Here is a 72,089-nt window from a genome sequence, read left to right as displayed (position 1 = left end):
CTTAGAGAGTCCCCCCTAAAAAAAAAATGTCTGGTATTCTACCATTTCCCTCCAGACATAGGATGTGGCCCTGGAAGAGGACAGTGGGAGGCACTTCTCATTAATCTCCAATCTCATTTTTTTTCTTTACCAAGCCCCATTCCCATCCCCCACATTATAAAAATGACCTTTTCTGTTAATGTAGTGAAAATAAAAATATCTTACTTTACCCTATGTTCTTTTCCACCATGTAGTTTACTAGTTAAAATCTACCCTCTGAATCCTTCAGACTTTGCTCTTGCTAATTTATGCTAAGATTTCAAGTTCAAAGTTGAACATCAACCTTTTGTTGTTGTTGTTCTTTATTCATGAACTAACAGACCTACACTGAAGGCAGTACACATAAAAAGTGATTAATGAGGCTTGAATGATAGGGGAAGGAGTAGATGTAAAAGGCATTGAAAACCATATGATTTAAAATCAAAATTTTATCCCATTAGTATGTCTTTTTTTTTACTAATGAAATATAACTTTTCAGAAGCACTGATTTATATGTCTAGCCTATTCCCAGAGCTAGACATTTAGTAGTGTTCTTGACTTGTTAAGTGAATAAAGAAAGCCAAGTCAAGAAAAACAGATATCTAGGTGTATATAATAATGCCTTACGTGTATTGGAAAAAAGAAAGATTAATGACAATAATTGTAATAATATCAACTGCTTGGACTATGAACCAGATGTGGTTCTAGAGTTTTGTATATATTTTCTCAATTAATCCTCAAAACCCCATGTGAGTTAGGTATGATGCTGAAGCACTCAAAGGTAAAGCAATTTGCCCAGGGTTAAATACCTAAAATCTGGGAAGTTGAATTCCAATCCAAGCAATCTGGCTCCATTGTCTGAACTCTTACCAATGCTGCCAATGCAACCTCTCAGTAAAATCCCTTTTATAGATATGCCAATGGAAACATGTAAATTTATGCCAAACCATTCAATGCGCATTACACAATCTCATCTCTGCCTTCAATCACTTTGAACTTGAAACTATTTTCTGATGTTTTCCATGAAAAACTTCCTCTAAAAATATTAGATGTGGAGATACAGCTTCTTTCTATTTTTGTATATGGTTTCCTCTTTCTTTCTCTAATTACAGTGGACTTTCAGTGTGTGTGCGTGTGTGCGTGTGTGTGTGTGTGTCTGTGTTTCATGAATGTGTCTTTTATTCTCATTTTTTAGATGCTAGCTAAGGGAATTCATCTCTCTAACTCATACTTCCATGCCAATTATTCTTATCTGTGCTTTTCCATTCTGTTTTATTTCCTTCTCTCAGGGCATTTTGTAGGTTAATTTTCCAGGCTGTCTTATCAACCATGGCAAAACCTCCTTTTACTTTACTGATGATCTGTAAACATGTGTCATTTGAACCAAGTTAATGTTTCTGCTGCATAGATTATTCTCTTTTGTGGCTCCAAAATTTCCTTCAAACTATCCTTCCCACATCTGAAATGACTTTAAAAATTTCTTCTAGTCCTAACTTCCCATGTGTTAAAACAGTGTACGAACATTTCTGTAATAGGCAAGAGTATGGTAAAAGCCTAACAAACAAATTCAGCAAACCTATCCACCACCAAATGCTGTGTATTTATTCTGATCCTATGTAGTACATTTTCTTAATGTAGATCGAAAGCTCTCCAGTGACAGAAACCAGGACTAATCAAATTTAAGCCAATGTTACCTATTAGAAAGATGCTCAGTAAACAATAATCGAAGACAATGATGATGGTGGAATATTGGTTCCAAGTGACCTTAAGTTAACATTATAAATGGGAGAGTATTATTTCTGCCTATGATTAGACTAATTCAAGGAGATCATGGTTAAAAACAAACACAGGAATATATATTATGTTTTTCATAATGCAAAATTTTGAACAGAACCTAACTAACTAATTTTCTCCTTTTTAATTGTTTACACTTTTGTGATTATTTAGGAAAAAACTCTCAATTTGATATTTATAGTCATAAACACCACTCAATAACTTCTTTGATTTATCAAACAAAACATCCTTGTTAGTTTTAATACTAACCTCTTGACAAGTGTCCATGTGTGAGAAATGGAATTTTATCACCATACAATTTTGAGATAAAATTCTTTAACAGAAACACTGAGAAAATAATCTCACCTTGTTTTGTCCCTTCCACCTCAAAAATAAGAAAGCAATGAATCAAATTTGTTTAAGATAACTGCAAATTAAAAATTCAACAAATCTAATTTTTTAGTACTTTTAAATGAAATTTAATTGCAAAAAGTATATTAATTATCTTTCCTATGAAAATAATTAATAATCAATCGCATTAATTGAAATAAATACATAAATGAGCATTAAAAAGTGGTAGACCTTTGCTGGTATTTTAAATGTCTCCATGATTAATACTTACTACATGTGCGCACACACACACACACACTACATACACATACACAAACGTGTGTATGCACACATACACAAACACATTAATATGATTAGCAACTATCCTCTCAAGTAGATGATTGGAGCATTTTATTGTCAGTTGTGGGTTTCCCAAATTAAATTGCTGACAAACTGTCTAAAACACCACAGATAAACTCTGCCCTTCAGCCAACGCTGCCTATGCCCGAAGAGCTTTCAATGAATTTTGTAGCGCTTCACTTCTGAACGAAGCAGATCACTAATTCTAAACATACGAAGAATCTTCATATCTAAAAATAATACCAAAAAATTTAAAAAACAGCAATAGATCTAGGAATAGGTTTTTAAAAAGGAAGAGTTTAAGAAGTACAAATTGATATTTACAAAATGGTCACGGGGATATAAAGTATAGCATAGAGAACATAGTCAACAAAATCGTAATGACTATGTATGGTATCAGATGGGTACTCAGTTTATTGGAATGATCCCTTCGTTAGTTATATAAACATCCAAACACTATATTGTACACCTAAAACTAATATATTGTGTGTCAACTGTAATCGAAAAATAAAAAGTTATTTAAAAAAGAAACACATCAAATGTTAATTAGTGATTTCACAAAGAACGAAGAAATGAAACAATATATCAGTTCAAAAACATGGATAGTGAAAGTAAGCAGAAATAAACAAAGTTTAGCTAGCAGAGAAAGAGCTTTTAGAAAATCTTTTAAAACTAAAACAGAAAAGCAAATAACAGGAAAGTATTAGCATATGGAGAGGGGAGTTTAAAAATCTGAAACATCAATCTATGATCTCCAATTTCTAAATAAGAAAGATTCTAGAAAGAAAAAATAAAAGACGAAAGGGAGAAATTATCAAAAGCATAATTAAAGATAGTTTCCAAAACTGTAGGACATGAATCTTGATTAAAAGCAGACCAAATTTCAAGACAAAAATGAAATTATGCACACTCCAATGCATATCATTATAAATTACAGAATATCAGGAATAAAACCATCATTCTTAAAATCTTTCAGGAGAAAGTTATATTTTTCAGTAGCAAAATCAGATAACAGAAGACATAAGTACAATTCCTTCAAATACATAAATGTTTTTTATTTAAAAAGTATAATGTAGACTTATTTTATTGAATATTGAGACTTTTTTTACATACAACGACTAATAATATTTACACCACACACCTTCTTTTAAGAAACTCTTGGAAATAACAAGATAGCAGACTAGAAGTCCTGTACCATTCTTCCTCGCATGGACATACCGATTCAACAGCAATACACAAATCAATTCCTTTTGTGATAAACCCAGAAACTAATTGAGAGGCTCTTGCACCACAGGCAGGTGTAAAACCAGCCACATCAAATTTGGTAGGAAAATTAGAAACATCTCTAATTGTAGTCCTCATCTCTGGCACAGCTCTACATGATCAGGAGGAAACCTCCGGCTCTTAGCTTCTTCCTGAAGAAGGATCCAGTAGATCACAAATACAACTTCTGCAGGTGCTGCCTGAGGGACGGGCTCTGTCTTGCCTGTCTAGGAGCACTGACAGAGTCTGGCATACACCAGACCCCTGGGGACTGCAAGAAAGAAAGGCTGCAGTTTGAACTAGTACATAAACTATAATTTGCCCTCATGGCTCAAAGCAGGGTGAGTAGGCATTCAAAAAAAAATCTCCAGCTTCTTTCTGGGGATAGAAAGAATTGACCCACATGTCAAGTGTTCTAACTTTTCCAGGAGTTGCCCAAGGTAACTCCTCTCACCTGTCTTGGAGCATTGATAGGACCTGGCATCCTCTAGACACCTGCGGGCCACAAAGAACAAAAACAGCAGTTTAAACTACTAGGAAGTTTTGAGAAGCTCACAGACCTCTGGCAAAGTTTATTGGAGAAGGTCTTATACTGTACGAGGCAAATACATGGATGTTTATAACAGTTTTATTCATAACTGCCAAAACTTGTAAGCAACTGAGATATCCTTCAGTGAGTGAATGGATAAACTGTGGCACATACAGACAGTGGAATATTATTTAGTGCTGAAAACAAATGAACTATTATGCACTGAGAAGAAATAAAGGAGCTTTACATACATATTATTAACTGAAATAAACCAATCTAAAAAGGCTGCATACTGTATTATTCCAACTATATGACATTCTGTAAAAGGCTATGGAACAAATAAACTTAAAAGACATAGGCAAAACATTCTACAAAATAAAAGCAGAATATACTTTCATCTAAAGAGCACATGGAATATTCTCCAGGGAAGATTACATGTTAAGTCAAAAACAAATCTTAACAAATTTAAGAAGTTTGAAATCACACCAAGTGTCTTTTCCAAACACTATATAAAGAAACTAGACATCAGTAATAGAAGGAAAACTGGATAACAACTCAGTCCCAGCAGAAGTCTCTTGGAGCAGAGAGAGACAAGCTTTCTCCTCTGGGTACTGTCCAAATTTCTGACTGAGAATCCATGAGCATAATCAACTGTTGCTTTCCATCACTAAGTGTTGGAATGGTTAAGTTCCCAACAATAGTAACTAGAACAGATAAATAACATAATCTCTCCGTGTTTTGATGCCTCATCTGTAAAATGGGCATAAGAACACTTACCTCGTAGGCATGTGGTAAGGATTTAAAGGTACCTAAAAGGAATTTAGAAAATGCCTCACACTTACTAAACACTGTTTATTGTAATAGTACCTGTTATTGTTCCTGTTATTATTAATTGTATTCATCTTCCTCAGAAATAAAGATAGAAAGTAAAACATAAATATCTGGAGTGTTGCCTATAACAATATGCTGCTAAGGGTTACAATATTATAAATCTTAGCAGGAATGACCTAAATTTTACTGGTGACCTTACTGTCATTCTTGGGTAAACAAGCTAATTTTATATCTTCTCTTTTGGCTTTAGGTAATGTGTAACATGTGTGTTTCTACAAAAAGAAAGAGTGGAAAACAGAGATGGAGAGAGTGAGTGAAATGTCAATTCAGTTTGTTGTTGTTGTTGTTGTTTGTTTTTTAGGTTTGTTTGTTGTTGTTTGTTTGTTTTTTAGGAAAGAAACCAGTTGAAGGATCCAAAAGTGATACAACTATATATTGGTGGCAGGGCGTGATTGAGCTAAATTGTGTCTGTTATACCTTAAAAGAGATAGAAAATGTTTTAAAATTATAAATCAAAGTGCACAGTCTGAATTATATTTTAGAGATATTTTTATGGGGAATTATTGCAAATAAACCCTCAATTAAACATCATTGACTTTAGAAGGACTGAGAGCGAGGAGTGGTAATTTGGGAGAATGAAGGATCCAGCTTATTTTATTGGAAACTCTTCAGTACTATTTGACTTTTTTATTAAAAAGTTAAAGTGTTTTTAAATAAAAATTCTTTAAACAGCAGAAATCTTGTTGTTTCAGGCTAAAAATTACCAGAACTTTTATCAAGAAGAGTAAATGTCTAAGCAACTATTAAATAAAATAAAATGGCTTTCTTGACAGTATGAAGGGCTGCCTACAGAAGTACGTGAAGAGCTATCCAGGAATCATACCAATGTCCAAATAAAAAGACAAAAATATAAAAATCTCTTAAAAGTACCTCCAATATCCATACTAAAGATCTGAGTATAATCTTAAAAGTAGTAGGCGCTGTAATAGTTGCTCTTATAAGCATGCAACTTCAGAATAGATGCAGAATCCTTAGAGATGTTCGCATCTTTAGACTCTCATCATCTTTCCAGAAGAAAAAAATAATGGGTTTAAAATAAAAAACAAAATCTGAATTAGTCAAATTTTCTGGGAAATACAGCTAGGAAACATCCCAAAATTTGTATGTCACTCTTAATCTTTTGAAGGGAGCCAGAGAACGCAAGGGAAAGAAAATTAAATTGAATGTGTGGGATTCAAATTATGGGAATGCAAATTGGACATACTTGAATGACTCTAAGTATAACAAGCTAATTTGATGTTCCTTATATAAATAAGTTCAAACTAATTGCAGAACTTGCGAAGAAATCAAGCTTCATAGCTGCAAAATCTCACATCAAAAACACAAATGTTTTAAGTATATTTGTCTAACAGCATGCAAGTAGATAAACTCTTTAATTCTTATGTATGCATAAGCCATACACTACAAAGAACTGCTTGCCTAAACTGAAGTTCCAAAATATGCATTAAATGAATGGAATGTTGTTATTAGAAACATTGGCTACTTCTAATTTCTTCTTATTATATATTCTCTTATAGAATAATAAGAAAAGTTTTCTCAAAACTTTTATCTTATGCCAGAACTCTTGCCTTACCTTTTAGCTTAAATCTACTATGATTACTTTCATATAAAAATTTCCTATTGGGTAACACTTTATCAGACACCTTAATTCGTAACAAATTTAACATTTAATACAATAATAATAAAGATTAGTTTTTATTTTTGTTGTTTTGTTTTCTTTTCAGTAGAAGCTATTTTATGACAAAGAAAGAGCTTCTGCTATACATGGTACAAATCTTTTGGTATCCAAATTCTTCCCAGAGTGATCATGCTGACTAACTGGATCGATCAGGTCATAGTCATCACCACAGAAGTGAAAAATTGAGATACATGCCATTAATAGCAAGAAAAGGAGCCAAAAGATCAATGAAAACTAGCTAAGTCATACTAACATAGGGCATTACAGTATGGATTGACCAGCTCCAGTTAAGACAGTGTCTTAGCTCAGTTTCCCCAGAGGCAGACTCTAAGACAACTTTGTGAGCAAGATATTTATCTCTGAGTGTTGTGGCTTTGTTTCCAGACCACCACAATGAAGCAAATGTCACAATAAAGCAGGTTACACAAGTTCTTTGCTGTTCCAGTAAACGTAGAAGTTATGTTTACCCTATTCTGTAGTCTATTAAGGGTGCAATAGCATTACATTAAAAAAAAGAACATACTTTAATTTTAAAATATTTTATTGCTAAAAACTGTCAATTACCAACTGAGCATTCAGTGAGTCATAATCTTTTTGCAGTGGAGGATTCTGCCTCGATGTGGGTGGCTGCTCACTGTTCAAGGTGACACTTGCTGAGGTTGGGGCAGCTGAGGCAGTTTCTTAAAATAAGACAGCAATGAAGTTTGCTGCATCAAATGACTCTTCCTTTCACAAATAATTTCTCGATAATCTGTAAGACTATCTTTCGAAGTCGAAGGTAATTCTCTCAAATTCTGCTACTGCTTTATCAAGAATAAGTTTATATGATATTCTAAATCTTTTGTTTTCATTTCAACAATTTTTACAGCACCCTCACCAGGAGTAGATTCTGTCTCAACAAATTACTTTCTTTGCTCATCCGTACAAAGCAACTTCTATTCCATTAAAGCATCATCATAGAATTGGAGCAATTCAGTCACACCTTTAGGCTTCACCTCTAATTCTAGTTCTCTTGCTTTTTCTACCACATCTGCAGTTAGTTTCTTCATTGAAGTCTTGAACCCCTCAGAGTCATCCTTGGGGGTTGGAATCAGCTTCTTCCAAACTGCTGTTAATGTTGATATTTTGGCCTCTGCTCATGAATCACAGAAGGTGTTAATGACATCGAGAACGGTGAATCTTATCCGAAAAGATCTTAACTTATTTTGCCCAGATCCATTGGAGGAATAGCTATCAGTGGCAACTATCGCCTTACAGAATGTGTTTCTTAAATAATAAGACTTGAAAGTTGACATTACGCCTTAACTCATGGGCTACAGCACGGATGTCGTGTTAGCAGGCATGAAAATAACATGAATCTCCATCTCCCTCAGAGCTCTTGGGTGACCAGGCACATTGTCCATGAGCAGTAACATTTTGAAAGAAATATTTTTTCTGAGCAGTTGTTCTCAACAGTGGGCTTAAAACAGTCAGTAAACCATGTTGTAAACAGATGTGCTGTCGCCAAGCTTTGTGGTTCCATTTATAAAGCACAGGCAGAGTAGATTTAGCCTAATTCTTAAGGGCCCCAGGATTTCCAGAATGGTAAACGAGCACTGGCCTCGAGTAACCAGCTGCAACAAGAGTATCGGTCTTAGAGCTTGGAAACCAGGCATTGACTTCTCTCTAGCTATGAAAGTCCTAGACAGCATCTTCTTCCAATAAAAGCTATTTTTTATACTTTGAAAATCTGGTTTGGTATAGCACCTTCATTAATTATCTTGCTAGACCTTCTGGATACCTTGCTAAAGTTTCCACATCAGCATTTGCTGCTTAAGCTTTGCACTTTTATGTTATGGAGATGATTTCTTTCCTTAAACCTCATAAACCAACCTCTGCTAGCTCCAAGCTTTTCTTCAGCAGTTTCCTCACCTCTCTCAGCCTTCACTGAATTGAAGAGAATTAGGCCCTTGCTCTGGGTTAGGCTTTGGCTTAATGGAATATTATGGTTAGTTTGATCTTCTATCTAGACCACGAAAACTTTCTTTGCATCAGCAATAAGTCTATTTCTCTTTTTTATCATTCATGTGCTCACTGAGGTAGCACTTTTAATTTCCTTTAAAAATTTTTCATTTACATTCATATTTTGGCTAACTTGCCAAAAGCCTAGCTTTCAGCCTATCTCGGCATTTGACATGCCTTCCTCACTAAGCTTAATTATTTCTAGCTATTGATTTAAAGTGAGAGACATTAAAGTGATTCTTCCTTTCACCTGAACATTGTAAGATTGGCCTAATTTCAACATTGTTGTGTTTTAGGAACTAGAGAGACCTGAAGACAAGGAGACAGATGAGGGAACAGCCACTCAGTAGAGCAGACAGAACACACACAATATTTATTAAGTTCACTAGCTTATATGGGTGCAGTCTGTGGCACCCCAAAACAATTACAAAAGTGATATTAAAGATCACTCATTATAGATCACCATAACCAGTATAATAATAATGAAAAATTACACATTGTATTTAGTTAATTAAGGAAGGTTTTGTAGAGAATGTAATTATATGAAAGGGTTTTGAATGATGGTAAGATTGGAAGAAGTGACATTTCTGTTTAAAAGATGTTTCCAAAATAATGTGTGTATAAAACATAAGTTTGTCTGAATAGAGTGTGAAGGCAGTCTCAGAAGCAGTTGTGCAGTCATGGAGTTCTGTATTTCTTTAACTTTTATTCACATCATATTACTATTAATTATATCGACACCTGCAAGAATAGTAACTTAGAGTGTTTAGTCAATTCCCATTATAAAGCTGTCACACAGAGTAGAGTTGTTGTTCAGTAATGATGAACATATTAAGTTTTAGAAAAATCAGTTTTTAGGATTCCTAAGACCTAGGAGATTCTTATCTTTCTTCTTCTGGTTCTCTATCCTAAAAGAGTTGTCTACACTCACCACTTCAGGGAAATAGCAAAACTTTGCATGGACCCTGGTTAGAAAGGAATTTATGATATGCATTAATTAAATATCCTAATGATACTTTTTAGTAGTGACTACTACGAACACGTGCCACACACCTACACTTGTTAAATTAAAGAATAACACAAAAGTGAGAAATAGTAGAGTGAATGACAAAATAGAACTCAAAAAGTTTCCTATAGATTAAAAGATTGGGGAAAAAAATGCTCCAAACCAGATGATGATATGTAACACATTAAGATATCAAGTTCTACATTTAGTTTCAAAGACTTACAAATTATATGGTGCCTAGAAAATCACATTTGTTTAATTACAAGTCTATTACATGAACTAAGAGTGGAACCCATCTCCTGGAGAAATGTTAACAGTCTCAGACTGTGTTAACAGTGCTCAGACCTTAAAAAGGGATTATCCCTTTGCACAAGCCAAACCATATCTGGGTTACTCTGTTCACCTTCAGACAACACATTTGAAAGACAAAATCAAATTATATTGTCCAGAAAAGAACAAACAGGATGGTGATAGGCTTTGGAAACAGTAAAGGAAAATGATCAATTGTGGAGAGTGTGCAAAATCTTTCTAAAATAGATGTTTTGTCCTGTGAAAGGAAGATTAGATTTATTCTCTGAAATTCTGCAGAATAGAACTAGGTCAATGTATAGAAAACGGGGGAGCATATTTTGATTAAGTATGAAAAATAAAATTGTGATAATTAAAGCTGTCCCGCAATGAAACACATGTTTCATGTGCTGATGTATTCATCTACGTATATTGGAAGTATTCAAATAGGTGTTTTCCTATAATATCATCAAAGGGATCCATGAAAAAGAGTTATGTGATTACCTCGATGGCATTCCAGGATTATAACTGCATTTTGACAAGGGTAGCACAATTTCAACTAGATAGTAGAACTCTTAAGTGAGACATAATGTTTTTGAATTGTTGTGTCTAAAAGAAAATTGTCTAAAACAAATTTGAATATAAATTCTAAAAGTGATGTTCACAAGCCAGATGCAAAATCAGGTCTCATCACTTCATTCTCTATCTAAAAAAGTGAAATTTCATTTTTAAAAATGTTAGTCCAAACTTTCAAAGGATTTAGATTTTACAATATATGCCCTCTCAAAAAAAATTACCAAGTTCGTACTATCTGTAACTTTACATACATCACTAATATTTTACCCAGCACCTACTGACCCCAGACACACATCACTCCAAAATTTAAAACAAAATGAACGTAATGAAGACAGAAAAAAATTAGATTCACTACAGTCAATAGTGAAAACATGTCTTATCTAACAGATATAATATTGGCTTTTTAAATGGAAAATTTTGTGTGCTTTAATTGTAGAAGGAAAAGAGACATTGTGATATATAATACAGGGGGGAAAGTCCGCATCAGATTTTTACAGAGTACATTCTTTATTCTTTCTCCATAATAGAAGAAAATCAGTTGGTTACGGGTTGCATAAACATGCTGTTAGAAAATGAAAAGTCAACATTTGAATTTAGGCCAGGAAATTAAAGAATCACCTTATATATTTACTTAGGAATTACAAAAGTTCAGTTTAAGGTTAAGAAATTTGCATAACAGAAAGTTTTTATCACGGTTTATTCTAAGTTGGCTATAGTGCATGTATTTAAAATGCCTCAAGTCGAATCCATGATTGGGCAAATGTAGTGCCTTTGGAGTTACATAAAATATTTAGTAATACCTTGACACTCATCACTGCCTGTTTTAAATATGAAGAGCTTTAATTTATGTTATTTTCAGTTCCTGTGACCTGATGGATTTCCTTAAGAGGACTATGTTAAATATCATCTTCCCAATGCTAGGAATAATATTTATATAATTAAGGAAATTTGAAAAGTTTATTTTTACCCACAGAAGAATATTTTTCCCATTATATTTAAATAATTTCTCCTTACTTTAACCCTTAAGGTTTCCTTTTAAAAACTATAGAAAATATTTTATATTTATGTTTTTATTTGACATTTAATTTTTTACTTTGTACAATTATATGAAATTATATTTAAAGAAGACAATAAATAGAGTTGCACAGAATAAAATAAGCAATATTTATCAAACAAAATTGCATCTTATAAGAGTACAACAACAAAAGTGAATAACTAATGAGTAAATTTAGGTGAAAACTATTCTTATGATGTACATTAGAGTGAATGTCATAAAAACTTTTCTGGAAGGCATTTGACAATACGTTTAAAGACAGTTAGTGTACATGTACTTTGGCTCACTGATTCCATCCCTAGCATTTTATCCAAAATAAATAATTATGCCATAACACTTATTCAAGGCTGCTCATAAAAGTTAGAAACAAGTAAAAGGACATCAATAATGGTTTTAAAATATACATAATTGTGTAATCATAGAGTGATGCACAATTCAGCTATTGATTAATGTAAAAAGATATTCAAGTGATAAGACCAAGTTATAGAAGGATATATGTAATGTGAACATTTTTATGCGCATAGAAAAAATAGTATGGAAAAGAATCTTAACAATTAACAAACGCGGCTGAGTTTAAGAGAGTAGGGACTGGATTGGCTGGTGAGCAGCTTATATGAAGTCTTTTAAAATATTTATATAAAAAAAATTTCTTGTCACATTAAACTACTAAGTTTCTAACTTTCTGATGTAAAAAAACCTGATTATTAAATTTTTATGAAATTGTTTAAAAATTAATTTATTTTAATATATCTTTTAATCACTCTAAGAAAAATAAAATATCTCAAAAAATATTGATTCCATTCTTGCTATATTCTAGAAAGTTAAATCCTTTGCTGCCATCTGCTGGGACTTGGTTACTAATATATATCCCATGGGATTTCTTTCCCTCCTAGAAAAGACTTCCCAAGGGAGGAAAAAAAAGAAGAATCATATTCTTACATGAGTGCAACGTTAAAATCAAAATTGGCTTTTGTACATAGTGTTGAAAATTTTGTTTTATTCTAATCAACTATCATTGGACCCTGGCCTTTCCTGGAAAATCCTGAAATGAATGATTTTTTCCAAGGAAACTTCCCACTAAGTGACATCTGGGCTTTCTTCAATGCTCGATCTTAATTCCATAAAAACTCATAAAGTTTTCACGTAAAAACATATAAATAGGCGATTTTTCTTTTCTATCCTGAAACAAGATTTGTCTTAAAAGAAGGTGCTTAAAGCAGGAAGACATGGAGCAATTCAAAACAGGTAAATGAAAGGGGGAGCTCACATGGAAATGACACATGAAAGTACTTTATGTAGTATGCGCTAGATCGGGAAAGAAAGAAAACATTCGATCAACTTCTTAAATAAGAACAATGTGGTTTTGCATATATGAAACATTATTAAAAGTGAAGATTTCTTAAAACTACAATAACATAATAAAGTTTACATGACAAAATTGTCTAGCCTGGGATATTTCACAGGAGAAAATAATATTTTTTTCAAACTTAACTGTGTCTCAAGATATTACCAAACCTCCTTTTTTTACCTGTGAAATATAGATATAAAAAGCACCAATTTCACAGAGTTTTGGAAAGACTGAATTAAGTGATATGAGAAAAGCGCCCAGAATTATACTAGGCACAGGTCATTTAGCAAGATGCAGGTAGTAGAGGTACTGTCTGCCCGGGTCATGTTTCTTTGTCTAGAACAATATCTGTAGGAGACATTTAACCAAGGACATTACTTTGATAACAAAAATAATTTGTTCCGAATGACAAGTTCTGAGTAGGAATGAGGAATTATATTTCTCTAGCTGTATAATAATTCATGTATCTCTACATAACAATCAAAAAGACAACATACTGGTGTATTTGACAAACGTGACCAGCTTTCCCTCACTCATAACATGTTGATAAACACTTTTAACCAGTATAGTTGGTCATGGTTGTGTTTCCTGAGGATTTTGCTATTTCCCTTCTATAAGGTTCCTGCTGTCCTCATCCTCAAGTTGACTCTAGTATTGGTACCTGCTCTCTCGTGCTCCTCTGACACGTTTAATAAAAGTACAATCTTTATCAATGGATCTGCTCTGAGGAGTACACTTCTCAAAATGCTAGGCAGGTGCTTTGTTGTTTCAACCAGGATTGGCCGTAAGTATGAGATCCTTTGTCTCTAACTTGTGTTGCCAATCTCAGGACATAAACAATTTGCCTGCTGAGATGAGGGCAGGGAATTTTCAAAGAAGAGTCACGTCTCAGTTGCTTCTTTGCCAGGAAATGGATCTTCTCACTCCCCTCCTTGCCTGATAGGTAGTACAGTTTGAACACTAACATTGTCTCTGTGCTCAACCACTTCAACCCACAGTGGAGTGAGTTCCACGTTCATACACCATTTCCTCTGCTTCGAATGTACTTTGGATCCTTCCTTACATCCTCAATTCATTAATCAACTCAAATTCACTTTCTCTGTAAAAATTTTCTAGAGCCTCCAGGAAGAATTGTTAGCTCTCTCTTGAGAGCTGCTCATTTTGTATTCCTATGGAGAAATTATAACAAGGTATAATCATTATGTGTTTACCCAGCCTCCCAGGTAGTTCTAGTCTATAAGATCCCTAGGCAAGAGACCTAGGCTGGTTTACCTTTGAATTCTCAAAATCTGACCCAGAAAATTATTGATATGGGTGTACTTACTGACTGACGAATGAATAAGGGAAGGCAAGGTTCAGAAATGAAAAAAAAATGTGTTAAACTCTAAAACTGTCTGCTAGGCAAATCCTTCTGAGATCTAATATATATTAGAGAAATGAAAATAAAATACAGAGAAAATATTAGATAAGAAATTTTATGTGCTGTAGTCTTTTCATTTTTTAAAAATGTATGTCTGTGACCTTTTGGTACATTTCAAAAAAAAAATTATTTTTCAGTTTAAAATGTTATTTGTTTATTCATGAGTTCATTCAACAATTATGTATTTATTGTGAATTATGCATTAGATAAAATCATACTATTCAGGTATTATATGTTATCATTAACATATACTGTAACAAACTGAAAATATTAATAAAACATTAATTTTCTGCTGCTTAAGATAAGAGAATAGTGGGAAGACATTGTGCTTTAGGTATTGTGAAGAAATTAACCATTTTAGGTTAACTGTCTGTTTACTATGGCTTTGTACGGCATAGGTTGATATTTAATATTTTGATTGAAGTTGGAAATAAAAGTTTGATAAGTTCTGTAGAAAAGAAAAATTTTTAAAGGCTCTTTTCATTAATTTTAATTTTATTTATTTTCTTAAATTCTATCTAAATGAAAATTATATTAGCCAAATGGATTAAAAAATAAACAGCAGAAGTTTCTGAAATACTTCAACATAAGCAAATTAGTACTTCACATATAAAGACAATGCAGAGGCTGTTTCTTGCTGTAAGCTCAGGTACTATGATGGAATCATTTACTGATCAGTAATTTATATGGATCAGAAAGTTAACAGTAATTGGTGAATGGAAAATCTTTCTCTTATGCAGATGCTCGAAAATGTTTAAAAACATCAAAAGTAAGCAAATATTGATCAAACAGGTTTTCAAACAAGTAGCATAAACTGAACATGATCTTTAAAAAGCTGCATTGCAATCAGAGGGTAGAGAGGAAGTGTACAGCTGAAACTTATTGAATATCGTTAATCAATGTCGCCATAAAATGATTAATTTTCAAAAAATTGCATTGCACATATTTGTTAAAAGTGTAGGTTTTTTACTAAATTTCATATTTCTTGTTATGTACATTTAGTTTTTCAATACATCGATTTATTAAATATTTAACTCAATTTTATTCATTTATAAATAATTCCCAAATAAGTGAAAATTAATAAATTTTAGAGATAAGGGGAAAAATACCTGGAGTGATTTAATTACTAGGCAGTAAATTGATTCAATTTACCTAGGATTAAGTTTCTTTTAAATTATAATAGTAGAAATCCATGTTATTTTAAAGTATTATTTAAAGAAGTGTTTTTATCCTTCGTTGAAAGATTATCTATGCTAATTAAGTGATGATGATTTTGGTTAACTTAGCAGCACACAGTCCTCTGTCTTATTAGATCATTTTGTTGACTGATTTGATTTTAACCAGATTATCCACCGAGTATACAAAGGGGAAAATTTTACATTCAAGTAACACTTGGAAAGGGTTTTCGGCTGTGTCGACAGGGATGACTCCTGTGTCGACAGGTTTTTTGTGGCTCAGTTGCTTAAAAAGCATATTTGATATTGCCTGAACACAATCCCATACACTCTTGCAAGTATTCCACCTGCATTATTTCATTTCATATGCACAGCACCGTGTTAAGTTGCCTATTATTTCCTCTTTTTTTCAGAAGAGGAAACTGAGGCATCAAGATATTAACTTGCAGGGCATCAAACATGAAGGGGCGTCAGAATTCAAACGTGCAGTTTGACCCCTGAGTCTGCAAGCGTCACTATCATGCTATTCTGTCCCATTTGTCTGCACACCATTGTCATTTCACTACTTCGATTCACGTACTTCATGTCCTATCCGTGGAAAAATGATGAATGTGCTTTGGTTCATCAGCAGCTATGGATGCAGGCTCTCACTCCCCGCGCAAGCGCAAGGCTTTCGGTGCCGGAGAGTGGGAGCTGGACCAGTCTTGTCTCCTGGGCAACAAATGAAGAACAGGCGAGAGATTGCACCCCTCTCCCATGACCCAGAGGGCTGATGTCATTTCCTTCGTCGCCGTGGTTGCCCCAGTGACGCGTCGGGCCATTGGGTGGTGTTGGGTACCGGAGAGACTTGACTGTATGGAAGTCACTTCCTCTCAGAGACGCTGTTTCCTAGCAACTGCCTCCCACCTCCGTTTTTAGTCCCGCCCATTTGCTCTGTCTGGTGCCTTTTCTCCGAGAGTCACCGGGCCTAATCCCAGGAGAGAGACTCCCTCCCGAGGCCAGCCGCTCCGTCTTGGGGTCGTGTTTACCCGTCCGGAAAAGTGACAGGGGTGGGTACAGAACTCGGGATTTGAGGGGTCGCAGAAAAACCGGGTGGAGACAGCACCCTAGTGTGCACGGGCCTGGCGAGTGCAGGGTGCTCGCCTGGCGTTGCGGAGCGGGCGGGGACGCGGGCGCCACCTGGCCGCGCCCGGAGCGGTCACCGGCGCGCGCTGCGGCGAGCGGCCGGGCTTCCGAGGCCCGGGCCTTCGCTCCGAGCACGAGAAACCATTTATACGGCGACTTTAACGCGGCGCATTGTGGAAGCTTCGTTTTGTTTTATCTAAGCCTATTAACACTTTTGTAAGAGGGAAAAATGGCTTGAAAAAAATCGCTATTTGCAGTTTTATCATCATGACCTTTTTCTTTCCCTAGGGCTGCGGCAAGCATTTTCTTTCTTTTTGCTTTTATTTATTTTTTTTTTTTTTTTTTTTTTTTTTTTTTTTTTTTTTTTTTTTTTTTTTTTTGGTGCTCATAGTTAATATCTTTTATGGTATTATATCTCTTGGTAGACTTTTAAATAAGCATCTGTTTTGTAGGCAATGTTATAATTTTTGAATGGAAGAGAAGGGAGAAAATAAAGTTTCTATTTTAATTGGAGACATTTTATCATATTAATCTATCGCAGTTATTCAGTTGCTCATCCTTCATGTCATTCCAAAACTATTGTAAGATAATTTAATTTTGAATTTCATTGAAAACAACCTTGTTATGAGAATTTGGTATTTCTTTACCAAAACTCCGTTTACATTTTTAAGTGATGATGTTGCTCAGTGTTCACATGACGCTTTTCTTGTTTCTGTTTGACTTTGGGGCGGGGACACTAAGTGTAGTAATAGAAATTCTTAAATATGCAAAAAAGTCTGATTTGTTTTTTGTATATTTCAGCCACCATCAGATGTTGAATTATTCCTATCATTTATTAGCCCTTTTAGAAAGGTAAAGAGTAAAAAAAAAGCCCCAAATATTATGTCTGATGAAGTTTTTAGCACAACTTTGGCATATACAAAAAGTCCAAAAGTCACCAAAAGAACTACTTTCCAGGTAAAGTATTTTAAAGCATTTTTATTTTGAATGATTTTACAAGTAAACACCATCTTAGGAACATTGGATTTGAACTGATTTTAGCAGAGTCCTATGTAAAGCTAAAATAAGTCTTATATTCCTTTTGAAATTTTGCAGATGGTCATGTTTTGGCTATAGTTTTCCAAACTCTTCTGTGTGTCTTTAAAACTATCAAACTAGCCTCAAAGCTAAGTTCTTACTAACTTAAAAGTAAATCAACTTTTAAAAGTTGAACTGCAACTTTGAATTGGTATTTTCATATACATGCTTTATGGGTTTTTTCCTATTATAATATAACAACCTTTAAGTTTTTTCTGTCTAGTCACTACTATTTTGAACTCTAAATTTGTAGTATTGATTATATTCATTACTGTAATCTGCTGAAACAAAAAATCTTTTAAAGTACCAGTTTCTTCTGAAATGCCAGTTTATAATGAATCCTGTCTAATTTCAATCTCTCCAATTATGTTATTTGATATGGTCCGTCTCCTCCCATTTAACTGGAAGCTCCATAAGAAGAATCTTTGCTGTGATGTGCTGCATGGAGTCTGAGAGCTTGGTTGCCTCAGGAAACTGAGGCATCAGTTGGCTTTCAGTGATTATTGTAGGTGAATGAAACCTAAGTTTGAGAGCAGTTATTAACTCAGAATTATTTGTTTAAAGAATTAATTTTAAATATGAGACCTCCATTCTTTGGGTGGAAATTGATTTTAATTATTTTATTACAGGATGAGCTAATAAAAGCAATCACAGCTCGCTCAGCCAGACAAAGGAGTTCTGAATACTCTGATGACTTTGACAGTGATGAGATTGGTATGTGAGAAAAGTAAACCATTTTTCTTCTTTTTGCTTCCTTACTTTTATTTAATCCATTCCTTTAAAAAAAAAATCCCTTATGTTAAAATAATGTCTATGAATTCACTGGTTTTAGATAAGTAAAAAGCCACTTTCAATTTTCAAGAAGTTATATGATTGCCCTTGGTTGTTACTGAAGGTGTGTAAGAAAATATTAATTAACTGACAGATTTGCAATAAAGGGATGCCTTTCAGTAGTAAATGACATTGGAGATGACAAGTTCTCTTTAAAGTCAACCCTATGAGACCCTGCAGTGAGTTAATAACTAGGGTCCATAGAACTTAACTTTGGTGCACATCAGAACCACTTTTATAATGCTTTTTATAAATCAGATTTTTTTTTTTGTATGTAATAGGGACTCAGTTTAAAAAACCCAATATATCATTACTAGTATGATTTAATTTGGTTTCTTTTGGTTCTGTAAAAATAATTTAGATATAAACATACAGAATTCTAAACTTGAAATTCAGTGTTTTATACTTCAATATCTAGTGTTTTATACTTCAGTATCCAGTGAATGACTCTTAATGTTTTCTGTAAAAATAATCAGAGCAGTAGTTTAATCATTGCTATCTAGTTAAGTTAGCATTCTTTACTATTCTTCTCATAGTAAAATCTAACGAAATTATTTGCAAATAAAGTTTTACAGTCTAAAATCTAAGTGTCCCATGATTGATTGTTAGTTTGAGGACTCTTTGGTTAACTTTTCTCAGAGCAAGCATAGTGCTTGACACACTAGTCACACTTGATAAGTGTGTTTTAAATAAATTAATAAAATTGAAATTTCTACTTCATAAATGTCAATAAAAACTCTAAGTTGTCATGGTTGTAAATTTATTTTTAATCTCTAAGATAATCTTTTGGTTAATGTAACCTTCAATACTTTAAAATATACTATTGAAGACATTTTCTTTCATTTTTCAGTTTCCTTAGGTGATTTTTCTGACACCTCAGTGGATGAAAATTCAGTTAAGAAAACAATTAATGATTTTCATATATCAGATGATGAAGAAAAGGATTCTCCAAAACTGTCTTTTTTGAAAACCAAGAAATCAAATAGTGGTGTGATGAAAGATGAGCCAGTATCCTCCATCAAAAACGACAAAGAAATGGCACCTGATGGTTGTGAAGACATGATTGTAAATCCTTTATCCGAATCTCAGAATGAAGACCAGGAAATTGAAAAAGGAAAAATTAAAATGAAACCTAAACCCAGAAGTCTTCCAATCAAAAGCACATCTTCAGGTAATTTGTCAAATCACTCTAACTGCATTTCTTGAAAATTTATTTTAAGGTAACCAGTCACAAAATACTTTAATATGATAGCTAGTAAATATTTAAGAAAACAGTCAGACTTAACTTTTTGGTTTTACAGGAATAAATCAAAAGAATAGAACCATAGGAAAAAAACCATAATTCTGAGCTCCAGCGGTTATGTCCAGTCTTGCATCGACGCCGGTGCCTGATAGAAGGCCGAAGTATCTTCAGTCTTCAACAGCTGTGATTCCCAAAGCTCCCAGGTCAAGCCTCTTTGGCCTCTTAGCTTCCATTTTGTTTTTAGGGATGAAACCGCAATGGAATCTTTTCTAATTCATGTCTCACTCCAGAGATTAGCAGCATTGGGACTGGTCTTTAAAACAGCCATTTCCATGCCACCATTCGCCAGAATATTTTTTTGACATTTGTATACTTGAAGGGAGAGAGTTTTGTTGCTGTTTAAGCCTGCAGACTTTCCTTAAGAAAGAAGGATCTCCGTTCAGTTCTCTATTCTTTCGGAAAATCCGCTAAAACTCAGTTTCCCGAGGGTAAATCCCTGGTGTGATCTGGGATTACAGTAGTTTCTCCACACTGCAACTGAGCTAGGCAGAGTGAAGCAAAGATGTTGTGACGCAGAAACCAACCCCTCTGAGGTCCCCTGGACCACCACACAGAAACGTAGGGCATGGAAGGTCAAGGGTTCGGTTCTTCCAGTTTTCTTTCTTATTGGTTCTATAGAAAAAAATAGTTGATGCTGACCTTCGTAAAAATCTTTTTCCTTTATATGATCATTAAATGCTGTACAGGTAAATATTACATACTTTTCATATTAGATATCGCAGAACTTTATTTAGGACATGTCTTAGGGAGCCACTACTTATTTTCTCTCATTAACTTTCCAAAGAGGAGAGGATATGAGCAGAGCAAGGAATACTAGAATAGTGTCCAGGAAACTGAAAAAAAGCCACTGTATATTAGGTATATGGGGCCTCAGCAAATAGGGTAAGCCTCACTGTTCTCATGAGGAGGCAGTGAAAACGAGCCTCTTCCTGTCTGTCCCACAAAATTGTTTTGAGACTAAATCGAAGTATGCATCGTAAACTTTAAAATGCTACAAAATATAAGCACAAGGCATAATGAAGCAATTAACTTGCTAAAATGTGCCTTACCCGGTATACTGAGTAGAATAAAAAGTGTAGTGAAAGGGAACATAATTGAACTTGATGAACCTTCTAATAGTTTCTCGAAGTCTATTCCACAAGTTGCTCATTGGTATTATAGGGAAAACATAAAATTATAAAAAATTTCAAATTTCTTTATGAGAGAACTTCTTGGAGCTGTTAATAAAGAAATGTGCATAGTTATTTGTCTTGATTCTTAAAAGCTTTTCATTAGGCTAGTAAGAAAATGTGAGCATATAGAAGTTAAAAATTGGTTTAAAACAGGTGGAATATGTAATTATAACTTTATGATAAATAATCAGCAATCCATCTATTTAATAACTTTTTTTAACCTGTGATGAGTTAAAATAGAGAAATATCATATTTTAACCACAAGATGGCACTCGAACTCTAAATGCTACGCACAAATGTACAGTACTGTATTTTTAAACAATCATTAGCCATTTGCTGTTCAGGATGTGTAATATAAAAATAATCACTAAAACAGGTAATCTTTTACATTTGTAAAACATTGCATTTTGAAAATGTATAAATGTTTTTTTTTTCCTTTCTAAAAACTTGGCAATACATCTGGAAGTGGAGTTTTGGTATAAAATATATTAAAATCATTATTTCTAGGTTCTTTAGAGTAAAGAAAAAAATTGAGGCTAGTGGTCCTGAAATAGTGCCTGCCATATAGAGTTCATTAAGTATTTGAATATATAACTGAATAACTGAATGATTCATTCGTGAAAAGAATGTGGTTCTTGAGCTTAGCTTTCCCCTTCTCTAAATTTTTAGACCTTTTTTTTCCTTACACGGTTTGGAACTTAATGTTTTTAATGTGGTGAGTTATTGCTGAGTAACAATGAATGTTTTATAAAAATATTAGGAACTGAAAATTTCCTTTGTTCTTGCTTGTCTTTTGTAAAAAGAACAATAACCAGACTCACTTTATCAAATAACTGTCACATGGGTAGTAATTGTAGAAAGTAATTTTTACAGAATATGTTGTTTTTATTCTAATATTAAAATAACTAAAGTCATAAACTTGGAAATCAGTCCTTCTGCTTAATGACACAAATTAGAGCTTGTGACCATGGGCACAGGATCTTTCTTTTACTCATTTTATTTATCTATAAAATGGGTGTAATAGTTGAACCAACATTAGGTGTTTGAGGCAATTAAATGAGTTCATATATTTGATAGCTTAGAACTATCTTGGTATAAATTAAACACTCTACAAACGTTTTTATTATTCATTCAGTTATTTAATATTTGTTCATAAACACATCATTTTATTTACGCATACATATTTATTACAAATACAATATGTTTAATTATGTTATAAGCACTGTGATGGTAACTATGAATACAACATGTAAAAAGGATAGGACCAAGCCTCCAAGACTGTTTTAGTCCATTTGGGCAGCCGTAACAAAATACCACACACTGGGTGGCTTATAAACAACAGAAACCTGTATCTCACAGTCCTGAAGGCTGGAAGTCTGAGTTCACAGTGCCGGCATGGTCAGGTTAGGGACCTTCTTCTGAGTCACAGACTTCTGTTTGTACTGTTCCATGGCGGAAGGAGCAGGGGAGTTCTATGAAGCCTCTTTTAAAAAAGGGCGTGAATCCTATTCCTGAAGGTTTTGCTCTCATGACCTCATCACCTCCCAGAGGCCCCGCCTCCTAATGCCCATCACCTTTGGGGTTAGGATTCCAACATAAGAATTTGGAGGGTGAAGGGGACACAGACATTCAGACCACAGCAAAGACTTTACAATTTAGGGGGGCAGTGTACAAATGTACAGTAAAAACACAGGAGAGGGAGTACCTGAGAGTATCAGGGAAGGCTTTCTGGAGGAGATGGCGACAATAGCAATAACCGGGAGAAATAATAGCACCTGAAGTCAGGAGTCTTGGTTGCCAATGACCCAACTCAAGCACACTGCAGTGGAGAGAGGGATTTATCACTTTATTGTGAGCATGGATGTTAGAGGCCTAGCTTTGTGTGTGTTTAAGTTTAGAGACTCAGGACTTTTGCGTCACTTGGATTCTTTCTCTTTACTTTTGCCCTCCCTCCCTGATTGCCTGTGCCTCTCATTCTCTCCTCTCCTCCTGTCCTGCCACAGCCCCAGTTACTCCAACCCTTAGTCCAGTTTTTCTGTCATTTGGTCTCTGTGTCTCAGGTAGCACTTCACTTGCAGGGCCCGAGGAGAGAATGAAATGGGGAGCTGCTGTTCACCAGGGACAGAGTTTCAGTTACATAAGATGAGTAAGTTCTAGAGATCTGATGTGTAACGTTGTCCCTTTAGTTAACAAAACTGTACACTTAAAAATTTATTAAGAGTATCATTTTAAGTGTTCTTACCACGATACAAAAAATAATTGACTTAACACCTTCTTTCAGGCATTGTATAATATTCTGCTTAAATTGAAGAGGAGTGATGAGGTCTGATTTTTATTTTATGCATATCACATCCAAATGTGATGAGGTCTGATTTCTATTTTATGCATATCACTGAGGCAGTAATCTAGGAAAGAGTGGGTGAGGAGCTGACAGCAAGGATGTAGAAAGTGAGAAAAATGAGAGAGAGATTTAGGAATCAATAGGGTATAGTGGATATGGGAAAACAGAGGGAGGAATCTGGGGTGACTCTTAGATTTTGGAATTTGGCCAGAGTTTAGGACATAGCTAAAATTGGCAATGAAACATTTACATACTTATTGGTATGGCTGTGGAATCTTATAAATGGACAGCATTCGTAAGTCCATTTATAGGTAAAAAGAAGGAAGATGTTAATTAATCCAGTTTTTAAATTTTGTCAGAAGAATGCATTGGTAGAACAATGGAGAGATGAATATAACAGGTAAAATTTAGGCAAAAAGTTTTTATAAAAACTTTTTTATATGTTTTCAGGGCAGCATTAGATTGTTGTTTTAAACTTAGAAGAAATGGACATATTAACTGAGAAATTTTAATAACTGTTAGAGAAGTTTCATGAACTTGAAGAACAACAGTTCACAAATCATATATTTCATTTTTCCTCCAGTGAGAGTCAGCACTTCTATCCCTGTACCAAAACCATCTCTATACTTGTAACACTTATTTTTGTCTTGTAATTTATTTCTTTAGGGTCGTCTTCTCGATTATGAAGTCTAGGAGACTCAGTAAAGGTTTAATGGGTGAACTCCCTTATTTCATAGAGGCAGTAACTGGGGCATGGTTTTCTTTCATTTTTTTAACTTTTTAATGTTATGAGAATTCATAAACTAGAAGAGTTAACTTCTCACAAAACTAAACATACTAGTTACTTCCAGGATGGCAGCTATTTTTTTAAATTTTGGTTATGAACCGTCACTTATTTTTGTACTTACTGGAGTTCTGTGTAGAGAAGGGTGGTGGGCTTCCTCTGGATTCTGTTAGACCAACAGCCAAGATGCATGGTCACAGGAGGGAAGGATGGTGGCAGTTGCGGTGTAGTTGAAGCCATGGTCATTTTCTTTGTACGCCCTCCTTAAAACATTTCATTTTTCAGCAGAAAACAGCAGCAGCCTTGAAGCAGACAACTCCTTTATACCTTCACCTAAGCCAAGGACCATATTGAAAAAGCAGAGCCACAGGGAGGAGAAAGATGGACTAGAAGAAGAGAAAGAAGCTGCCCTCCATGAAGAATTAGAGGCACATTGTATACCGTCGTCCCTCCCAAAGCTGAATGGCAGACCACTGGAAGCTGAGGAAAAAGCATTCTCTGAAAACCTTGATCCTGAGGTTAGCACTACTGCTGAGCTGCTAAACCGTGTTCTTGAATTCAGACCTTTGCATCTGATTAAGAGAGAGAGAGAGAAAATATTTGTGTACATGCACGTGTGTGTATGTTACATGTTTTTTTCAGCAGTTGATAAGAAAGTAATTTTAAATTCTTTTAATATACTATATTCCATTGAGTCTAAAACTCTATCCATTATAAGAGAGCATCATTTTGTGTACTGCCAAGAGAGAAGAAAACTCTACAAATTAAGCTATAACACATCAGTAATAATAATACGCATCTAATATGAGAAAGTAAAATGTGGGGGAAAGTGTTGCCCTTTTGAATCTATGCAGTATTGTATATCTTTAATCGTAAGAATTTATATTTTTATGTACACATCTTTGAATTATGTAATTTATGGCTAGAGACATTATAGCTCGTGTCCTTTCATTCATTTGGTTTTACTTACTGAATGTTCATGGCACTATGTGACGTGCCAAAATGGAAGTAAATGTGATCTTTCACGATTTCGCCGGGGGTTTACTCTGTATCGTCGTTAGAGAGAAACATGTGGTGCCCTCTCTTTTCACTTCACTGTCATTAGCAAACTTCCACCTCACATTTCAGAGGGAATAAGCGTGAGAATAATGTTCCTCCTCCACAGTGCGCTTCAGCGGATCAGGGGAAAAAAGCTAAATGGTACCTGGCTATCATGACATTCCATCTTTTATTTCTAACATATAATTTGTGTTTTCCGTCTTTCTTGTTAAATTTTAATAGGCATTGCTCAGTTTTATTCAACTTTTCAAAGAATCAATTTGGCTTTGCTAAATTCCTCTATTGTTTGTTTCCAATTTCACTGATTTTCACTCTTTATTATTTCTTTTCTTTGGGTTTAATTTGCTTCCCTTTAAGTTGAAAAATGTGTCCATCGATTTTAAGCTTTTCATCTTTTCTAAGAAAAGTATTGAAAGCTATAAATTTCCTTCCATGTACTGCTTTAGCAACACCCAATTTTTTGATGCCTTTTCTTTCATTGTCATTTTTTAAAATATATTTTCTAATTTCCCTTGTGATCTCTTTTCTGATCAATTGGTTATTTTGTGGTGAATAACTTTATTTCCAAATATCTGGATCCTCTCTAGATTTAATTAAATCTTTTGTATTAATTTGTAATTTACTTAGTTTTATTGTGATTAAAGAATATCTCATATGATTTCACATTTTTAAAAAGTCACTGATTTTTTTTATGGCCCAGCCTAAGTGTATCTTGTGGAAGTTCCAAAAAAAAAGTGTTCACACTTTTTACAAAAAAAAAAAAAGTGTTCTGCAGGTGTTAAATATAATGTCCTATAATTTTAGTTTGTTCAGGGTGGCCAGTAGTATCATTTAGGTCTTCTCCACTCATACCAATTTTTTTGTCTAGTCGATTTACCAAGTACCATGTAAGAGTTGTTAAAATCTCAAGTTCTGTTTGTGAATTTGTATATACTTCCTTTACTTCTGCCAGTATTTTATGAGTTTGTTATTAGACACAGGGTACACACTTATTGTTATATCTTGACCCTATTTAGCATTATGAAATGTTTCTACATCTGGTAATATTTCTTGTCTTGCATTTTATTTGTATGAGATTTCAGTTTTCTTGTAACTAGTAATTGCATGGTAAAGCTTTTTCTATCATTTTCCCTTCAAACTGTATTTTTCTTTAAGTGACTCTTTTAAAATAACAGGTTGATGTCATTTTTTTATCAAGTCTGACAATCTGCTTTTTAATGACTCCATTAGACCTCTTATGAGTGTTTAGTCCATTTACTTTTAATATAAGTACATTTAGGGCCATTCCATTGCTATTTGTTTTCTATTTATTTTATGGGGTTTTAAAATTGATGTTGTTCCTTCATAACTCTTTTCCTGCCTTTTGTTTTTTAGAATTAATCCTGTATTTAATTTTCCATTTTGATTCTATTGCAGACATTTTTGGCCATACCCGTTTGCATTACATTTTTAGTAGTTACTCTGTGGATTGCAAGATGCATCTATAAATTATCACAATCTACTTAGAGTTGATAACTGTATTATTTCACATTTAATATAGAAACCTTGTAACAGTATAGTTCCATATACTCCCTCATCCATCATGCTACCATTGTCATGAATATGGACTACAGTTTCTGCTAAGTTCTTTGAGTTTCTGGCTGCTATGATTTTACAGGACCCTCTGAGGTCTTCTCCATGCCATGAATAGATGAGCCAAGGGTTTTGGATAAATTTTATATGCAGATTTGGAGGTTCATGCCCTCTATAGCTCTTCTCCAAACTTAACTGAATGGTCTTCCAGTATTAAACTCTATCCTTTGACCCCTTGAGCCAGCCCAGTAAATCTTCAGCCTCCTACTTGTAAAGGGAAGAATGCCCTCAGGCAAAAAGCTGCTAGCTTGCAAATCTCAGGTAAAGCTTTGCCTCTCAAGGTAAACACCAGTGTTTCGGCCCTTTTGCCATCTTCCCAGGTGGTTTCTATCTGTTGCTTTCGATGTGTAATATTTTTTGTGCCCATAAAATACTGTGGCAAAGAAAATTAAAATGTATTATGTTTGCAATAGAATCAAACTACTTACATTATAACATCCTCATTAGTGTTCGATAAAGAGATGCTTAGGCACACGAATATAATTATTTCATTTTAGATGTAATTTTTAGAATTTAAAGGAAAAGTGAAATGCATGAAATCTATGTATTTTTTCTGATCTAAAATATTTGGAAGTAGCTGTCTAGTTGTTTTCATTTGAATGACTAGTAATATTTGTTTGAAACTAAGGTTTTTACCTACTGTCTTTGTACTTTCTTAGAAAAGAGAATTAGAGAAAGAGATAACATATCTTTGCCTTAAATATTTATGAGATTTGATTTTAAAGCAGCAGGAGTTTTGAAAATTGCTAAAAACAAATGTAAAGCTGTCGGTTAAAGAACTAGAATAGCTCCATAGTGACTGACCCCTTGTGATGATCGTGACATCAAGGCTTGAAAGTAAAGCATATCAGCCTCCATTGGTTTAACCATCTCTTAGTATTTGAGCAGCAAACTCTTAATAATGCAAAGCAGATTTCACGTTACAAAATAGTCTTAGTAACACTATTGTCTTTCACAGCTCTTGAAAACTGAACTTAAATAGTAAATTTTTTTTTTTTTAAACAGGATTCATTGTTAACAAGCCTATCATTGTCATCCCTTAAAGAAAGTATTGAAGATTCCTTTTCACGAGAATCTGGGGGGAAAACATCGATAAAAGGTGGTTATATCAAATTATCGTATCTTATTTTATTTGTGAATCCTGTATTGCTTAGAATTTTACAAAACCTATTTGAAAATGAAATGATGCTTTATTTAGATACAGGAACAATGTTTGTGTTTGCCTGAGTTTTAATCTCGGCTATGCCATTTACTAACCATGTGATTTGAGATGCAGAACTTAAACTCTCAGTGCCTCAACTTTCCCAAGTTATAATGAGACCAATCTCATAAGGCTATGTGAAAATTAAGTGATGCTATGCATTTTAACCCCTTGCCCAGTTCTTGACACAAGTAGAATGATCACTAAATGCAAACTCTTATGATGTGTGTGTTCTTGCAATAGTCTGCAGTACAACATAATGGTTAGATGGACTTTTCCAGTGAGAGACTAACTGAATTGAAATCCAGACACAACTGCATGAGCAGAGTAACCTCTCTTACCCTGTATATAGATCTTTGAAATGAGGAAAATAAGAGTAACCTACCTCATCGGGTGTTTGTGAGAATTAAATTAGTTAATAATATGTATAAATTACTTAGAACAGTACCACAGTAAGCACGTAGTAAATGGGACTAAATCGTTAACGTTATTTCCTTCCTTAGTTCTATGACATGTAGCTTAATGAGAGCTAAAGGCATCACTGTTTCTAGGACTGAGATATGTAATTAACATTTATTAAGTGCTTACTATGTAGTATAATTTTTGTCATTTTACAGATGAGGAAAATTGAAGTACAAAGATATTGGGAAACATACCAAGGTCAGTGATGGAGCCATAATTTGAATCTTTGGCTCCAAAGTCCATATTCTTTTCACTGAATACATTGATTAACAGCTCTAAAGAATCCATTAATGATATTTTGAGTCATAATTGCTCTCCAAATGTGAATGTATAAATGTAATTATAAAGTGATTTCAAATCTAGCATACATCAGAATAAGTCCAGAGAAAATGGCTGTAATGAAAGCAGTAAAGTTAAGACCTTGACAAGGAAGATAAAGGTTTGGCCAGTAGGTGGATCCTAGTAGAACTGAAAGTTAGTGATGAACACAGAAAGCACTGATTTCTTTCAGCTGAGCGTTCCAAAATGTGGTAGATGAGAATAACAGAAGCAATTTCATAAAAGCAAAACTGAAATCTCTCATGCCAAAGCTTGTACTTGTCACTTGAAGCACTGAGAGGATAAGTAATAGGCCTGCCTTCAGTGCTCCTTTGGTATCAGCGGCAACACTGCAGCTTAGTGGGAAAAAAACTGTTTAGAAGATGGCTTTATTCTCTGTGCGATAGACTCTTCTAAAATTACACCAATTCTTGGTTCTCTCTGCATCTAAACATATTTGTAATTGCACTGCTAGTAACTGTAGTAACGCAAAGATGTGTGCTTCCTACTTACATAGCTTCTTATTCCACTTAAGAAACACAGGTGTCTACAGCCATGCCACCCTGAACAAGCCCGATCCCGTCTGATCTTTGAAGCTAAGCAGGGTTCGCCTGGTTAGTAGTTGGATGGGAGACCACCTAGGAAGACCAGGTGCTGTAGGCATAAAAAATAAAAAATAAGGGATTGTAAGCTGACAAGGTCTTTGTAAACTGACAAGGATTGCTTCACCTAAAAAAAAGAAAAAAGAAACAGGCATTTCGAGAGAACAGTTATTGCCACTTCACTTACTTGATTTATCCATCAACAAGTGCTTTTGGTATGTCTTTGGTTTAAGGTAGTTATTCCATTCTATTTACCAATATGATGTATTTTCCAAGTGTTAGGTATGTCAAATGCTTTAGTAGTATGGTAGCCTTTTTCTCTTTTGTAGATCACTTTGGAAAAAAAGTTCATTCAAGTTAAATATGATAGTTTTCTTCACATTTTATTTTTCAAGAAAAAGGGATTATAGACAGTCCTTGTGTAGTGGAAAGCATATGAATCTGTTACTCCCTTATTAATTTAGAAGGGAGTTTTAGTTCTGTTATTCTGTCTCAAAATAGATCAGAATGAAGAAGTCACTGAAAACCATAATTCCTTGAAATCAAATGAAAACGAAGAGAATTCATTTCTGATAAACTTTGTTACCACTGCACTTGAGAAATCGAAAGAAAGTCAAGTGGCTACTGAAAACCTTGAAGAAGAAAAGGGGAAAGCTGAACTAATTATGAGTGATGATCCACCACTATTGAAATCTCAGAATATCTTAATATCTGCCAGTGCAACTGAGTCTGCAAAGGTATTTATATAAAATTGTACCTTTTATACTACAGCTTAAAACTAGAAATACAACTTTTAAATATTTTGTCTTCCACATTACATACCTTCTGAATTACCTGTGGAAAACCCATCTTTTCATAGTGATATTATATTGTCATGTGGTTCTCATATAATTAAATAGAATTTTAACTTCAAGGAAGGTTTGCAGTGAATATAGCAAAACTCCATGTTTTATTAAAAATGATCAAAAGTATATGATCTAGTATACTTTTAAATAGCTCAGAAATGAATACCCATAAGTTGATAGGTTTCTATAGGACTTTAAGTTTTAAAAATGCAGCCATCTGGAACAATTTCTGAAGTTTTTACTGAAAATCTTCAAGTAATGTTTGTTAAAATCTCTGCTTGTTAAAAAGATGGACTAGGTCATTATCAGAAACATTATTATTATTACCTTGAGAACCAGATTTGTAGCATGTAGAATTATTTGTCCCTACACTATATTGCACCAGAGTACTATGCTTTTAAAATTTATGGCATGGCATTTTTAGTCTTTATTTTCCTGTATTTAGTCTTTATCTCTTATAGTTGCAGTTAGCTGATGGCTATGTGTATTTATTACCAAGAAAGATAACCGTGCTAGTTGAAAACGTGGTTAAACAGAATTCTTCTAATACAGAATATCAGCTTTTTATTAAAATTTATAGATATGGTTTATTAAGCCATGTTCTAGATATATTGTCCATCACCACTTTCCTTAGGAAAAACCATTGATGCCAAGTTAGGGATGTGTTTACATCTGTGCTCTCACTTTAATGCTGGCACCCATCTGTCTGTACAAAGTAGAAAAGTTATTTCTTAAAAGGAAGAAGGATACTCTGGAATTTTGTAGACAGTCTTAGAAATGTCTAAAAGAGGTAATTCTAAAAGAGAACAGGTGATTTTCAAATAGCAAATAAGATCATAACATATTTCTTTTGACTGACTCCTTCCTTGGCTTTATTCTTACTCTCTACTGTGTGATCTTTTTTGTCTGAATCAAATCACTCCCTTGCAAGGTCTCTTTGTTGGATTCTCATCATGAGAATAAATGCAAACTCCTTACCACTTCCTGAAGATCTCACTTGTTTCTTCTCTGACCACAGATTCCTCCCCACTCTCCCCGCTGTTCACTGTGCTTCAGCATCATTCCCCTCCCTCTGTTTCTCAGAATCACCAAGCTCTTTCCCTTCTGAGACTCCTCACTTACTGTTGCTTTCTTTCCACAGACCTTCATGTGGCCCCTTTCTACTCATCGTTTGTCTTGAGCTCTGACGTCAAGCACTCAGGGAGATCTTCTCTGGTCACCCTCACTAAAGTGACCCCTCAGCTTCACTCTTGTCACTCTCTGTCACGGGACCCTAGTTCATCTCCTTCATATGTCGCATGTGTTTGTGTTTATTGTCAGTCAGTTCTCTCTAAAATGTACTATCCTTATCTGTTTTACGGTGACCACTGTACTTGACTCTTAGTAGATGCTTGAAAAACATTGATTCACCCTATAAGCCTAATTGTGACAGTTATGGTGAGTAATCTATCTATGGCTTTTTCTATTTAATAGAAAACAATTGAAGATAGAAATATGAAGAATAAAAAGTCAACAAATAACAGAGCATCCAGTGCATCAAGCAGGTAATAAAGTTCTTATTATCTCTTATTTATGAGTTTACATTCCACAAAGCTAGTTTTAATTTAACTTTTGTAAAGTAAATTGCATTTAGTGTTACTCAATTTTCTTTTAATTTCCATCTCATGAGATGAATGGAGTAGTTTCTTCATGATAAAACCCTTCTTAGTTCATTATATTCTTTATAAAAAAGGAATTGATTAAGGATTCTCTATACCCTACATTACTTCTGAGATAGAGTTTCTTTCTCCTGTATTTCCTGAGACAGTAGATATAAAGTGATGATAAAGCTGAGGCCAGCATTATACTCTCCTAAGTGTCTTTGTCTAACACATGAAAAATTGTACTTATAGCCTTGAGGTTCTGTGGACTAAGTTGGTTTATTAAAATGAAAAGAATCTATATAGCTGCATTCACACTGATGAGAATGAGGATAATGAATACTAACTCATAAATGCTAATCCAAACCTTCTGAATCCTTTAAATATTATTAACTGAATGATCATTAAGATTCAGCAAGTCGCCAGCCAGTACATTCGTTAGGCTTCGTAGGCCACCCAGTCTGTTGTAACTACTCGGTTGTACTGTCATGGGAAGAACACAGCTGTACACAATATGTAAGTGATGCAGTAAACTTGATTTACCAAAACAAATGGTGGGCCACGTTTTTTCTGCCAACTCTCGAAATAGAGGATACTGCTCTAACTTTATATTTAGAATGGTTTATGTAACGAAATAATACAAGAAACTGTTTAAAGCTACTTTATTAATATTTTTCCATGTAACTTGAGATATAGTCTATGTTTCTTGAAAACATTCTTATTAAAAATACCTAAAAAGAGCAACCACTTTGAAGCTATGTAACTTAAAGTTATAAATTTTAAATTATGTTGCATGGGGCTTTTTGTAAATTAAAAAAAGCTTTGCATCATTTTCAAAGTAATTATATTATATTAATTATAATGTAGTTTTCAAATATATAGTAGTTGCAAATTCTAATGAATCTCTCTCCTACCAAGTACAATTGTAATATTTTATCTTGATTCATTTGGATCTTTTCAGATTAATGACCTCTGAGTTTTTAAAGAATTCTGGTTCTGTAAGGAGAACTCCATCGAAAACTACCTCTTCTCACTATTTAGGGACCTTGAAAATATTGGACCAAAAGCCTTTACAGAAACAGAATATAGAACCTGACAGAGCAGATAACATAAGGGCAGCTGTTTATCAGGTAAAAAGGAAAAATGTATTTTTTTAAATTAGAAGAATTAATTGCTTACATAAGATTACCTGTTTATTAAAGAATAAAATAACCCTGTCAAATGATGATTAATACTGGAAGAGATTTCTCTTTATAACACCTTTATTTTACTAAATTATTTTCTTCCAAGCTTTGCTTAATTGATCATAGCAGGTTTTGTTGTTGTTTTTTTTTTTTAAGAGAATATGCTATTGCAATTTATAAAAATATAGCAAAAGCAAAAATACTGTTAAGGTCTATATATGTTTTTATACTTTTTCTCTTAAAGTTTATATCGTTATGAACAAAAAGTTTTAAATTTTTTCTTTCCTGAGATTTTCTATTTGAATTAGGCTTACACAGAAAAAGACTTTTCTAATTTTTTCACAATTCCAAAAGAGGTCACTTTTTTTGTCTTATCTGTTATACAGAATAATATACTTCAGAAAATTGTACATGTGAATTTTGGAGCAAAATATTAATATATTCAATCTTTGAAGTCTGTTGTTAATACTAAGAGAGATAACATACATATAATTTTCTGAATTCATGCTCATATTTATATATTAGAGTATTACCAAAAAAAGAAAAAATGATTCTAGCTTATATAGATTTTATAAACTTTGTGGTTTGCTTTTTTAAAGTTTTAATCAAATATTTCAGAAATAAGTAAGAATTCAAAATTCATTTTGGGAAACTTTAAATAACATATAGCTTTTTTCCTTGTTCTCACAGGAGTGGTTAGAAAAGAAAAATATATATTTACATGAAAAGCACAGAATTAAAAGGATTGAAAGTGAAAACTTAAGGATCCAAAATGAACAGGTATTCTAAAATATAGAAGTTAAAAATATTCTGGATTTTTAAGTCAGTAAAATATCTCTGAATATTTAACATTTCTAAATCAACTGTTTTTTAAGTGGCAAAATAACATATACAAAAGAATTATTTCTGATTTTATTTCTCTGGTACTATATACATTTTTAGTTTGATAAAAATATAACCATTTTATATGAAAACACAGATACACAGAGATTTTTATTTTTCATATGTGTGGAATAGCTTTGGTACTACTGATTATGAACTACTATTGCTTGCGATCACCTGCCTACTTCAGTCTTTCAAACTGGCTTTGTTGCTTCTATGTACCACATCTTCTACATCCAGCCATCTATTGAAAGACGCTTCGGTGGCGGAAGATTTGACTTTGGGTAGTGAACACACAATGCACCATACATATGAAGTATTACTGAATTTTACACTTGAAACCAATATAATTTTATTACCCAATGTTGCCCCAATAGATTTAATTTTAAAAATTGGCTTCAATCTCACAATTTAGCCAAGAATATAAAAGATTATCAAACATTAACCTTCAGTTTTCCTCTTTTCTACCTTGAACTTAATATGTGTCTACATGACCAACCCATACCTAAGCTCTTGACCCGCATCCTTTCCACCCACTGAAGATGGACCCTTGTTTAGTCTCCACCTCTGACTCCTGCCTGATAACTTACAACATAGTTCAGTTCTTTCCCATCTTCTAAAATAAAAGCGCTGAAAAACATACTTCTTCATCGTACGGTTTAATACTAAAATAAATTTAGGAAGAAACATATGTCCCAAATGCACAGTACTGTATGGAGCAGCCCTTCAAGGGACATGGCTGGACGCCTGTCTCCTCGTTTGCAGCACTGCTGTGGTCAGGGCCAGACATGTCTCACTTGATCTTCACAGCTCAGTGAGGTACGTAATACTTTTACTTCTGAATGGTGTTAGCTCCACAGTAAGGCTTTATATCATTTAATGTTAAACCATATTAAGGCAAACACAGGATATTATGAGATTAGCTTGAAATAAGTAAAGTGATGACATCCTTGCTGTACACTCACCTACATATTTTCCAGTCTGGCACACATTTCCAGCGTTTGGGATATGTTTATGTAGTGAGAATTTTATGTTTCGATAACAGTCAAAATTCAGTTCAAAGTAAAGATCGGCGGATTACTGTGTGACTTGGCCAATTTACCTTACTCTGACATGCTTAATAAGCCTAGAACTTTCTTAATGTCTTTCTTTTACTGAGATATTTTATTATGAACATTGTACAGTACCCACTTCTCCTGTTATAGTTTATTTTGGTGACGTTTGTTTAGTACACTTGCAAAAAAAAAGTCAATTTCCTTCTCAAGAATAGTAGCAGATGAATATCTGATAAATGTTTTTTAGAAAATGACATTCTAAAATGCAGTGAATACTTCAGAATACATTTTTCATAAATTAGCTTGTCTAACCATTCCAAATAAATTATCTTAAAACTTAATTTTTACATATAACGAATATTGAGGAAATCGAAATAAATACATATGTGTGTATTTGTATCTGTCTATATTCGTCTAGCTGTTCGTGCATATGTATATAACTGTCTATTATTTTTCTGGAAATAGAAAAGAGCTGCTAAGAGAGAAGAAGCCTTAGCATCATTTGAGGCCTGGAAGGCTATGAAAGAAAAGGAAGCAAAGAAAATAGCTGCAAAAAAAAGGCTCGAGGACAAAAACAAGAAGAAAACTGAAGAAGAAAACGCTGCGAGAAAAGAAGAAGCACAGCAGGTATTCAACAGCTTTGGATATCTTAATTATTTTTAAATATTTGAAATCTAAATTAGTGATTAACTGTGTTTTTACTTATTTTACAACATTCGCAGTAAGTAAAATCATTCCACACTTTTTCAGGCTTTTGAAAGATGGAAAGAGAAAAAAATGGAATATCTTAAAGAGAAAAACAGAAAGGAGAAAGAATATGAAAAAGCCAAGAAACAGAAAGAGGAGGAAACTGTTGCTGAGAAAAGGAAAGATAACCTGACTGCTGTGGAAAAATGGTAAAATCCAAAATAATAAATATTTGATAGATTTTAAGTTAAGAGCACTTTAAGCTTTTCACTCGAAATTCACTAATGCATGTATGTCATTCTCATTATTGCAAAGGTATATCAGGAAATGTTTATTATACGAATACATAACTTTCCAGTATTTTGTGCTATCTTACATAGGAATGAAAAAAAAGAAGCTTTTTTCAAAGCAAAGGAAAAAGAAAAAATAAATGAGAAAAGAAAAGAAGAACTGAAAAGAGCTGAGAAAAAAGATAAAGATAAACAAGCTATTGATGAGTATGAAAAATGGCTGGTAGGTATTGTTTGTTAATATACTTGTATTTTTTAAATGTTCTTTTTTTGTGACTTTTCTGTTCCTAATTTCAGTTCTATTGGTCCCTGCCTACTGCCCATTTCTATTTGGAAGCTGTCCTGCCAAATTCATTCTCTCCTACATGTATCATATTTTCTTTGATTTACTCATTTACTCATTTCTATTAACACTTCCACTATTCCCTAAAGCACTCAGGCTTAAAACTTCAGTCATAATATTCTTCCCTACCTGCATCCCCACAATATCTAATATCTAAAATCACAGAAACTCGACAGGTGTATTGCTGAAGGTATACCAGATTATTTTAGGTAGAACTTAGTCATGACACACAGGAACACTGAATTTAATGGTAAGAAGTTATTCCATTTTTTATTCTCTTTGATCTTTCTGATGACCTCAAAAAGAAGGTCTTATTTAGATGTTTTTTAATGAAAGAAAGCAAATGAAGTTTGGGATGAAAATATCCAGCTGGACTTTATATATACTCTTTGTTGTCGTTTATTGCAGTGTACTTAATGTTTACAGTTACTTTTCATCAATATCAAACAAATACTGTTTTCTATCTTAAAATATCAATATAAATATGCGTTTTATTAATTTTTAGTAAGTAATACATATATATGACTATGTACTTCATGTGAGTAGCTGACACATTCGTATGAGTAGTTAATACAACCTGTGTTCCAGAAGTGTAAAATTTCTCCACAGGGCTTAGGATTCAACAGTTTCTTTCCAATGGAGTTTCTTATCAAACTGTTTTTGAATTCATGCCAATCTTCTAGTTAAAAAATATCATCCAGGGTATTTTGTAGTTGCATTTCTCTGGTCAAAATTGAGTTGGAGCATCTTTTTTTTTTATGCAGGTCATTTATATATTTTTCTGTAAACTGTCAAATCATAGACTTTGCACATTTTTCTATTAGTCTTTCTCTTATTGGTCTCTAGAAGCTGTTTTTATGTATTAGGGAAATTAGCCTATCATTTCTGATATAAGTTACAGATATTTTTTTCATTGTTTTGTTGCTCTCTCCACTTGGTATATAGTATTTTGTTCCCTAAAGATTTTTATTTTCTGATGTCAAATGTACCAATCTTTTCTTCTGGGTTCTGATTTTCAGGTGTAGTTGAAAAGACTTTCTTCATAACTTGAGGTTAAACAAAGTGCCCATTTTAATCCTAATAACTTCATGACTTTAATATCTTAACATTTTAACATTTGATGTACTTGGAATTTATCCTGATGTATGGTGGAAAAATGATTCCAACTTTATTTTTCCTGAATGCATAGTTTATAAAATAGCCCATCTTTTACTTATTTGAGGTACTGCCTTTATTATCTGATACATTCCCAGATTTGGGGGGTCTGTTTCTTGACTTTCTGTTTCACTGGTCAATCTTACTGTCCATGTCCCAGTACCACAGTTTCATTATCAGGGCTTCATTTGTCTTAGTATCTGTTTGAATTAATCTTCTTTCATAGCTCTTCTTTCAGAGTTTTTCTGACTATTATCGTTTCTTTTTTCACATAAACTTTTGAACTAAGTAGCTAGAGAGTCACGTAGGACCCAAAGCAGGATGTTTAAAGATAGGAAAAAGATGAAATACTTAGGAATAAACTTATTAAATGCACAAGACTAAAATGAAGAAAACTTTAGAACACTCCTGAGGGATGCAAATGAAGACTTGATAAAATGGATCGAAACTGCCCTGGAATAAAAACACTCAATTTTATAATAATGTTATACAGATGTCAATTCTCCCTGAAGTAATTTACGAATTTAATGTATTCCTAATAAAATACCAACAGAATTTACTGGTATTTATGTGTTGACTTAATGCTGTAATATGCTAATTCCAGGCAGAAAAATAGTAATAAAATAAGGTGATCATAATTGTTTAAATGGTTTGAATGAGGGAGGCAGTGTTTTATGGTTTCCTTTGATTAAACTCGTAAATAAAGCTTTGTTCTAAAAATAATTCAAAGTCTTATATTAAGGAGACATGTACTGACTGACTCTGCTAGTATCACTTAGACTAATTAACTGTAAATGTTTAAGTTTTCAGTTTTATTTTCACATACTTTTGAATTTCCTTGATGACTAAGTCACAGGTACATTATGTTTTATTATAGTACTTAGTCACTTTCTCATTCTGATCAGTCCTCTGGAAAACAAAAACTCATCAATCAAAAATCTAAGGTGAAAACAACTTGTTTTGATATGTAATAAAACCTTTACAAATATAGCACTACCTATAAAATCATCCATAGACAAAATGTTACATATTTACTCCCCATCTTACCGATTTCTTATTGAAATTTGTTTGCAGATAGAATGGAAAAAATACCCCTATATGGAAGTTTAATGACTTCAGTTTTCATTAAAGTAACATCTCAAAATATTGATGTACAACCTAGCTTGGGTAGTGAGCACTTGATGAGTTATCGTTGTAGGGGAAAGTTGTAGCCAAAGATCAGGTAAGACTCTCTTCTTCATGCTGGTTCCAAGATTAATTCATAGTTACCTGTAATAAGAAAATGAATGAAAGTTTCAGCCTCTAACAAACAACAGTCAGAAGGACTTTTAAACAAGGTTTTTAAAATTATTACTCAAGATAACATTATTGAGCCACATTAATTAATATTAAGATTGATAATTAATTGCTTATTTCCTGTCCTGACTTTTTAGTGCCTGCTGGTAAAACCAAATTCGTTTCAAGTTTCTCTCTCTCTTCCCACGCTAAATGAAACAGACAAAAAAAGGTTTGTTCAGTTTCTGTGGACACAGCCTGGTTGTTGCTTTTCCCCCACCAAGACAGAGGGTCTGTCTCTCTCTAAAATCCTAAAATTATTGACAGTGATCCAATTAAAGCTTTTTTTTTTTTCCCTCAATTAAGATTCTAAAAGGAGATTCCCTCTTAGCTTTACCAGGAGTAGCAAGTGTACAAGTGCTGACGTTATACAGCAAGATGTTAAGACAGAAAAAAATCTCATACCTCTCTTCACTCTTTTTGTTGTCCGTGAATAATTGTATGCTAATGGAAACCTTGCATTATCATATCCTCCTGATATTTATGCATTCCGTACATGTATTGATAAAAGAAGCAGGGTTGTCCAAGGGTTTCCCAATACTGCTGCTCTTTCAGGAAACCACCAATCTTTACAATGTTAGATCGCTGTAGAAATGGAGAGACAATCTGAACTGCACACAAGACACCTCAGAACCTATATGTAAGGATATGCTACATATATAATAGAGTAACACAATTTAATAGATGCAAGGAAATAACTGGGATTATTGGTGTGACATTTGGGCATAAATCACTTAACAGAATTACCTTACAGCACTAGAAACTCCAAATGAATTTAAAGTGTTAAATATAAAATGGTAAACAATAAAACAGAAAAAAAACAGTATTTATAAAATCTCATAATAAGATGCTTTTTAAAACATAAAAGTGCTATAAGAAATAACAAAACATGAACAGATATTGAATTTAAAATCATTAAAATATCAAAACGAAAACTCAGCATAGGCGCTAGTTGGAGGCTGAATTCTTATAGCCACTTTGGAAAATAAATCATCATTGTCCAACAAAGTCGAACATATTCATACCCTACAAACCAGAAATTTCACTCCTAGGCACACACATGGAAAGAAAATCTTGGCTTCTGTGCACAAGGAATTGAACAGTGATTTTTTTTTTTTTTTTTACATTGTCTTGGCATGCAAATAAAAAATGAGAACATCATATCTTTGACAAAAAAATAGATTAATAAATTATGATACATTGATATGTTGGAATTCTGTACATCAGTGAACTAGAGCTACAATTCCGTATAGATGGATCTCAGAAATATTATGAATTTTAAAAAGCAAGTTGCAATAGAAAATATAGCATGATACCTTTTAGTATAAATTCTAAAAACTGGAAAGACAAAATTATGTGGTTTCGGGGATAAATACATATATAATAAAAGTATTAAGAGATGCACTGCAATGACAAGCATCAAATTCAGGGTCATGGTTACTTCAGTGGGGTGGAGAGACAGGAAAGTGTGATGAGGGGGCCAACATAGGGAGCTTCAAAAGTACTGGTCATGTTTATTTCACAGGGCAGATAGTGGCTACACAGCTTTTGATTATAACACTTTTAAACTGTTGTCTGTGGCTGAAATATCTTATTTTTTTTGGTAAAAATTAAGGACTAAAAGTAATGTTGACAAAATGGTTGCTGCAAAGATAATATTTATCAAAGGAAACTATGCAAATTGCTAAAAATTAAAAGCATCTATACCCATAGAGTTAGTTGAGCCAAATTATTGAGCCAAAAATTTACAAAAGGGCTTAAGAAATGAAAATGTGCTCAAGCTCAATAATAAGCAAAGAAACATGAGGCTCAACTTTCAATTATTTATAAAAAATTTGAAGTTTTCCATGCTGCAGTGGCATATTCAACCTCTGCACCCAGTAAATTTCTTTCTGCGAATCTGCTCTCAAAGTCATCACTACTGATAATTATTGTCTCTGAGTTATGCAATTATAGGCCTTTTTTCCTGTTTTACATAATTCTTCTTAAATATTACTTTTAATATTAAAAAATTAAGTGGTACGTTAATACCTATTAGTAGTATGCTTATAAATTTGCAATATTTCCTGGGTGCTGTTTTATAACCAATTAAACTAGGAAATGACTTTTAAATATCTTATTGGATTATTTTGTTCATCTGTCTATATATGTATATAAATTTGTAGTTTTCTATTTTCTCTTTAGGAAAAGAAAGAAAGGCAGGAAAGAATTGAACGAAAACAAAAGAAACATCATTCCTTTCTTGAAAATGAGGCACTTCCTCCATGGAGCCCTCCAAGCAGAACTGCATTCTCGAAAGTGTTTTGATAATTCTAATTCTTACATTATTTAGTTATTAATTCAACAACGTTAGTCATAGGTTTGAGACTATTTATTCAATTATTTATAGTTAGAAGAGTATTTTAATTAAATGCTAGTCACTTCTACTGACACTGAAAAAGATGCTTTGGAGCTTAATCGGTGAAAGACTTGAAAGCATTTTTTGAACTGTAAACTGCCTCAAATGAAAAGCTAATCATCACATTGCTCTTACCTTTAAAATACATAACCTTTATCATGTCCTGATAATCGTACAGTGAGGTGATCCATTGTCACTTTCACTAAGCTGTGCACGTTATTTAAGTGTATTTATTCTCAAAAATGAAAAGGAAACTACCTAGGTACAATAATTATAGGAATAATTGAATTTGTAAATGATCGTGCATCTGGATTCAGGTATTTAAATGAATGATTGCTGGGGAGTATGCATATATTATTTCTTCTAAAATTGATCTTTAGCTCAAAGCAGTTGCATTTGCACTGTGTAAGCTAGAATTTTGGTCAACCGAGGCAGCAATTCAGTAGAACTCCAATCATAGAGGTATTTTAATTAAGAAGTTTGCCTTGTGTTTCAATATGAATGTACTTTATCCCAGACTTACATGACAATCATAGGCACTTTATAATGAGCAGACCTCTGAAATTTGTCTTTCTAAATTCTATCTCACTTTATTATTTCAGTGATACCAAAAGATGTCCATTTAATGGTAGTGATATACTTACACATTAGTTCTGGAAATTTCACAACAGTTCAAGATCATTATCACTATTATTGTTTTCCAGACTAAAGCCATAAATGTGATAGAGGCAATTTTTATCCTCTTAACTAATCCAGAGCCTTAGAGCTTGTATTTGGAAGAGGGCTGTATGGGAAGATAATTTGTAGAAAATGTCCATAGAGTATTTAGATCTCTGCATATCCTTGTATTAATTGGACTCATACTTGAACTGGTCAGCTAGTTTGTCACAGGCCAAGCATATGCTCTCAGAGTTGAAGTGCTGCTTTAGCCAATGATACGATGCAATGGTAGATGAGAATAAACAGTTACTATTTATTAAGCACCTATAGCATCCTCTCTTCTGGATCCTTATAGATGTTATTTCTCACCTTTACACTATTCAGAGTAGGTGTTATTAGCCTCATTTTGCAGATAAAAATACTGAGACTCAGAGAAATTAAATAACTTGCCACACATTCAGCATGTGACTGAGCTGAGATTAGATGGAGCTGATTAAGGCAACCTCTCTCCAGAATCCACACGCTTGTTTCATGCTCTCATGTAGCCTTTCATGTGGCCTGTCAAGACCTCTGTATTATATTAATCTTGAGAACACATTTTACCTCTCAGATCGTACAGTCATATATTATTATCCAGAGATTATCTTTCCCTTAAGAAACGGCTGTTTGTTAGTAGAGATGGTAGACCTCATTAGATCTATAAAATGAAAAAAGAATTTATAATATTTAAGGAACTAGTAAGATGCTTTGTATCTAGTATCAGAATGTTAGAAAACCCAACAGATTATGAAACAGGCTTCAAGATAGTCACTTAGGAGGTTTACGCTCTGCAAACTAACCTTTTTGCTGCAGTGTGTGTGCAAGATAAAAATTTCATGGATTACTTTGTAAGATCACATCGATGCTATGGATAAATAAAAGAGATTTCATAAATAAAACTAGAAGCCTTTTTATACTGCCTGAACTAGGAGAATACTTTATGACTGACATTATTACTAGCAATGTGTATCATCAACATGGGATTTAGGGCCTCTCTCATTCATCCATTTGCTCCCCATAGTGCCAAACAAAATGCCTACCACAATAGATCATTAAGTGCCTAATGTATAGAATTTGCTGTTTAGAACTAAAAAGATATTTGCAAATTCTAGGGAAGTAAAAGGAAAAATAGGGAAAAAGTACAGATACTTTTAGGGCTGTGAGATCATAAACGTGTGTCATAGATGTCACATTAAATATTTACTTAAACTTCTTGATCGTTTTCTTCTATTTTATCACATTTAATGTTATCTTTATCACTGCTTAGTTGTGAGAATTGAATGAAATTAATTAATGTAGCACATATGGCACATAGTAAGGACTTAATAAATGTTCTCTGTTTTCATTTATTTACCATCATGGACCCTACATTTCCCCATTTCATGTATCTGAGAAAGTTAACATAAATGGGGTTGATAATGGTTATTTGACATTACCCATTTTAGCACACAAGAAATCTCTGCTTTCCTGGCCAGCCTAGGGTGTAACACTCAAAAGAGAATACGGAGGTGACCTGTATTAGGGACCTCCTAAAAAAAAAATCTAAATACTAATTTCTTAGTGTTGCTTGTGAGGTAGGATGAAAAGGGAATTGAAATGTTTGCAAAGACCCAAGTCATTTCCTTCAAATAGGGATTTTTGTTTTACTCTGATAAAAGAATACATGTTATTTCCTGTTTACAGCAACCTGTGCTGATTCAGTTAACTGATGAAATCACCTCTTCTTCTGTAGCAGAAATAAAGCTGACATTTGGGAGCTAAGTGAAAATACAGTACTATTTACCTTCTAAGATCCAAAGGGAAGAATCAAGCTTGGTAATAATCTCTTAAATATATTTACCTATTTAAGGGGTATAGATTTCCCATATTCCTTTAGAAGTATCAAATATCAATATAGGTATTTGCTCTTTAAGTTTTTATTAATTTACAATACCAAGGAATTTTAATTTAAGGACACCGAAAGCCTATATAGAGATTAGTTTTACAAACTGTATTATCACTTGAAATGCTGACACTTCAAAGTAAGTAGGAATTTCCCTAGAAATTTAAATATTAATACTAAAAAAATGTTTTGTGCAGAATTTAAGTTACATAATAATCAACAAAACAGTAGTGTTACATAAACAGAAACAATATGGCATTTTAGATCAGAAGGGGGTTTCAGTTTTCTTAATAAAAGAAATAACTGTTCGGGGATAATAATATTCCAGTGCATCACATTTTGAAAATGTCAATGGTGCATTTGTTGCTTCAAATAGTATTGAAACTGATTTTTTTCACCATTGCTAAAGCAGTAGCTGATAAGGTGTCCACAGTTGTATGTACTTTAGAGTGTTATTACTGTTCATCAAGAAGAGATTTTAATAATTTAATAAACCTGGCCCAAACTCTCTTCTAAGTTGAGGAAACTGATTCCTGAAGACTTTGACTTGCCCAAGCTCACACAGCTAACTACAAGAAATCTGGAGTTAGAATTTAGGTATCAGGTTTCCCCGTCATACTCTACATACCATTCCACTATTTTGATAATCTGATAAAATTTTCACACTAACTTTTTCAAACTTTCAACATTACTAATGTAGTTGATTTTTAATTTCTCAGATGTCTCCTTATTTTTCCACTATATTCTTCATAACTATCCACCAGATTAAAGCTGTTTGGGCACATAAACTACCATTTAAAACATAGATTCTTAAGTCCTGAGTCACGGGTTAAGATACAATAGAAAAAAGGAATTTCAAAAATGAGAAAATTGCATGTTAGTCAAAATAGTTCCTAAAGGTTAACTTATACAGAAAACATATTTTCCTGATTTAATCTTGGGTACGATTTCAATAGTGCTGTATTAATAAGTATTTAAATTCATTCATTCCACACAAAGAGAAGATATTATCAATTTTCCTGTCTCCTAGTTACATTGGCTGACAGAATAATAAATGCTATATAAATGCTTAACGAGAGACTTCTCTAAGTTCTTTTTACTTTAAAATTAAATGTGATTTGATGTTTAAGCATATATGTTACATGTAATGGTATAATATTAACCATTGAGTGAACTAAATTGGTGTTGAATTTAGAATGTAGTTTTAAGAATTATTTGAGAAAATGTATGTAATATCTGCTTTTTACTAGCACGTTTTCATATAATGTTAAATAAAATGAACCATTCAAGCTTTATTTTATTGGGTGATATTATTTAGTGAGTGTGCCCAAATTTCATTTTATAATGTTAGGAATTGTGATATGAGTTTTATTTATGGGCTAAAATTGAAATAATTATATTATGCTGATCTACCCTTTATTAGAAATGACTGCAAATTTTAATATAAAACTTTTAAAATTAAAACAATACACAGATTACAAAGGTGATATAATCATATAATGGTCAAATAATTAGAAAATGCAAAGAGCAGATATCACCCACATTCCCATCTCCCAAAGACAGAGTTAACATACTATGTACTCTCTCAGCTTTTAGTTTCCAGTGCCTTCACCCCTGCACTGAAATTAAGCTGAGTGAAGAAGGTAGATGCAGTTCTCTTTCTCTTTCTTTTTCTCCCTGTCCTTCTGTATCTGTCTATCTCTCTGTATCTGTCTCTGTCTCTCTCTCTCGCTCTCTCTCTTGCTCTCCATGCTACCTATATGTGTATATACATTTATGTGTGTGTGTATATATAATACAATACACATGCACATACATGCGTATATTCAGACACACGTAATTTTGTTCTTTAAAATAAAAATGAGTTTATCTATTTGGTAACCAGGTCTTTTTACTCAACAATATTCAATGAACATATTTCCACACTATCATACCTTTCTAAAAGCAGGGCTGTGGCAATAGAGGTAATATTTGATGCTGCAACTACATTTTATTTAACATTTGGGGGCAATTTGTTTCCTCACAAATGTTTACTATAGTAACAATACAGTCCACACCCTTATAGTCACTATCCTTTTTATCAGAGACAGTGAACCTCATTAAATCTATAAAATATTCATAATATTTAAAGAGGTAGTCAGACGTCTTCTGTCTAGTGTTAGGATGTCAGAAAACCCAGCAGATTACAGAACATAGGCTTTGAGATAGTCACTCAAGAAGATTTACACTCTGAGAGTTAACCTTCTTGCTGCAGTGTGTATGCAAAATAAGAAAAATGTCACGGATCATTTTGTAAGGTCACATCAGTGCTATGGATAAATAAAGGGGATCTCATAAAGAAAACTAGAAACCTTTTATTCTGCCAGAACTGCAAGATGTGAAATGGGTGTTATTTAACGGGCATAGAATTTCAGTTGTGCACGTCGTAAGGAGTTGTGGAGATGGTTGCACAGCAATGTGAATGTGTTTACCACTATGAACTGTACACATAAAAATGGTTGAGGTGACAATTTTTTTTTATGTATATTTTACCCCAATTATTTTTAAAATTGCACAGTGAAACAAATAAACAGAAAGAGCTTACTTGTCCATTTATAAGAGAGATATAGAGAAAACTTCACCCCTAATTATAGAATTTGTCTTTTCTTTTTGTCTCATCAACTTGCTCATTCCAGATGACTCAGTGTTGATTTAATTACGTTGCCAGGGGAATGTCAGATGCTGATGGGCTCAGACCTAGACTGACTGCCGAGTACCAAAGCGACATTCCACCTAAACCTTCTAGTAACTCTTTCTTTCAGATTGCTTTTCTTGGATATTCCTGCCTACTTAATTTTTTGAGGTAAGCTTTAGGGTTCTTTTTAAGTTTTTAAAACAAAACTATGATTCTTGGTAGAACTGCAGTAACCATACATAATAATACATTCCATTAGTTTGAAAAAGATAAAATTGAAACCAGTTGCTTTCTAGAGTGATTAATGTTCACTTATAATTTTTTATGGATATCCATTTAACTTTTTAAAATAATTAACCCTGTGATGTTCATGGAGTCCCTTTGAGGAAAGCCTACTGTGATCCCTTCCCACCTTAACACCCAGGGTAACTTAGTTACTCTCTTTTCTACTGCTTCCTCACCCTAGATAACAGTATTATAGTCCTAAGCTTTGTAAGTATATGTATGTATTTCTGCAAGTTAATAAGAGCTTTATAAGAACTATACTTAATACATCTTGATATTTCTAGTTTGTCAGTGGGCTCTGAATTAATATTCTTTGGCTGATAAAAAAAAACAAGTTCAAAATATAAAAGAGTACATTTGTGTTTATAATGACTATATGATATATATATGAATGGGGACCCTATTTGGTGAAATTTCATAAATAATTAGACAAATATTGTTAAAATGCTATTATAAATTCAGTATTAGAATAATTTACAAATAGTTTAAATTTTTATTTTGAATATTACACTATTTTTTCAGTTCCAAACAAAAATAAAAATGTTAAAAATGGAAAACTGTGTGTGTGATCGCATTAAGTTGCAAAGGCTCACATATATTTTAATATTTACAATTAAGTAGATTGAGTCCTATCGAGAGAACTCTTCTTTCTTGGTGTCTTTTCTGTGATAGTATTAAGCAACAACAACAACAAAAAATAGGATGAAAAGAAGGAAGGAAGGAAGGAAGGAAGGAAGGAGAAAGGGAAGGAAGGGAAAAGAGGGAAAGAAGGGAAGGAAGGGGAAAGGAAGGAAGGGGAGAAAAGAAGAAAAGAGAAAAGGAAAGAAGAAGAAGAAGAAGAAGAAGAAGAAGAAGAAGAAGAAGAAGGAAAAAGAAGAAGAAGGAAGAAGAAGAAGAAGAGGAAAAGGAGAGGGAAGGAAGGAAGGAAGGAAGGAAGGAAGGAAAGGAGGGAGGGAGCAAAGATAGAAGAAAAGAAGGAAAGGAGGGAGGAAGGAAGCCCAGTGCTCACTGGTTCATTCAGTGTAAAGAAAGGATGAAACTTAGATACAATTATCTTTTGACTAGAGCTGAAATTCAGCTATGCCAAGTGTGGATGCTGAAACCAGACTCCAAAGCAATGCCTCAGCCCTTGTAAGTAGAGGGCATGGTCACTCTGTGGCTACTTTTAACTCATTACTAGATCTAAAACTCAGAGTTACACCTGTTAAAAAAAGAAATAACAGGCCTCAAATGGAGTCATTTGCCCCTATACCAGCAAACCAAGGTTTAGTTGCAGTTTCAACCTCCCCCAGCAAGGTGACCATTAAACAGTCAATCTGAAATTTCCTGATGAGTATTAGTGACATACCTGCATGATAACACCCCTGCCGTTCCTTCACCCCTCAAGTATATTATATGTAATAATAATTGCCTTCTGTTTCCATTCCTAGAAATTCAAAACTGGTATGTCAGGCACATGAATAAACCAAAGCACACTGATGTGTCATGAATGCTACAGACAAGTTTCTCCCTGTCAGGGCAGTCAGGGGAGGCAGAGCTCAAGCTCAGTCAATCACCTCTAGCTGCAGACAATTTCATATGAGTCTCCAGGAGGTTGCCATGAGAAAACTTGCTGGTATACTACTATGAACCTTCAGATTGCTACACAGTGAAAGGTAGTGGAAGTCACTGCTTTGCCTTAACCTTAACATGCTCAACCATATGAAATCTGTCTCAGTAGCTACCTGCATAGTAGGCTACTTCTCATGGACAGGGGTCCATGAGCTACTGGAGTTTATTTCTTGGGTGCTCAAGAAGCACAACTATGGTGGACAACCCAGGTAGGACCAATGGAAGGTGGATGTCCCTGGAGGTCAGATGGAGTGTCCTGGAGGGCACAGTTCCGTCTTCAAGTATATACTGCCTTTCATAGTTTGTGTGAGCTTGAGTAACATCCAAGCTAGTTACAAGGCGACTGCTCTGACAATTCTAACCATGCAGGTGCCATTCTGAAAACCAGCGTTCTGAGATTATTTGATATACTATATTTGACATGAAAATAGTCAGTATAATTTGAAGTCCATTTTAACTTCATGATTGTTTTTTTTTATTTTTCTTCTCAATTACAGTCAACATTCAATATTATATTAGTTTCAGATGTACAACATAGTGATGAGACAGGTATATAACTTACGAAGCGATCCCCCGATAAGTTTGGTACTCTCCTGACATCATACATACTTATTTCAATATTATAGACTATATTCTCTATGCTGTACCTATATTCCCTATGCTGTACATCCCCGTGGCTATTTTGTAACTGCCAATGCGTACCTCTTAATCTCTTCATCTTAATGGAAAAAAAAGAAGGCTGTTCTATTCTTTAAATATAATTCCAATTGTAAGGTTTTGATTTGTACCAATTAAACTGGTACAAATAACAATTACTGATTTGTAAGGTAAAAATATTTTTTCAAAAAGTTTATCATTTATTTATGTTAAAAATGTCTTGTCTACAGGAATGATTGGGAGTTTGATGAGATTATCCTGAAATGTCTTTATCAGGATTGCATATGGACATCTCAAATATAAAACCTGAGATGAAAAAGCCATGTCCACAAAGGAAAATTCAAGTTATTTATTTTAAATTTGAAGTTTTATTTTACTTTGAAATATTATACAAGTTTATTATTTATTATTTAATTTGTTCTCTATTAATTTATATATATACACACATGTGTATATAAATATTTACTTTTATATAAGAAAAAACACAGTTAATTTTGTTAACCAAGCCTGATTGAGGTACCCTTACACACTTGGGATCATCAATAATAACATTGTTTTTTTCTGATGCATATGAAACATTTTGGAAAGCACAGTTCTACCCTTCCCCAAGAATGAATGTCTTATGGTCATAACAAAGATCTGTTCAAGCTGACTCATTTTCTCCATACTGATAACAGAGACAGATGGAGATGGCAAATTTTTCAGTAACCTCTTTTTGTGTTAAAAGACGAAAGAGAAGATGTTTAATCCCCTGTAAAGCAGACAAGCTTAATTTTTTAAAAATCCAAAGAAAGACAAAATAGCAGTGTTGTGAGATACAGGAATGATTTTGGCAATGTTAACAACTTTATATAATTGGAATGGATGTGCCAAGTGTTGGTCTAGGTACTGAATATACCTGAATGGATAAGGCAAAGTTCCTGCCCTCGTGTAGTTTATGTTCTAGTAGGGAAAAGTAACACAGGTACACATATAATGTAATGTCCATCAGTTCTAGGTACAATCACCTCTAAGCAGGGTAACAACATAGAGCGATAGAGGCTGTTATGTAGAATTATCAGAGCTCTGTCCGAAGAGAATAATACTAAGCAAAAACCTGAAAGGAGAGAACGACAAACTATGTAAGTACCTGAAGAAAAGCATTTAGACCTGTGTGGCCTCACTGAGTGTGATACAGACTTTTGTTTCATTTTAAAAATCATAATATAAAACTGGAGAATTTACAACAGCAAACTCACAAGATCTTATAGAAAGATCTTAGACAGTTGAGTGAACAATAGACTTTAGGAAGCAAGAGTGAAGTATCGGGAAGCCATTGCAATTGCTCAGAAGAAAAATGATAGTTGTTGAAGGAAGTGCCATGTCATCAAATACAAGATGTGTTTTGAGGGAGAAGCTGTAAGATTTATTGATGAGTTGCATGAATGTGTGAAAAAAAGTAAAAGTGTCAAGGATGAGTTGAGCAACTGAATAAATGATAGTGTCATTTATCAAAATGGGAACACTGGAGAATCAACAGAATGAAGTGTTTCAAGAAGGGGAATGACACATACCATCAATCTTTTCTGATAGGTCAAGTGATCAGGAGACTGACGATTGGCCTATTTGGTAAAACAGAAGTCAGTGTAAACTAAAAATAAGATTTTGACAGAATGATAGGATGAAGACCTAATTAGAGTGTTTCCAATGAAAGAAGATAGAAATTTCATTTAGAAGTATAAACCACTCTTTCGATATGCTTTGCTATAACCAAGAACAGAGAGAAATGGGCGGGGGAATTATAGCTGAAGGGGATGTGGAGTCAAGGCTAGGCTTACTTGTTTTTAAGATGGAGAATTTATGGCTTATTTACAACAATTATTTTAACAAAAATAAAAAAGAATTATGCTTCATGTGCATTTATAGGCAATACATATTGTAGAAAGCAACTAATTTAGATGAAAATGACCTATGCCATTTTGACAATAATGTTAGTATTTTCCCCTTAGCAAGCACAATCTAATAAGAAAAAAATATTTTGAGTAATAAAATTAAAATGCAATACCTGTATATCATGAATATTTGATGCCTATCATGGCTCTTTCAGGTCTAGGTTACACATTTTTGCTCAAACTTTTTTAAAAAAGTATTGTATTAACCAACCATAAAAGTTTATTTGGAATTTTATTTACAGACAAAAAAAAAAAAATATGCAAGACTCCTGAAAAAATTTCCTAAATAACAAATATGTTTATTTGGAAATTCATTTAAATAATTATAATTCACTATATATTAATGTGTAATCAATTAAATAAATATATCCATGTGCAATTATTTTTTTATGTTGAAGAAAAAATTTGCAAGGAAAATAGAATATATAAATACTATGGATTCATATACAGTACACCAAAATTTTTGTTAGTTGATGAATGTCTCAGTTTTAACTACCTCCACATAAAAAAAAAAGATGTCAACCTTCAAATAAATGATTATTATCATCTATGAGTCATGACAGCAAGTAAAATCTGTCATAAATATAATATATAAATGTAGCTTCCAGGTGTTTTTGACTAGGTTAAAGTATATGTTTTATTAATGAGTCATGCAGGAGAGCTGCATATTAGAAACTCCTGGTAAGATAAATCAGAAAAAGAAGCTAATGTATTCTTTATAACTAACAAAGAGATTATTAGCTGAAGTTACAGACATTGTCACTTACCTAATCAATATTCATTTTCCAATTCTTCTTTGATAATAAAACCATAGTTATGTCTGGGACAATAAGATGACCAGTTAAATACTGACTTTCTATCCTTAGATAGACTAGTGGTGACCAAATGACACACTGGTAGAAGCCAGTGAGAATGGAGTTGATGTCTGTTGAGAAGTTTATATAAGCTTTGACTTTTCTGATAAAAGGAGGAAGGTCCAGTGAGTTTTTCTACCTTTGTCCTGCCTTGAACATAGACATGATGTTAGGAGCTGCAGCAGTCACGTTACAATCATGAGGAATAATAGCAAGAGATTCCCAGATATATTGGCTGTCAAAATAAAGTAACCACTGTTACTTCTGTACCTACATTCTTGTAAGAAAAATAAATCCATAGGTGTCACATTCAGTGACAGGCTTGATAATATGGATTGATGTCACCTCTATAAATAGACTGTCAGGCTCTCCCTCCAAAATATCCCATTTTTTTATAAACTTGCCAACTAATTTGGCATTTTAGAAATCAGAATAATTTTCAGAATTGTTGTAGATAAAAATATCTTTATTTCTAAATATTTAGTTGTATAATTTCTGCAGTTAGCTTCAGAAATTTCTTTATCTGAATGTAATTCTTAAGGAATTGAGCAATATCTTGATGTGCTCTATGGTTTACATCACACCTAATCCTCTTTACCATTCTGCAGTCTGTCACTTTCTAGATTTTCTCTATATCCTCAGTGTCCTGATAAGCATTGTACTGTCTTTTAGTTCTATATGAAATGGTACTTGGCTAAATGTCTTTACAATTCCACAAGCTTGTAATCGATGCCAATCTGCTACCTGCCCCATTAAGTACCTTTTCCCCCTTCTCCCAGCTATCTAACTCAATATGTTGGTCTCCTATTTAAAATAAAAAAGACACTATGGTATTAATTTAAAGTGACTTAGAAGAGGGTTCTTAGATCACCAAAAATCAATTATGCAAAATAACAATGACCTGTCCCCACTTTTACATAATCCTACATAGTCTTAATGCTCTAAAAATAAAGTGAAGCATAAATTAAGGTAACAACTGTAGAAAGTAATTATGACTTTTCATTTTACATGTCAAGTTAAACTGCATAACATATAAAGAATAATTTGCTAAGTGTTTTAGAGATCTTCAATTAATTTATTCTCTAGGCATCCCAATGAATTTGGCTAAAACAGTATCTCAGCTTTATACATGTGTGACCTGAGTCAAACAGATACTGAATAACTCGAATCCAAACTTATAAAGTCACATTTTGATTCTTACTTTCTTTAATGTTTTTGATTCATGGGTGGTTATCATCCAAACACATTTTCGAAATTGACTGAGAAACAAGATCAAGTAGAATTTACAAGAGTAATTTTTAGTGAGCTTTAAAGAAAGTATTTCTTTTTGAGGTATCATTTACATACAATAAACTGCTCAGATCATAAGAAACTCATCCAACAAGTTTGAGAAATATATACACTCTTGACACCCACACAGAACATTTTCACCATCTCAGAGAGTTCTCTTGTGTTTTTTCCAAGCTAATACCCTCCTTCTACCTTCCAAGCAATCACTAATCTGATTTTTATCATCATGGTTAGTTTGGGACACTTTAGAATTACATATAAATAAAAATATACAGTATGTAGGTTTTCATTCTTGCTTCTTTTACTCAACATAATGTTGTTGAGATTCACTCTATGTTGTTACATGTGTAACTAAAGTTCAGTTTAGTGATTTATTGTTGAAGTAGGATATCTCTTAGTATTCTATTATATGAATATATATTCATTGGACTATTGACGAATATCTGGTTGTTTCCAGTCTGGTGTAATTATAAATAAGGCTGCTATAAATATTTTTACTAATCAATGATGATGATGATGATGATGATGATGATGATAATAATAATAATATGCACTCAGTGCACAAAGTTGTAATATGGTGGAGTCAACAACCAAAATGGATGAGGACGAAGCTGTAAAGGAAGAGAGTTTGTGTGTTGTTGAAGCTAAGCTGGTATAAATTCAAATTAGAGTAGTACAACTTCAGGATGTTAAGTGTAATCTCTATGATAACCACAAAGAAAATAGCTATAGAATATATGCAAAAGGAAACAAAAAAGGAATTTAAACATTTTACCACAAAAAAAATAAGCTAAACACTGAAGAAGACAATAATTCAGGAAATGAGGGACAAAAAAGTTATGTCAAACAGAAAACAGCAAAATTACAGAAGTCTCATCTTATCAGTAATTACTTTAAATGTAAATGGATTAAACTCTAATCAAACGACAGATATTGACAGAAAGGATAAAAACACATGATCCAATTACATGCTGTCTATAAGAGACTCACTTGAGAGCCAGAGACACAGTTTGAAAGTAAAAGGATTAAAAAAAGATATTTCATACATTGTAACCAAAAAAGAACAAGTGTAGCTATATTAACATCAGACAAGATGGACTTCAAATTGAAAAAGTTTACAAGAGACAAAGAAAGGCATTATATATTAACAAAAGTTTCAATATAGCAAGAAGATATAACAGTTATAAATACTTATGCACCTCATGACAGGATATCCAAATATATGAAGTGAAACCTGACAGAATTGAAGGGAGAAATAGACAGTTCTACAATAGTAGCTTGAGTCTTCAATACCCTATGACTATAATGGTTAGAATGACCAGACAGAAGATGGTGAGGGAATAGAGGACTTAACACAATTAACCAACTAGATCTAACAGACATATAAATATACACAACACTCTATCCACAACAACAGTATACACATGGGACATTTTCCAGCATAGACCATATGTTAGGCCACACATTAAGTCCAATAGATTTTAAAATATAGGCATACAAAGTAATCTCTGAAATGAGATAAAGTTAGAAATTAATAACAAAAGGAAAACTGAGAATTTTACAAAATTGTAGAAGTTAAACAACACACTTGTAAACAATCAATGGATCAAAGAATAAATCACAAGGGAAATTAGAAAATACTTAGAGATGAAAGAAAATGAACACACAACATAACAAAACTTATAGGATGAAGCAAAAACAGCACTTTGGGGGGGAAATTTATAGCTATAAAAGCTTATCTTAAAAAATAATAAAGATATCAAATCAACAACCTAACTTTGCAACTTGAGGAACTAAAAAAAGAACAAATTAAACCCAAAACTGGCAGAAGAAAGAAAGAATGGAGCAGAGAATGAATGAAATAAAGAATAGAAAAGAACAGAGAAAATCAATAAAAGCGTAAGTTGGTTCTTTGAAAAGATAAACAAAATTGAAAAACCTTTAGCTAGATGGACTTAAAAAAAAGAAGACTCAAATTAAGAAATCACAAATGAAAGTGGGTACAGGGCTACAGATCTATAGTGATAAAAAGGATTGTAAGAAAGTACTAATTTAGGATAACCTAAATGATATGGACAAATCCCAGAAGCACAAATGTACAAGACTAAATCATAAAGAAGTAGAAAATCTGAATAGACTTACAACTAGTAAAAAGATCACATGGACATCTCTGAGGAAGTCATAATTCTGCCTATCACAGTTTTCCTTTGCTTGCAAACAAAGGGGCAGAAGCAGATAAAAGAGATTGCCTACATTGGAGAACAGAGTGGAAACCAGAAAGAGCAGCAGCCAGGAAGTCAAGAAGATCAGGCTTAGGGCAGGGAGAGGATGCACAAAAGACCTGAGGGTGTCTGGTGGCATCACATCAAATAAACACTTGATCTCACAATGCTCCCCAGCTCCAAGCCTTCATTTCACATAGGGTGCTCCCTTTTGGCTGGAAACTTCTCTCCATCTCATGTCTGTTTACCCACCTAACTTTCTCATCCTTTATGGATCAACTTTCTTCCTCCAAGCAGCCTTCCCTGGCAATGGCAGTCTGGATCGGCTGTTTATGCTTCCATCTCATCCTGAAAATATCCCAATATCCCATATCCAGTGCATCCTATCTTGTTTAGCTTTTCTGAATCTCCTACTATACTATAAGCTCAAAGAAAACATGGAAGTCGTTTTCCTGATTATATTCCCTGTTCTCAGCACAGTGCTCAGCTCCTAGTATGTGCTCAATACATATTTGTTGAATGAAAAGCTTACTGAAGAGAATGGATCATATGAAGACCCTGGGGTTTAACGCTACATCAAATGAGTCTTCCAGAACTCGAAACAGAGAAAGGCGACTGAAGAGCGTTTATTAAGAGGAACCAAGCCTTCACGAGATAGGAATGACTCTACATCTTATCAAATCTGGCTGAAGGTTTGAGCCAAATAATATTCTTGTTGTAACCATAGCTTTAGATTTCTCTTACAACTGTAAGAATCTGAAAAACTGATTACATATGCCCTCAGGGAACTAAACTTGGCATCTCTAGGCTTGCGTTTGAATCCAGACTCTGACAACTTCCCGCATTGTCAGACCATGGAAAAAAGTCATATAACCTTTATTAAGTACTAGCTTTCTCATGGTATATGTAAAAGTGCATTAAATACTAAAAATTGCTATAATATGTAAGATATTATTAGTCTAAATGAATGAGAGCTTTAGGTTATTATTAATATTGGGTGGACCAAGAAGAAATTGGATTCTCTGAGTAAAGTGATCTCTCTCAAGCTAGCTCTACATTTACATGGCGCCTATTACTGCAGAGCTTGGATGCTAGAACAGACACATTAGGTTAAATGAATTACCCAGGAGTTGGGGAAAGGCCATCCTTTCTCATTTCATCTGTACTAAAATCACAAAGGAAATGAATCTTTCACTCTTCAGATGCATTCTGTCAAGAATTGGGAGTTACAGGGGGGTAGTGACTCAGGAGCAGATATTTTATTACCTCATGAAGACTGTGATATCTGCCTCAAGTCAGAGGAATGAAGGCCCCTTTTACAGCGGAAGCTGTCCTCTAAAATGACCCTTGTTTCATGTCCTTTTGTCTCTCCCCAGGGACATAGCCACAGAACATCTGCATGGGCAAAATCAAATCAGGTTGTAATCCATTCAGTTAGGAAATAACAGAACAGGTTTTTAATCTTTAAAAGAGTTAGACTCTGGTTAGGATTTACCCAAACTTTTATGATGACAATTATCATTCAGGAATTATTTGTGGTCATTTTCAAATTCTATCTTCTTAGAGGTGCATTACACCAGTTAATCATCTAGTCAAACCTTTTTTTTTTTTTTGAGTTTCAGAGCTAAGTAAGAGATACTTAAGAGGTATGTAAAGCAAGCAGATTCTGGAGCCACTCAAAGAGACATAGTATTACTGGGGTATGACACAGGAATCTACATACTTAACAGTCATTCTTGCATGATTCTTAAGTAATTCTGGAGCCTGACAATGACTGTACTATGTTGTCTGTTATGGTCCCTTCTCTCAGTAAGATTATATAGCTCTACAACCCATGGGCCACCCTTTCAAATATACAACTCTACTACCTGTTTTTAAATATCTCTTGAGATAGAGAGAGTGATATATCCCCTCTAGCTGGTGCCATGATGGAGACCCTTACTGCTGTGTGGCAGTGCTAGAATAACAGTGCCATAATGCTCTCTTGTCTCTCTCCTCCCATTTGAGCAGGAACCAGCCAGTGACAAAGAAAAGAGCTCACAGTCTCAGTAGATTCATGCAGCAGAAGGGCAGAGAATCACCAGAAATGATGCAGCCACAGCCCCATCTCCATGAATGTACCTCCAATGTGCCTGTGTCTATACAGGTACTTAGCTTTTCATCCGTCAAACACCATTCTTCTGTATAAGATGTAGTCTGAATTTTCTGAAATATTCAAAATAAGCTCTAGGTTGAGAAGGTGGAGGACAGAAGCACAATGAGGCATGGCTTAGCTTTCTGAAGGGTTGCACCAACTACTGTCCCCAAGCCAAGAATTAGAATCAGCCTCATGGTATAAGTGCATAACAGAGAAGAGAGATGAATTGTGAAATAACATGAAAGGAAAATTTACTTCTGCGTATTAGATTATAATTCTTTCATTAGGAAAAAATCTCTTATGCGAACAACCAAAATGAGGTAAAATGAGTCATATTCTATAAAGTAATTGGAATTTGCCCTGTGATACTGTATTCTCCAAAGAGAACAAAACTGATGGGGCTTATAAAGCCACAAAGGGAAATAATAAGCTAGTAAAACAGTTCCTTTTAATTTTGAAATAAAAATGAATAATCGATACCATTTAGCCTTTTCCCTAATGATATATTCCTGAAAGGAACATTTGAATCGAAAACTCTGTAATAATTATTGAACCTTATGATAAACTCCATATTAGACCAGAATAATATTTCTTATAGGTTTTATTCTCATACCATTACAGCTGCCTACATTTTCCATAAAATAATAAAAGCCATAGAATTTAGGTTTTCCTCCCCTATCCCCAAAGAACAAAACTTGATTAGTAGTAGTTTGTAACAGTGGAAACAAAAATCACAAAGAACACATGTGTTAGGGTTAGAATGACCTAGGTTTTATATCTTAGCTCTTTCGCTTACCAATTTCGTGGCTTGAACAAGAATCTCAAAGCCTCAGTCTTCTTATCTATAAATTGTAGAGGCTTTATAATATAAAAATAATAAGGATAGTATAATGAAGTAGAGGCACCCTGCTAGAGATTAAATTTGCTTCTTAGCCAGTTGCTTTTCCTGACATAGCTAGTGAAAGGGCTGCCGGAAAGCTTCCTCGATTCCCCAAGGCGAGAAATTACTTTGGAGGTGCTAAAGTAAGTCACTGTCATTTGGAGATTATTAATTAGAGTCGCTACTTTATTCAGATTCCCTTAGTTTCTACCCAGTGCCTCTTTTCTGTCCCAGCAGCCCTGCAAGGTATCACAGTACATTTAATTGTCATGTCTCCTCTTGGCTGTGACGGTTTTTCTGATTTGGCTTGATTTTGGTGACTTTGTTTTGACCAATTTTGAAGAGCACTGGTCAGATGTTTTGTACAATGCCCCATAATTCTCTCTCTCTCTCTCTCTCTTTCTCTCTCTCTCTTGCTCTCACTCTCTCTTTTTTTATAATTAGATTGGAGTTATGGATGTTAAGGAGGAAGATCATTCCATGGGTATTAATATGATTTTGACATCTGGAATTTTAAATGAAGGGATTCACCAACAACCCTGGAGAGGTGACCAGGAGGGGTGGCCTCTGGTCTCAGTTCCAACAGAAGCAACTGGATGACTGTGACCCATGAATTAGTCTTCTCTAGATTATTGTTTGCTCACCTCAAGGCTAAATTTCCTCTATTCCTAAAATTCTGTTATTCGCACCAGCCAAGGGCATGGGGCCTGTACTGTGGGAGTAAAGCTCATACATTTCCTTGGAACCTGGGCCATCTCCTTTGAAGAGACATGTAATGCTGGCAAGAAGAATGGTTGAAGGTCCACATCCTGAGTCGAGCTGCACTGTGTGACAGTGCAAAGCAACTACTTCATGCCTAGTGGCAAATTCGATCAGTTCCCAATCAGGAATTTAGTTCAAAAAATAAAATGCATCCTTCCTCCATACTTCTTCTGCCTTGCCATGCCGTCGGCTTTTCCTAGCACAACCGTCACAAAGCCGTGTCTGAGTTAAAGCCAACCTTCGGTTACTGCAAGTTTAAAAAAACGTTCTATTTAACTAAATTTAAATTGCTATAATAATTGATAAATGTGTAGAGCCATTATATCTGTTTGGATTTACACGCAGAAGTTAAAAATCAGATTTTCTTAGAAGCATCATAGCTGAAAATTTTATTTTTTTTCTTTTTTTTTTAATTCCTCCTCTCACCATCTGGTATAATATCCAAAAAACACTAAAAAGGTAGCAGGGTAAAGGAAAAGGACTTGGATGGTCCACAAATTGAGTCATCTGTCTTTGACAAACTGAGAATGTAACACATGATCTGTGTCATGTGTCCCCACCTCCTACTCCCTTAACCTTGCAGAACTGAAGAGGCTTTGTCCTTTGCACGTGGCCATTGATAGTCACCAGGAGAAATCTCAGCAAGGCACGCAGCCCAGATTCCTGCAATGTTCGGAAAGTTTGACAAATCCAGATGGTGTCTTCTAAGAGATAGGTAAATACATCAGTTTCCTCTAGTGGAAAACTACTGTACTAAAGCAGAGAGAAAAGTCTCCCTGACATTTGGAAAACAGTGTCTACAGATGGGAGGAATGGTCTACTGGCACTAGAATTAAACTACATTTTAAATAGTCAAACCGCCAATCCCAGAGCGTGCATCTGTGCATTATTTGCTAATTGTTACTCTGAAATAGAATATTTTATATGTTTCCATCAAAATCTTTACTTCTCTTAACTTTTTGTATAACTCATTTATTTTTAATTATGTAGAACATTTGACTTTGAGGAGTGACTTTAATATTTGGCAGAAAGGAAGTAGTCATGGCAGAAAACTGCTTTAACAGCTTAAGCCTTTTTTACAAAAACAAACTTTGTCAATAATATATGATAGTATTATTTCCCCCTGCCAGATAGTGAAGTATATATCACATAGAGCACTGTGTTCAAAGGGCAAAATCACACCCAGTTGGGAACACTGTGTAGAATGATAAAAACCACTCCCTTTCTACTTTTTCTTTTTCCGAACCTGTATGTACTGCTTTTGTCTCAGAACGTACATCAAAACCTAACAGGTCAGCTCAGCATCCTTGCAGGGTTTGTCATCCAGGTAGGGACATGACTGAGTCATTATCAGACTATTCCACCATTTCATCACGCCAATCAATGTGATAGGTGACAATACCTGTGGATCTCATGTATGTTGGCTTTTTCCTGGCCTATTTTAGTGAGAAATGAGTTCTCTGCTGAGAACATTGTACGGACTGTCATATGGCAAATAAGGCATTCAATAACTTCACAAATGGCGATACTGATAGAAACACTACAGGTATGGAAGGCAAATTCATACCCAGGGTAAATGTTTGTTTGAGAAAAAATCTTGACTAGAGCCTCTATATAATCAGTCTACCACCAACTGGTTGATGGGTTCTCTGAGGAATGGGGCTCAACAATGGTTTCTATTCTTGACAGGTTGGAAACTCAGCTGACCACTGAATGGCCATGTAAACCATCATATCTCCTCATGACTTCAGATTTGGGCAACAAGGCAGATCAAAATGCTCTCTGTTCCAAAATGCTCTAGCTGATTGTCATAGGAAGAAGAGCAGGCACAGCAGGAAGTGTAGAAGAAAGACTAGAGATCTGACAGTCCTGTTTTCTTCGACTCTTTCCAAGGTCCAATCTCAGTTGTACTTGTTTTCTAATCCCTTACCTTTGTTTTCATTAATTTGACATTGTAAAAAAAGAATTCAGGTTTTGTAACTTGTTTAGACACATCGGTTTGACTTTCAGAAGTCCAGGATCATAGTTAAAAAGAGCTTCCTTATTGCCGTAAGATCAGCAGTTTGAGATATCATAGCCTACAACTCTACACAACTCAAATGTTTTCTGACTAGTGACTAGATAAAATAAGTAATCCTCATACAATGGAATTCTATGCAACCACAACAAGAAAAAAAACTGTTGATATACATAATAACATGAATTTATCTCAAAAGTATTATACTGAGAGGAAAGAATTCAGAAACAAAGTTAAACATACTGTATGACTTCACACATATGAAATTCTAAAATCAGCTAAACTAACCTATAGTTGGCAGAAAACATATCAATAGTTGCTATGGCTGGTGATGGATGAATGCAAAGGAGCAGAAGGGAATTCTTTGGGATGACAGGAGGGCAGCCTTAGTTATGGTGAGAGTTACATGGATGAATGTATTTTTCAAAATTCTTTAGTCGCTATTTGAAAAGTGGTATGTTTTTAATATACATTTGCCTCAACTGAATTGGTTTCTAGAGAAAAAAAAATACAGAAGAGCAGACTTCAGAGATGAAGGTAATCGACTCAGGTTTCTTAAACCTTCCAGTAGGTAGATGAAAAAAAAAATGTCTTCAGATTCTTAGAAGCATATTTAGCAGAAGTTTAAGATTAAGCAGTGATTCTCAACCATAGCTGCATATTGCAACCATTAGAAGAGATGTTGGGTACACTGACATCTGGGCTTCACCCCAGAACTTCTGATTTAATTGGTTTGGAGAGAAGTGCAGAAAACAATAATTTTTTTGAAAGCAGTCAGGTATTTTCATGTGCAACCAGGCTTAGCTACTATTAATATAAAAGATTATTGAAATTATGGAAGTAGGTAAGACCTCCTTCAGATAACTCATAAAATGAGAAAAGAAGAGGAATAAAAATCATAGCCTGGAGGATATTAATATTTAAAGGTTAAAAAATTTTAAAGTAATGAGCCTTAATCAAAATCTTATGATGGTGTGCTTATCAACTAAAACATTAAAAGGATGATAAAATAATACCATGAACAATTTTACACAAATTTGACACCTTAGAAGAACAAATTTTTTGAAGACTTACCAAATCGACACATGAAGAGACAGATCTATATCAATTATAGAAATTAATTTTTGTGTTTTTACCTAAAGCCTCTTAAAGAATACTCTAGGCCCAGATGGTTTCGCTGATGAATTACATCAAAAACATTCAAGGAGGAAACAGCACTAAACTAATCTTACGAACAGATTATTTAGAGGAAGTAAAATAAATGCCTAACTTATTTGATGAGGCCAATATAACACGAATACTAAAATCTATAGACATTATTTAAAACAGAAGACTATTCTAGAACAATATGCCTCATGTAAATAGATGAAGCAGTACCTTTAAAACATTAGGAAATTAAATCCAACAAGACTTAATTCAAGATGAATTGTCCCTTGAGCACAGAAGCTGGCTACCACAGAAGAACCACATCAGATATGAGAAAAGCAACATTTGGAAAACAACAACGACAACAAAAAAAATAACCTATTACTAATTACTATTACTAATTACCTATTACTAAAAGTACCTATTACTAATGGTGCAATTTCTGATTATTTCTAATATAATTCTGTATATTTTTCTGAGGAGAACATGTGAAGCTTCAAGAAATATGCTCTTTTATGCCGTTTCAATTACATTCCAGGACTTACATCTTGTGATCTGGCGTCTGCTTTGCTATTTATCGTTTGTTTTCTTGGCTGGTATTATAGAAATTTAAATTAAAACCATTATTTTCTTGCTGAGCTATTGTCAGTTTTAATCAAGTAACAAAATTGCTTAGTAGAGACTCTTTTTGTATCAACCTTCTATCATCCACAGTTTCAAAAGGAAACTGAAAAAAAAAAAGACAATTTGAGATGCTGGACAAAACATTTGGCTGGTCAATGCATATTGCTTTCAGATATTCTAAGGAAACGAAGACAAAGCCACTCTCAGTTATGTTATCTTATTCTGTATCTCAGACGAAATAGCTCTTCTAACCTCAGTGCTAATAACGGACTAGACGGTATTCAGAAGTGCTATGTGCTTGGAAAGAGATGGGGACAAGGGGGTGGAGTTAGTGAAACAAAGGAAGAGAGAAGGAAGAGTTAAGGAGAAAACGATATAAAAATGATGTAAAAAAATAGAAATGACCAAATACTCTCTAGAATCTAGTGCAAGAAGGCAACTGTCACTTAAACTAGATAATGTGGTAGTAAAATGTCCCCCCTGAATCTGTGGTTTCATCATACACAAGCTGCATGCCCCATGCCTATCATGATCAGCAGAAGAACTCTATTCGATATACTTACTCCCGGGCTGTTGCAACAACTGTCATCTGGAACATTACCAGTTCTGTGCGGAGTAACAAATGCACACCAGTTCTTAGCTTTCCCCAGGAAATGACACCTATCATTTCTCTCAATGCTATTGGCTGAAACAAAAAACATGGTCTCTCTTATTTTCAAGAAGGTGAGGAAGTACTCTCCTGATAAACGCCTTGTAAGAGAATAATAAATATTTGGTCAATAGTGTATGATACTATTTCCCCTGCCATATAGTGAAGCATATACCACATAGAGCATTGTGTTCAACTGACTCCCCAGTATCCAATCTCTCTTTATTCTCTATCAATGACTATTGTTTTTCTTGAGATGGTAATTTTAACACTTAAAGACTACATTTTCTATTTTCCTTTGTAGATGGAGATAGCTTTTGACATAGTACTGGTTAATAATACAAAGAGGCCGTTAGGCGGGGCTCCTAGAACACTGTGTAAAAACTGGCACAGACCTAGCCTGCTCATACTTTTCTTCTTTCCCTCTGGAAAGCAGTTGTGATGCCAGAGGAAATGGGTAAAGAGATATCTTACAACCACAAGAACAAGAGAAAGCCTGGGACACCGATGAGACTGTGACATTAACATACTCACCTCGGATTACTAACTTTCAAACTCCTAGCTGCGTGAAAAAAAATTAAAAATAGCTTCTATTTCATTCAGCCACTTTTTAAGCATGATTTTATTTTATATATGCCGCTGAATCTATTTCTAAGTGATCCAGAATTTGAAAACAAGAGTGTGGTGAAACAGGAACAGATTCTAAAGTACGGAATTGACTTAGTAGAGAACTTGCAGTAGCAGTAGTTGAGGTTGCATGCATTTTATTTGCCTTAAGTCTCATTCAGCACTACAAAAACAAAACAACATTTTTTCTCTGGTGAATATCTGGAATTGCTTCCCACCTTGTTAGTCTTTTTGTTACTCTGAGTTTCTATGTCATGAAGCAAAGCGAAAAAAATGAGCACAGCGGCTGCTTCTGACTAGATCATGGTTTTGAGATATTCTCCTCACATGGACTGACTTTATTAAATATGAGCGTTATCAACAAATCTTGGCCGTTTATTCTTTAAACTCATTTTTCTCTTAGGACCTCTCAGCGCTTCTGCTGTTCTCCATTTACATTGTCCCATTATTCTCTCTACCCTCTCCAGAAGCCTATACTTTACTTTCAAGTCATTTATTTATAAGACGGATATCTCAATATGATGACATATAGGTGACTTTTTAAAGGTGGAAGCAAACTGAAGACCAGGAGGGATGAAGTGAGGAAGACAGGACAAGCAGACAGGAAGTTTTATTTCTTGAGTTATCATTGGAAGCATTACTCAATTATGAGTAAAAATTGTCAGCTTTTGTATATTAAACATTTTTTAAATGTCTCCATTATTTTCTTCCAATCATAGAAATATTGCTATATCTTGGTCTTTTGACAGGTTTGCCTAGTAAAAATGTTCTTTGGATATTTAACATATGTGGTGACCATGCCTCCCATCTGCTGTTCTTCTCTTATTGCTGATAGAGTTTCCCATAGGATAAATGTTATGTAATGACTCTAAGCTGAGCAGCATTTTCAGGAAGATGAAGAAAAAAAAAGACCAAGAAACAGCTGAGTTTAATGTTCTTCTGTGGGGAAAAAAAAAAGAGGTAATTGCATGTGTGTGTCTCTCTCTCTCTAATTCCTTAATAAATTTATTATCTTTAGTATGTGCATGTTGTGAAATGACAGATGCCAGTTAAGAAAAGTTCTGTTAAAAATAAGAAAATGTCATTAGTTAAAAAAAAAAAAAAAAAGAGTAGATTTTAAATTGTCTCAGAGAAAGAGATAAAAAGCCCTCATGAGATGTACTGGTATATATCCTTCCACAAAAGATACTCCACAATTATACCACATTAAAGGCAAACATTTTATATTATAGACCAACTTTTATTTAAACAATAATATGCTTCTATTTCCCTTTCTTCCACTAGAAAACAATTCGAAATGCCAGAAACATATATTTTCAGAATCACGTTTTTAAAAATATAGCTCTCTAGCAAAAAAGTAAGATATGTACAGAAACAAGAAAATAAACACACAAACATGACATCAAAACCAAACAAAATGACAAAGCGAAAGCAGACATCTGTGAAGAAGCAAGTGCATAAGCCAGCTGCTGTCCTGAGGGTATTTTCTGAAATTTAACATAACAAACTTTTATTATGACAGCAATAAGAGATAAATATTAGGTTCTGCATAAAGTTGGAAGATCAAAGGGTATCCATCCTTAATGATGGAAATTCAATATTCACCAGCTAATGAAAAATAAACCCACTCTGCAGAAAAGACAGTAAAAAAATAAGCTAGTATCAATTATCATGCTAAACAAAATGGAAAAAAATATCATTGAGAATTTGAAGTCATTATACAGCCCTCATGTGGGTTTTTAGGCTGAATTCAGTTCTTACGTGTGGCAGAAAAAACCTCCATCAAATAATTCTAATTAAATGATTTTAGGATAGTAGCAGTCCCAGGTAACTCGAAATTACACACACACACACACACACACACACACACACACACACACACACACATTCTCTCTAGGAAAGTATTTTTAGCTTATTCCTCAAATGATTGTGCAGAGAATTCCAAGGACCGTTGGCTTCATAAAATAAGTTACAAAGCCCACAAGGAAGAAAGAATACTGCTAATGCTGTGAAAAACCTCAGGAGCCAAGATTCTGAGGAGAAGGGAACACACAATGGTGATCTCAACATATGGTGCTGCTTTCTCCATGAAGGCAGAAAATATTGGAAGTTGAATAAAGCTTCTGACTATCTTCTATGACTGGGGCCGAAGAACAAGAGCACTGGTGATCACTCCAGGCTTTTTCAATAGAGCCCACAAAAGGCTAATCTGTAAGAGTTAAGAGTGTAATGAAATTAGACAAACCCTTAAAAAGACTGAAGCTCAGATTCAAAACAGACCAACCCCGTATTGCATTAAACTCTCCTTTCCCTGTTTTCATTATCTGCCAAAAGAAAAAGCAAGTCTTCTCTGGAGGACAATGACATCATCCAGAGTTTCAATTTAACCCTATATTTTTTCAAACACAATGTCTAGTATTCAATCAAAATAAAAAGGCATGCAAAAAGGAAAAAATTGAAAAATAACCAAGAGAAAAAATAGATATTATAAATAGATCCATAAAATGTCAGAGGGAAATATTTATAAGAAAAAGAGCAACAATAAAAAGTAAATTTGTGGGTAAATTTGAATAACTATTAATACATCACTAGACATCTTATAGAATGACTTCTAACAAAGTAACTAACTTTTTACCCTGGGGCAGGAAGAATGTTTTACACACCTCTGTGGGCTTAGGGAGAAGAGAACAACTCTCCACCAACTAATAATTAAAAGCAATGTGATTTCTTAGATGACAGCATTTCTTAAGTTTACGAAGCACCTATATATCAGAATTCCTTAGAAGTGGAGTCCCACCCACATAGAATGAATCAAAATTTGTCCCACAAATTTTGAGTCCCTGAAAACTGTATATTTCACTATATACCAGATAATTCTGCTGCACACTAGTGTTTAATACAAAGTGTAATTAAATAAAGGGTGGATGCTAGTCTTTCTAGAATGAGTTATATCTTTTTAAAAATAATATAATTGAAGTAATGGTAATGACTACACTTAAGTTTAAAAATACCTGTTTCATGCCTCCACATACCCAGGTAAATTAGTGTTTACTTCATTTACTGCAAGCGAGAGCATAAAATAGAATGTAACAATCAAGGAAATATTTTCTATCACACATTGATAATTCTAATGACCAGTAAATTTTTCTTCTGTTTAAATGAAATATCTCTTACTGTAAATTATAACTTTTTTTCTTTTTGTTCACAACTTAATTGAAAATGAAAAAGTTCTTATTCTTCTTTTGAAGATTGAACTTTTGAAATCAGTACTACTTATCACAGTTCTTGCTTTTTTTACCCTTTTCAAGGTTCTACACTGAAAACTTGGGGGGGAAGAGGAAATATTAACAAAGTATGGTTCTAGTCTCGAAGATTTACAATCCAGATAGAGATAGGTGAGCCACAGAGATAACTAGGCTTTAATCATTTTTGTAAAACCTTTTCAGATCTGTGCCAAAAATCACAATTCCTTATATTTTGAGAACTGCCCTCTTGTTCAACAAGGGTTGATCACTATTAGACATCTTCATATTCTCTCACCACAGTTCACTAAATCAGGAGTAATCGTATAGACTATGATGGGCCTATTGATTTTTATAAGCTCCAAATTTGAAATCATAATGGCAGGAAATTAGTGTATGTGGGAGGCCAGAAATATAATTTGTAAATTCAGCAGCTGTGGGGTGGTCAAACTCAATCATATCATGGATATAAGCACCTGAACTAAACGCAAAATATAGCGCCTCAAGTTTTATGTTTTACTTTTGAATAAGGCAAAAATGTTGGCATGTCTGTACCTTCCTCTAGTCTCTCCATTCTCCCTCAACCAAATTCTGACACTGAAGTAGTTAGTAGCAACACTACGTGGAACTAACTGCTTGAATATAAACTCTACCTCCACAGCGGATGTTTGTGACGTTGGCATATCAATTAATTCTCTGTCTCACTTTTCTTATCTGTAAAGTGGGGTAGGTAAATAGTATTACCTACCTCAAAGAATTGTCATAGGAATTAAATAAATTAATATTTGTAACTCAGGATCTGATAAATAATAACTACTGTGCAAGTAGTAATTTATTAAATAAATAAATATTAATATTTATTACTAAATGAAAATTGTCTTACATTTTAAACGAAAACTTCTGTGACTAAACACTTCACCGTCTTTGCTAATAACTTTTAGTCATTGCCGACTCTGACAGTGCTAATTATTACTAAGTCCTTTATTCGTATTCACTTTCCATATCACATAACTTTCTCCTGAATTCATTTCCCTTCTTAGTGGAGTGAGTATATTCTCTTAGATTTCTTACAAAAAATATTTATGTGCAGTACACATTCTTAAAAGTTTGTTTAGAATTTTTTCAGCTAATTGGATCTTAATGTGTATTTTTAAATAATACGTCATGACAAAATAGGGCTTATTCTAGAGAAGTTGCACACCAGAAAGATATATCAATGTGATTCATCATTCTGTGAGTAAAAGGAAAAAAATCTATACGATCATCTCAATAAGTATCATCTATCTATCTATCTATCTATCCATCTATCTATCTATCTATCTATCTATCTATCTATCTATCTATCTTCATCTATGTATCTCTCTATTTATGTCTCTATATATTTGCCATTTTGCTAGATTTCAGCTGGCAACTTTGCCTTACTAAACCCTCTTCTAAGGTCTATTCTGCATTGCCAATACCAGGAAACTCATTTTCCAGAATCTCCTTCCCTGTATGGTTTCAGACTAGATTTTCCAAAGAGAAGACCTTGCACAATATTTGGAATATGAACTGGAGGGCAGGTATTCATGCTGAGGAGGTCGTGGCAGCCAGATAGCATGGCTTCACAGATTGCTTCACAAGTTCCTACGTGGCTGCTGTAGACCAAGACTGAGAACTTGGCCTTTCCCAGAGACTTGACAATGCTGGAGTTTTCTGGCAAACTTGGAAGACTGGGAGACTGATTTGTTTCAGTGCTTCATGTTGAGGTCATCAGTGACTCCTTGACCTTCCGTTGCAGCTCTTCCTGACCCTCACTCTCCCAGCTCTTTTTACATTCATATTAGTCTCATTTCCTTTTAAAATTCCTTTATTACAGTCATATTTGGATAATTCTGTTTTACTGACCAAACCGAGACTGATAAAAATGATTTAAAAATTAGAAAACTAGGACTAGAGAAGAATGTTCTTCTGCTCATAAAAGCTATTTAAAAAAATCTATAATACATTTTAACAAGTGGATAAATTTAAATACATTCATTTTAAGGTCAGAAATAAGATAGTGATGCCAATTATCACCACTATTTAATGGAACTGACCAGGAAATTAAGTGACTTATAAGGATTAGAGATGAAGAGGTAAAGTACACATTATTTGTAATGATATAAACATTTATATTTAAAAAAAGATAATCAGCAAATAAAACAAAATAATAAAAGTACATATTTTGGATTAAAATTTTAATATTTCTTTATGCCACCAATTACCAATTATAAAATATAATTTAAAATAACATACCACTTTAAATAACAACAACTCACCCTCCAGTAATTAAAGCATAATTGAAACAGAGCATTATTTAAATAGTATGACATCTTGTGCTCACTTCGGCAGCACATGTATTAAATAGTGTGGCATCCCATGGAATAACAGTAAGCATGCTGGTATCTGGAAGAGTTTCTTGACTGTCCACCACCGGGCCTGAAAGCTATGGCACATATTTCAGGAATTGTTATGGCAACAATCGGCTTCTCTGCACCACTGTAGCAGCAAACAACCCCAAAACCCTCATTGGCTTCCACCTGAGAAGTTAAAAAAATTTTTTTTTTCTGAATATAGAAGGCTGGCTTTTGGTTGTCTTAGGTCTACTGAGAGTTGGATCATCCATTTTGCAAGATCTACATATGAACATAGAACCATCTATGTGATCTGAAAAGGCTAATACTTATCCCAAACGGCTCCTTTGCAACTGCAGGTGGCTTAAGTGGTGTAGAAATCTGGACATTTGAATTATAACTGTGAAAACATATTTTTATTAGTAAGACTATTAAAAGTGACTGGAGCCTCACATTTCTGAAGATAATAGTTTACCTTGGCTTTTATATTGGCACCAAGAACCCAGGACAATGACCTGCGATCACACTGGCACAGGTGTCAAAAGTCCTTCCAGGAACGTTTTACACATCCTTGATGAAATATTGCATTTTCTATAAATCACGATGCCTCCCTTTCAAATCTGAAGCAATAGCTTGTCAACAAAATCTTGTAAATTTATTAGTATGCATAAGAGCAAAAGGGAGAGGACTAAGTGTGCCCTTCGTGAGTGGGAAGTAAGTCAGTGAGCATTTATGAAATGATTGTGTAAGAGCAGTTAACCATTTGGGAAATGGCAGACTGAGATTACTTAGCTAAGACTTATCATTAGAGCTAATGCGATACCCCTGTGGCTCCATTCACCCCAAAATATATCTAATACAGGCCAGTGCGGTCAAGCATTTACTTACTGCTGCTTTCCCCACTAATGAATTTAAAATGACTTGCGCTTCCTGTACCTTTCAGTTCTGAAAAGTGGGAATTCACACAGCTTAATCACTACTCACCTTACCGAACATATAATGCCATAAAGCCTGGTGATGAAGCCAGCCTCGTTCATATGTATTCTGACTGCTACTCACTGAGATAATTAGTGGCGATTCCAGTTCTTTGCAACAGGTGGCCATGTTATGTTCCTACGTGCAAGAAAAGAAGGGTCCACTCACAATAGCACGCTTGTGGGAGGCAAGGTGTTCTCTGAACGACCTGGAATTAACTTCTTAGTCTTTAAAAATGCATTAAGATTGGTATTTTCCAAGTAAAGTGGCTTGGGAGGATTTTGTTGCTTTGGTCAATTTAAAATTAAGAATATAAATTAGTTGGCCAATATATTAATGTTGTCTTGCTTTAAATAGTTAGCAGGTAGATTGAGGGCTGAAAATCTCATTTATTGATAATGAACCAATACTTAAAATTACATTGGAGATGAAACACAGAGTTTCTATAAGGTTGTGTCACTTGAAAAGTTAGCATTGTTATTGATTTATCTATAACATAAAAGCTAAAACATAAATTTGTTTTGACTTTTTTTTTTTTTGCTTTGTATTTGGATAACAAATGCAACGTATTAACACTAATGGATTTCTGGCTTTTATTTCATTTACGGTTTAAATATTCCATCATAGAAATGATATACTGATATAAATATATGCTCTAATACACATAGAACCCAGAACACCATTTCTTTTTTCCAAGAACGATGCACATGTCTTTTGAAAATAGTATGTTCCTGAAACATATTCCTATAAAAATTTACTTTGAGTTAATAAAGTATATTTTGTAAGTTGAAGTTTTTAAAAAATAAACAGATAAATCTATCTAGGCTGAAAGGGGAAACAAAATCAGGCAGCAAATGAGCAAGTTGGTAAAATCATACTTCAGACTGGTTAATGGCATGTGCTTTGAAGTCAGATCTGTCTAGCTCTCATCTCTCATAACAGCTGTGTTACTTTGAAGAATTTACTTAACATCTCCAAGTAGATACTAGTTCTTACTCAAAAAGTTTTTTGTAAAGATTAAATAAATATGATACAGAACGTAGTTCAAAATTTTATGTTGTTTATTTTTTTAAAATAGCATCCATTAGATTTACTCAGTCAAAATTACTTTAACAAATT

The 72,089-nt window shown here is 33.9% G+C and overlaps 1 protein-coding gene and 1 pseudogene across 8 annotated transcripts; both read left to right on the top strand.

The window, feature by feature from the left end:
* Positions 1-16,612: 16,612 nt before the first annotated feature.
* On the top strand, positions 16,613-47,284 carry MAP9 (microtubule associated protein 9). 8 transcript variants are annotated; one of them, XR_005655701.1, is made up of 15 exons: positions 16,613-16,759; positions 17,637-17,792; positions 18,542-18,626; positions 19,594-19,914; positions 24,629-24,861; positions 28,040-28,133; positions 30,119-30,354; positions 31,936-32,006; positions 33,064-33,232; positions 33,977-34,066; positions 35,689-35,850; positions 35,974-36,119; positions 36,291-36,423; positions 38,773-38,920; positions 41,218-41,345. XR_005655701.1 is itself a non-coding variant. In XM_039876199.1 (15 exons), the coding sequence occupies exons 2-15, from the start codon at positions 17,718-17,720 to the stop codon at positions 41,338-41,340; spliced, it is 2,010 nt and encodes a 669-aa protein (XP_039732133.1). In that variant the 5' UTR covers positions 16,613-16,759; positions 17,637-17,717; the 3' UTR covers positions 41,341-45,307. The 8 variants fall into 8 exon arrangements, 7 of the variants coding, with proteins under 7 accessions (XP_039732133.1, XP_039732132.1, XP_039732137.1 ...); XM_039876199.1 differs by lacking the exon at positions 38,773-38,920 and adding an exon at positions 39,132-39,204 and having other exon boundaries at positions 24,632-24,861; positions 41,216-45,307; XM_039876198.1 differs by lacking the exon at positions 38,773-38,920 and adding an exon at positions 39,132-39,204 and having other exon boundaries at positions 41,216-45,307.
* Positions 29,561-29,678, top strand: LOC120613596 (uncharacterized; annotated as a pseudogene).
* Positions 47,285-72,089: the final 24,805 nt, after the last annotated feature.

This window comes from Pteropus medius, unplaced genomic scaffold (genome assembly GCF_902729225.1).
Source record: "Pteropus medius unplaced genomic scaffold, Ma_sr-lr_union100, whole genome shotgun sequence".
Classification (NCBI taxonomy): Eukaryota; Metazoa; Chordata; class Mammalia; order Chiroptera; family Pteropodidae; genus Pteropus; species Pteropus medius.
This window is presented reverse-complemented; position numbering and strand designations above follow the sequence as displayed.

What these genes read in the sequence shown, in the direction of transcription:
- MAP9 (XM_039876198.1), top strand. Translation starts at nt 17,718, where the DNA reads ATGTCTGATGAAGTTTTTAGCACAACTTTGGCATATACAAAAAGTCCA. An exon ending in TAAGGGCAGCTGTTTATCAG is followed by an intron (nt 33,233 to 33,976) that starts GTAAAAAGGAAA and finishes TTGTTCTCACAG; the next exon opens with GAGTGGTTAGAAAAGAAAAA. An exon ending in TAAGGATCCAAAATGAACAG is followed by an intron (nt 34,067 to 35,688) that starts GTATTCTAAAAT and finishes TTCTGGAAATAG; the next exon opens with AAAAGAGCTGCTAAGAGAGA.